The sequence below is a fragment of the Telmatherina bonti genome (assembly GCF_933228915.1).
Source record: "Telmatherina bonti genome assembly, chromosome: 20".
NCBI lineage: Eukaryota > Metazoa > Chordata > Actinopteri > Atheriniformes > Telmatherinidae > Telmatherina > Telmatherina bonti.
The window spans coordinates 19,496,140-19,568,228 of record NC_136618.1 but is presented as its reverse complement, the minus strand read 5'-3'; the positions used below and the strand labels follow the sequence as shown (position 1 = coordinate 19,568,228).

The 72,089-nt window shown below is 38.3% G+C and overlaps 2 protein-coding genes across 2 annotated transcripts in view; one reads left to right on the top strand and one right to left on the bottom strand.

Annotated features, from left to right (window-relative positions):
* ptprn2 (protein tyrosine phosphatase receptor type N2) overlaps nt 1-23,116 on the top strand; it is a gene marked incomplete at its 3' end in the record, with an annotated part of 135,722 nt that extends 112,606 nt beyond the window's left edge. Inside the window, exons 13-22 of the mRNA XM_079259492.1 lie at nt 1,190-1,393; nt 5,772-5,919; nt 7,772-7,845; nt 11,203-11,280; nt 13,736-13,855; nt 15,025-15,191; nt 17,123-17,176; nt 18,177-18,241; nt 21,228-21,301; nt 23,045-23,116. Coding sequence (XP_079115618.1) covers nt 1,190-1,393; nt 5,772-5,919; nt 7,772-7,845; nt 11,203-11,280; nt 13,736-13,855; nt 15,025-15,191; nt 17,123-17,176; nt 18,177-18,241; nt 21,228-21,301; nt 23,045-23,116 — 1,056 coding nt within the window. The remainder of the gene's footprint in view (nt 1-1,189; nt 1,394-5,771; nt 5,920-7,771; nt 7,846-11,202; nt 11,281-13,735; nt 13,856-15,024; nt 15,192-17,122; nt 17,177-18,176; nt 18,242-21,227; nt 21,302-23,044) is intronic.
* Nucleotides 23,117-44,162: 21,046 nt separating this feature from the next.
* Nucleotides 44,163-71,791, bottom strand: dnajb6b (DnaJ heat shock protein family (Hsp40) member B6b). Its single transcript, XM_079259645.1, has 10 exons — nt 71,657-71,791; nt 63,668-63,796; nt 62,096-62,205; nt 59,624-59,686; nt 59,254-59,358; nt 56,459-56,590; nt 56,220-56,367; nt 56,055-56,125; nt 47,485-47,643; nt 44,163-45,310 (listed from the first exon to the last, which is right to left on the bottom strand). Exons 2-10 carry the CDS (start codon nt 63,730-63,732, stop codon nt 45,201-45,203), a joined length of 963 nt encoding a protein of 320 aa, XP_079115771.1. The 5' UTR covers nt 63,733-63,796; nt 71,657-71,791; the 3' UTR covers nt 44,163-45,200.
* Nucleotides 71,792-72,089: the final 298 nt, after the last annotated feature.

The following is a 72,089-nucleotide window of genomic DNA, read 5'->3' as shown; positions in this document are numbered from 1 at the left end:
TGTCTCTGTTCTGGCACTGACTGCATCCCCCTGCCTTCATCTGGGACAAATTCTCAGCTTCGGCACAGCGCTGGTGCTTTGCAGAGATACTGAGAAGTGGGATGAATTATGAGGTGGACCTGGATGTTGCCCCGAGGCCAAGGCCCTGGGCACTGCTTCATGACTCTAATCATTAAACTGTGATGGTGGAAAAGCTGATCCAAGAGCAGGGCTTAGAAGGGGGCCTGTGCTCCAGAGGGAAATATCACTATGATTCATCATGAGATAGCATGTGCTTTCACAAGGCATTTTGCCTGGCCCGCTCTGTCCTCGCTGTTATTCATTGACTATGGAATTCGTCTCTGTGGAGAGGAGTCCTCAGCCTCCAAAAATCAAATATGGTGGAGTTTAGTGATTACAAATTATGAAGAAAAAGGGCCACACCTTATGAAAAGAAGCAGACAAATTGTCTAAGATGACAACTGTTCTTTCTTTCTGTCATTTTCAGGAGACTAGTGCAGATAATGCACAGTCTGCTCGGAAGCACAATGGAAGAAAAGCTGAGTCATTAGGAGAGGTGTAATCTCTGTAGCAGAGGTTCTTTTAGCAAGAAATGAGGAGATATCAATCACACTAGAAAAGTAGACCTCACGGTTTTGTATGTGCATTTTGATCTCACTTGGTTCTCAGTGGATTTATTTACATTTACGTCTTTTTGATTGATGGATTTGTTCTCTTATTATGTGCATATGTCTGCAAAAAAAAGCATGGATTCACTTTGCAGTAGGGGATGTGTTTGTAGGGGATGTGTTTGTATTTTGTTATGGTCTTTGTATTTTCACCTACAACAAAAAGAAAAAGGAGAAATCTTAAAATAATAAAGAGTTTTTATGTAGCAGCAAGGTGTGACAATTATTCTGTAAGTCGTGTAGAATCCTCAACCATGAATTTTTGACATAATTAGTATAAGCTCCATAATCCACAAGGATAAGCCATTAATCTACAGCCAAGTGAGCTGAGATACAGGATTTTACAAGGTGCATATTTAGAACGCAGCCTCTTACGGCCGAGGATAAGCACTTAAAATACATAAACTATTGTTGTGTGCATGGCAAGAAGATAAAAACGTGAAAGCTTGCAAGGAATGAGAGAAAATTTAGTGCTCTTGATTATCCAGTCCTTCCCAGTCATCTTTTCCTGTAATCCCCAGGAGCTGTGTCGCCAGCGTATGGCAATCAGAACATCGGAGCGTGTTGAGCGACCAGAGACTCTGCGCCACTCTCGCCTCAACAGCGTGTCATCTCAGTTCAGCGATGGCCCCGCGGCAAGTCCATCAACGCGCAGCAGCACCTCCTCCTGGTGTGATGAGCCAGTCCCATCCAACATGGACATCTCTACTGGTCACATGATACTGGTAAGCGCTTCAGGATGGATGCAAGTCAGAATTTATTTTATAGTGTTTGAAAAAAGGAGGAAAGGTCCTCAGAGCATTTGTGGGTCCTTACATATGATCACTCCGGTTAAATGATGTCTTATAACTGAATGTGGTTTTAAGAGTGATGGAAAAACTGTGACAAAGTCAAGTAATGATGGAGAAGTCATTTGACTTCTCCGTCATTACCCCCAAAAGCAATGATAGGTTTATCTGAATCAATGGGAAATATATATTTCTGAAACAGAAAAGCAAAAGGGATAAATAAATGGCTGAAACATACAACTTCCGCATCTTCAAGTTGTCCATTTCCATAATTATCAGATTAAAAGAAAATCAAGTTATGAAATAATTCAAATGAACACATTTGGAGCACAATGCAACTTGTCCTCAAGAGCAGCTGAGGAGAGAAAAGGTTGATCTATTCTGATATTTAATGAATTTACATCACAATAAATTATTCTGAACCCCTCACGTCTTTGAATATGCTCATGCTGAAAACTAACAGCCTTATTTATTTCTGTTTATCTGTTTGGCCGTGTCTCTTTTTCATCCCACTCTCAGCTCATTCCCTACACAACCCTGTTATCCTTTTTTTCTTTCATCAGTCTTCCCGCTGTTTTTCCCTCCTGCCTTATCTTGCCTCTATTGCCTTCATTTTTTTCCTCCTCCAACTCTTTCCTTTCCTTCCACTGTGTCATTTTCTCTCTTTATCACTCTGTCCTGCTTCTCTCCTCCCTGCTTTTTCATCTTTCACCCCTTCTGTTTCTCCCGCTACCACATCAGAATAAGCCAGACGTGATTTTTATGTGATGAGAGCAGCAGAAATGTGAAATAGCATTAGCTCTCTCACTGCTATGTGGACGTTTCAGAAATTCCCCTCTGTTTTTCGTGGCTTTATTTCTAATGAAAAAGCTTTTTCGTGGCTAACGTTTCCACAAACACACAATGGATTGTTTTAATTTTGCACAAGTTTCATTTGAAACAAGCTTGATAAAAGAGACGGATAGATGCCTTGTAGTGTTTCCATTGATGCAGAGAGCATTCATCACCCTGCATGTCTAGCTTTTATACTGGGAGGCTGTAATGAATGAGAGTGAATCTGAGTAATGCCTTGTATTGGTGGTAATAGATGGGTTTTGTTGCACTCGTCAAGGCTTGTTTGTGAAGCCTCTTTTGAAAACACTGACAATAGAAAAGCATTTAGCCGCGCAAATAACAAAAGAGCCACGGTGAATCATTTCTAGGAGCTGCTGTTATTATTAGCCCATCGTTTCTTCACAGCAGCTGTGCAGGCATTAGAATATAGAAAGGTAAAATGCACTTGGACTTTTGCTTCTTTTTCATACCGTGATTGACGTGGAGATGTCCTATAGGGGCTCTTCTTTAAAATTCTACCACCATCTCACGTGAAACCATGTGTGAGATTGCCTTGTTATCGCTGATCTCAGACCTATATTTCCCCATCTCGGCTCTCCTCTCCTCTCATCTCCCCTCTCGCACTCTTCAGAGCTCACACCGTGTGGAGAGGGATGATGAATATGCAGCTTTCCAATGCACGCTTGCTGGGGGTTCTGTTTTCTTGAGACCCCATCATCCTCACACACACACACACACACACATACACACACACACACACACACACACACACACACACAGTGAGACTTCGGTGGCACCAGTACAAATGAACTACGATGTTGTCTCCCACTATGCAGCCCACCTTAAGACTTGAAAAGTCTTGCGTAACAACTCCAACTTCACAACTGAAATTGGATGCGTCTCCGTGCTGAGTCATCTGCTGTGGTTTTGGGTTTTTTTGTTTTGTTTTTTCGACACGCCACTGGTGTCTAAAAATTCCTTTCGCCTTTGGTTTTGCCAGTTTCAGCTGCACTAGGGTGCAATAACCTGCACTTTTGTTATCTACTGAGAGGTTGAAATAAAAAGTAATTACCAGGAACATCATGGAAGCAGCATGTAGCTATATTTCCACAGTGCTGAGACATTTCAGCACCATGGACAGCTCTAAACAGTCACCATTTTGATGTCTCGCATTGTTTAAATGTTGATACGCTGACTTTTGTTGGCTCAGTCGCCTCTCCTTTGAAAGAAAATATAATTGAGTTGCTTGAGGCTCTTTATCGTTGGGAATTGTTGTTATTTCTTGTGAGAAATGATTTGCTCAGAAAAATAGATGTTCTGCCCTTACTGACTTGCAGTTTTTAAATGACACTTGTGAGCAAACTACAATTTACCTTACGATTTAAAGCAGCACAATGCACTCTTTTCATTTAGCCACTATTTGTCACACACATCATAGTGCATATTAATACCCCTTTTCAGGTCTCACAGCTGCTTATCATATCATGAAGCCCCCTGCACAAACTGCCACCAGCATTTTAATTTGACAGCAGGGCTTGACAGCAGTGTGTTACCTGTTGTGTCTGCCTCGCCTGGTCGTGCCTTCATCCTGATTTCACCCAGCACCCTTCTGCTGCCGAGGAGACTGCTTAGGAAGGATTAGACATTGTTTCCCTGACACTCAGGCCTCCCATCCCAGCCCTCTGATTGGCAGACATAATCCCCCCATTCACCAAGCCTTCGTTACCCTGTCTCTAGAATACGCCATGGTCCACTGCCTCCCCCTAGAAACGGGAGGGCTTGATAAGGGCCTGCTGGCTGCATCGCATTAAGCTTCGAAAATATGAATTTGGAATGCAATCGATTCAGGGCATCTTTTGAATAGAATGGGATGTAATTCAGAGTGGATATATCAAGTACATGGAGATGTAACGTTGCTTGGGGAGGTGGGCTGCTGTCAGGCTGGCAGCCGGCGAGCACTTGTGCCGAGCGACGAGAGCATAGTGGTGACAGCCTCTGTCAAGTGGCCATAATGGCATGCTGTCATTTTCCTGAGAAGACGGCGCTGTCTGTTTGGGTGGACAACATACAACTTAGCACATGCAAAAACATATGTGCTACCCATTTTTAGACATTGCATTTATTAGATTTTTCCGAAAGGTTTGCATTTTTGACTTGAGCGAAATGACAAGTTAGAACATGGAAGCAGTGGAGACGCAGAAATATTTAGAGATGTTGCTAAATCCACATTAAACCACCAAGATCCTTCAGGACGTGGCAGTATAATCTCTTAAAGTGTTTTGTCTTTGCTTTTAAAACCCGAGTGACACTGTTGCTTCTGTATCTAACAATAAACTTTGATTTCTATTGTCTGCGGGATTTGTGATGTTTTTATAAGTCAGTGGATCCTTTGCATGCGTGCGAGATAATTCTAAATTCATGATCCATCAAAGGGTAATTGCCTATTATGTGCAGGACAAGCTTATTTGTGGTTATCATCTTGCTAGTAATTGTATATATTCTACAAAGACGTCCCTCTTGACAGACAGGTATGAATAAGTCTGATCTAAGAATTGAGTGTCACCTCTGTGCTCAGCCTACCTATATACTGCTTTTAATATGGAATAAAAACCCTGCACATCTGGGTATCACTGTCATTGTATTAGCCAGCTGATCCCTGACATCAGTTTATGAGTCTGTAATCTTCTGCCTCACACAATAGCAGTCTAAACCATTTAACCCCGTTGGGAGGGGTGCCACGATACAGGAAAGAAAACTAAACGCAGCGCTTTGCTATGAAGACTCGCCTTGCCAGCTACACACTCTAAGCTCCCCAAAACTTGCCTTGGTTTAGGAGGAAACACAGTCACACACATGCACACACAAACACACAGGCCTTCACCCCTCCCCCCTATTCTTTTTCCATCTTTGTCTCTCTCGCAAATTCAATTTTGTCTTCTCCAAGCAACGGCTTAAACGCAGACAATCTTATCAGTGGCTGTGCAAGCAGTGAGGGACGTGATTGAAACACCCCTGAAGTATTTCCAATGCAGACAAACCTTTCAGCGGTCTTAATTGTATGTGTTTTCTTCTCTCTTTTTTTTTTTTTTTCTTCTTTGTCAAACACACATTCACAAATGCACCAATATAAGCACACCTTCCCCACATAGATGTTCACCAGCCTCCTCCTCAGCCGGTTGTTCCGCTACACAGCAGCAGGATGATAATTCTCTATTACACTGGATCACAGCTTTGGAGAGGATTTAGCATCTTCTCTTGTTTATTTCTTAATGGCAAAATATTATTAAAAATAACAATAAAACCTATAGTATGGTCAAAAAATATATATTTGCTTGCAAGAGTCCCGTTTAATTAATCCAAAATTGCTGCAAAAACAAATATTCCCTGTCACAGGCATATTTTGAGATAAATTCTGCCTTTTTTGCATGGATCTGGCTTGTCGTTTGAAACGGTGGCTGAGGTTCTGTCTGTTTTCCCCTAGTCGTACATGGAGGACCACTTGAAGAATAAGAACCGTCTGGAGCGTGAGTGGGAGGCGCTGTGCTCCTACCAGGCAGAGCCCAGCGCCTGCAGTGTGGGCCAAAGCGAGCAGAACTCCAAGAGAAACCGCTCTGACGCCGTGGTTGTATGTGAGTCCATTCAGATGACTTTTGCTGGGTTTTTTTTCATGTTTGTTTTGTCTTCATCTTCGGGAACATTCCCACCATCACAAGACATTCGTGTTGTTGATGTATTTGTGAACAGATGCTCCAAAGAGGAACATAAAACTAGTTGGGTAAATATGCCAAAACAACATTGGAGGAAATATGCTCCCAAAATGAGTAAATAATTACTGTTGCTCTTCTTGCCAAAGAGCTTCTCTTGCATTCTTTCTTTAAAGGGTTTTGTCATTTTAGTGGGGGGGAAATGCTCTCCTTGAAAATCAGCATGAATAAAAATAATGATGAGTAAAAATCAAAAGACATTTTATTAGGAGCCAATATTAAAACTTAAAGCAGCAGCCTGCACTTCATTAAAGCAGCTTCAGCCAAATTTGCTGTAACTTAAAGTTCATTGTTAAACAGAGAAGCTGTAATGTTTGCTCTTGAATGTTTGTTCATAGTAGCCATACTATTTAATTGTTACATTTATACAGTTAGATGTGTTTATTATCCTTTAATTTCTATACTTATTAGTTTGACCCTTTCATAGCAATTATGGAGATATTTCCTCCGAACACTGTATCATGTGCACATCGTATAATTACGAGCATATTATAAGTCATTTTTAACTCATTTCAGATTTAAAAGCAAATAGGTTTAAAGCATTAAAGCTGCAGTGCAGAGATATGTTTTGCTAAAGGTGCATGCTATGCGATGCATAGAAGCTGGAAACCCTGTTTTTTTCATAGTCCATGCCATTTTGTGATCTGGTCATTCTGACATGTAAGCTGTAATCCTTTCATTTTATTCATCTTTGTATCAAAAACCTTGCTTAGATGTGTCCTAGGTTTTTGCCAGAGCCTGCTCCATAATTACAGTTGATCCCTGCTAAAACTCTGGCAAGTCAACCCTTCACTGACTGATAGAAAACACATCAATAGCAACACACCAGCATAGCAATCTGTGTTTATATGAAGTGTTTGTTGTTGTGGTAAATAAAACTTCAGACTCAGACTGTAAATAGATGACCAACTCTGAATGTATGTCTGAAAAGTGAAGCCAAAGCACATTAAGTCTCCTGCATTCTCTCTAGTGGCCAGCAGGGGGCGATCCCCCTGGTTGCTCAGTAAAACTCATAGACGTCCATGGCAATATGACACTTTTCTCAGTAAAACCTTTTTTTTTCCTAAATAAACTTTAATCCTAATTTTTAAAAACAAGTTATTATAAGCACAGTGACAATTTTGTAAGTTTGAGTCCCTTTGCATGTCAAATCAAGAATAAAACAGGGGATGCATTAAGCTAGGGTTAACCTGCGATTGACTGGGAGAATATGACCATGGGGGCATTTTTTTCTGCACTGTAGTCTGTGGGTAGGCATAGCAACTATATCTAAGTGTCAAATTAACCAATCAGGATTAAGTATCGCATTTGAATCACAATCTGATCACAGCTGCATTGTTTGCTGGTTACTCTCTATCAAATCTGACCACGTCTAAACAGTCCATCTGAAGTCATGATATGCTGAAGTGAGTTCAACCCCAGTAGGAACATAAATCTTGCAACAGTTTTTAAAATTATTTGTGAAAAGAAGGATTTTACAGATTATAGACTGCATTATTTTTTAGATTAAATATTTTTTACTTTGTTTGAAATTTCTTTTAATGGAAGTGAAGCAGTTCAAAAGATCAGAACATTTTTTTGTTTGTTTGTACTTGGAAGCCTTGGTAAAATTGCTGTTTTCTTTTTCTCCTTTTGCCTCTCAGTGTTTTGTTGTTATTATGCAGATAGGAAAGAGTGTAGAGATATGTTCAGATGAATAATGCATCTCCTTTTACAGATGATCATTCAAGAATCACCTTGAAAGCAGAGAATAACCACAGCAACTCAGATTACATCAATGCCAGTCCAATTGTAAGTATTGTTTATTTATTTTATATATATTTATATATTTGTTAGTGGCTTGTTGTCATTGATCCAAGATCCAATATGCTTCTCGGGTTTTTTTTTTTTGTTTTGTTTTGTTTTGTTTTTTTAACTCTGTTTTGGGCAATCGGGGATTGGTTGGTCTTCCTTGAGCAGATACCCTACTTTCATCCACAAAAGGAAGAAAAAAACTCAATATTTTTGACTCATCAAATGTACAACCACCCCAAAACCAGAAAATAACTCAATGCAGGAGAGCGCTGAGGTTATTTTTTTGCCTTTTTTCCCCTCCAAACATTGTCAGTCATGATTTCCCCTGAGGCTGGTGAGAAGGGATTCCATCAAAGGGAACAGGAAGCTATGCATTTCAAATACAGTGCCAAAATTTCTGAAATGACAGATGAGGGGGGCACACACAGCTGCTCTAAAAGCCTATTACTCTTCAAAAACAAACAATGGAGACTTTCAGATGCTGTATTTATTCCTCCTGTTTATGCAGCGGCATATTCATAGCCGTTTTTATCTTAGTATAACATTTGCAATCTCAGAGAAGAATATGATTATTATGATAATCAATCAGGGGACAAAGTTAGCAAAAAAGCAAGTTAAAAGTTATCCAACATACTTTTATAGTCGTTTAATGAAAAAGGAGTTCAAGCTGATGTTGAAGATGGGTGAAGTAATGGCAGATGCAGTGGTGTGTGGATGAAAGGACAGTAATTACACCACAAAAAGGACCCCTGTCTGAGTCCAGCAAAACTGTGATAATTACGTCTGTCAATGGAGCTTCTTCCTCCTCATTAGCTTCAGGGGCAGCGGCCTTCGAGCAAATAATCTGCCACTTCTTTCTGGGAATGTGAGGTCAGAGAAGCGAAGGAAAGGGGTGATCTGCACTGCCTGTAAAGCATGTGGGGACACACAGGGAAAAGGGGCCTGGATAACGACAAATGCTTGACCATAAATGATGCAAGAGCTCCCAGATGTAGCATCATTAGCGTGAGGAATGGTTCAAAGGAATGTGCAGACACACAAACTGTGGCCAAAGCCTGGCCCAGAGGCTCTTCCTTTCCCACCTTTTCTCCATGTTGTCTCAGACTATGTGGGATGAGCTCAAGCAGCCATTTAACTTCCAAGTTTTGTACTTTATGCAAGCAGGATCAAGGTACTACAGCAAGGTGCTAAAAGTTAAGACATTTCTCCAGGAGCAGATATTTGTGGGAGTTCTTTCAGTACAAGCTGGTTTACTTGAAGCCAAAGAACTTTTTTTGCATTCTCCTTTGTTGTAGTCTATCATCTTCCCACAATACTGAAGAAAGGACAGCTGAGATGCAGGACTACTCTTTTATGTCTGTGCTTTAGTATTCATGCAGGGACGTCAGCACACAGCTACAGCATGTCTGCGTCCTTGAGATTGGCTGAAACCAAGTGGCTAGAATTCAGCATCACCCTTTTATTTCTGTGGGGGGAGATTTTTTATTATGATTTTTATTTTTTTTTTTTTTTTTTTTTTTTTTGTCTGGCATATGTGAGGAATTTCAACCAGGAATGATGAAGAGAAAATTGGGTGGTTATGACTAATTGAGAATAACACAGAGTAATGGGCCCTCATCTTGTGTGCCATTTTCTGGAAGAAAGGCACATTTTTGTGTCGTGACGGAGCGTTTTCTGTCAATTACACCTAATCTGTGCCCACAAAAACCTTTGTCTTATTACATGTGTAATAACACAAAATCAATAATGTGTGCCATGTCATGAATAACTTTAAACAGATTCACTGTTTGACTTTTTTTCCCCTAAATTTGCAAAATGAAATAATTTACAAAGGTCCTGCTGCAGCAGGTGTCCCTTTAAAATGAGTGTGTTCTTCTGAGCCTGACTTCCAGTGACTTTACTCTTTAATAAGAGATTTACATGGGGGAAAAAAGAAAGAAAAAATACTCTGACACATTTAATCCACTTATATGGAAAGAAAATGAAAAATGACATTAAGTTTTAGTTCTAATTGAAATGTTTTAACCAAACTTTTGGGGTTTTTATCAGCCTTTGAAAGCATTAAGAAATAATCCTGTTGTTCAGGATATTAAACAATGGTGGAGAAAAATATTATGGTAATATTAAAGATATAAAGAAAAGCTTTTTAATTGAGCTCCATAAGAGAGAAATGTGCTTTTGAACTACAAGAAAAGTGAAATGAAAAACTAGATCTCTAAGTCCATTTAAGTTTTTCTGCACCATAAAACACCTTAAGACAAACAGAAAAAATAAGTATGACTCCTGCTGTTTTGGTTAGATGTTTTTTCTTCCTCAGATGCCTCGGATGAGGCTGATTTAGTGGTTTGCACTCAGTTTGAGATAAATTGAGAATAAATAAATCACAAATTTAGATAATTTATATGCATTTTCCTCATATAAAATAGACTCAACAAACCCAAACATGCGATAAGAAACTATAATAAAAATTGTCAGTGTTGTTTGTCAAATATATTCCAAAAACACATGATACACATTTATTTTCCTTCAAAATATATATAAAAATATCAAAACAGCGTCTTCCCCCTGACATGTCTTGCACTGCTGGGTGAGAATGCATTCAATAAAATCTCTTCTCTGATTATGTGGCAAGGGAGGGAGGCGGCCCAGTCAACAGTGGCTCAATCAAAACCCAATCAGATCCCTCGGTATCAACCCTTCCATGTCATCACCTCCCACCTCAGCATTCAGCCCAATCGCTCCAGCCACCTCTGAGCTTTAAAGTCCCGGCACGACATCAGCCATTTTAATGAGGCATTTTAAAGAGCACATATAAGTGTAACAATGCTATAGCAGGTAAAATCAAGTGGAAATTAGGAAGGATGGATAGGCAAGCAGGTTGAGTTATGAAAGGTTTAAAACTGCATATTCAAAGAAGATTAGTTTAATTTTGCTTCCAAAAAGAAATGTTTGTATTTTTCTGTTGAATAAATGCTTAGTTTTTCTCATCAACACTAATAATGCTGTTTTGCTTCATTTCTTAGAGAGTAATTATTATTTTTAATGTGAATATTCTGGATAAAGGCTCTGATGATAACTTGTTTTTTTTAGATTCTAATATGACATGTTTGGCATATTGTGTTTCTCTGTTTATAATTTACATACAATCGTGGGTTTTTCCCCCTTTAGTCTGATCAGACTCATAAAGTTCCTCATTCTCAGTAGCGCAGGCTTCAGCGGAGGAACAAGAAAGAAGAAAATAGAAGTGTTTTCTTCAATAGATCAGATGGAGCCTTTGATGCAGCTAGGCAATGTGTTTTCATCGCAGTCTCCCCACCCAAACATTGTGTCACACTCTTACTTCCCCTCTCCCAGATGGACCACGACCCTCGCAACCCAACTTACATCGCCTCTCAGGGCCCACTTGCTTCCACTGTGGCAGACTTCTGGCAGGTAAAACTCTCCAGCCTTTCATCTTCCAACGTTTCGTGTCTGCAGCAATGAGAGCTTTGAAGAAACACAACAGAGCTGCAGTATGTTTGCCCCAGTGGTGTGTGTGTATTTGGATTCTGAACACTACAAAGAAGTGTCCAGATAAAAGAGGATCAATGACATAATGCAGCAGAAGTAATGGATGCCTGAGCTTACAAACTTTTTTGCATGTGGCATAACTTGTGCTTTACTAAGGAAGTCATTATCTCAGCTGGTTGCACAACTTTCCTCAGTCATGCAGTTTTTCCTCCGAATCAAAGCAATCCATAGATGGTTAAAGAAACATGGCAAACAGAGAATGTTAAAGCCTAACCTGACATGATTTTAATGGTGCAAATTTGCCAAACTGCTACATTTGTTTTACATCATTTGAAAAATGATGTGTGCTTTGGTGTCAGAACAGCACAACTATCCCTGAAACTGGAGTAAGATGAAGTATAACTGTATATTTTTAGTAGTTTTCAGCAACTAGTTATCAAATAAAATGCTTTCTTACATGCAAAGTAGTCTGCAAATTGGTAACGTTGCTTCACAATGAACCTCTGGCTTTTTGCTTAATTTAAAAGCTAGTTTTACACAGGCTCAGAAAGTCTGAAGTTATTTATATTAATGCTGATATTTGCTCATGTTTGCATCCATTCTCATAGCTATTTGCATTCCTTTCCCTGCCCATAAATTTCAAAGCAACCTCCCATCAATTACAGCATACAGGCCATTGTTAAACATGTCAGCTAGAGCGTAAGTGTGCCTTAAATGATGCATGGTCGCCAAATGACATTCTTCTGTTTTAATAGGACAGCACTGTAGTAATTAGCAGGCCCATCACCTCCATATGGTGAAGTAACTCTGGTTAGCCACGACCATGGCTTAGAGGAGTGATAAATCCTGAAGGACCAGCTGGCCCTGCACTCTGCACTCTACATCATGTACTGAACACATACTCATTTTGAGTCATAAATGCTGACTTTGTGTTTGCAAACTGTCTCCTTGTAACTTATGGAGGACACTTTAGAGTTTTCTAATTCAGTGCACGAGGAAATTCAGATTGTTGTAAAATGTTATGCTCCCAAAAACACAAATCTGCAATCAAGGTTTTTTCCTCATACGGTGTTCAAATGAATAAAATTAGTGACCATCATTTAGATGTTGTTTTTGTTTGTGTCTTCATCTTTTTCTATGCCAGGTAAATAAATACATTTAAATTGTTTTAAAGAAATATGTACTAACCTTTAACTTCACTCTGAATCTCACCCAATTAAGTCTTTATAATTGAGCATTAGATCCAGTTTGAGTGACAGTCTGAAGCTCAGTTTTGTAGGATATGAGTAGCAGTCATTCATTATTCAGTGTGGTCAGCTTTGGATTGTGACAGGAGAAAAAAAAAAAACAACAATCTTTACCACATTATAGGTAAACAATCGGGAAACACAGGCAGTGTCATGCAAATGGATCGTGCAGGAGGCAAATCTTTTTGCTTTCTCCTATCTAATCCACACCGGCCCCAGGCACTGCTCTGAAAGGCAGCTTGGCTCTAATCCTCTACTTCTCATTCCTCCATCCCATCATCCTTTACTCCCCCATCCATCTCCCCTCTATTACCTTAGCTCTGCTGGGCCTTCAAGCTTACCTCTTCCCCTCTAATTCAGCCAATCTGCTGGAGTTCACAGAGCATAACTTGGGTCCTTCTCAGGCTTTTTCACTTTTTTCCTCATAAGACGATATATCGTCTTTTGAGTCTGGAAACTGTTAATCATATTTTAAGAAAAAGGAAAAAGATGGTGGGATTTTTTGGAGCGGTTTTGTAGGTGAAGATGATGATATGAGAATCCATTTTACCTAGCTACCTGCAAATATGTGCTAAATTGTACAAGGCTAAATAGATCATATTCCCCCACATTATCACCTACCCTAATCTCATCATATCCTGGCACAGTTGGCACAGTTGGTGTGTAATGTGTCCACTGGGCTGGATCGCAGAAGCTTGTGATTAGTGTATAGTCAAAGCCATTGTGTTTTTATAGCAATCATAAAACCCGCGTTTCCTCTCATTTTCCTAATGGCTGCCGTGGGCCTGTATTTCTTCCCAAGGACACATTAGATTGTGATAAGATGAAATCGAGCAGCAGTGCAGTAGATGTTGTGATCTCGCTCCGGCGACTGAGGGAAGGCGACACAAGAGGCGCCCTCCTGCTGCTCCACCCAACATTTATCATTTGTCACACAGAGAGAGGTGACATTTATTCATACTTCCTGCACAAAGATCAAGAAATCAATTTTGCTCTAATACAAGGTTTCAGTGTAATATGCTGCTTATAGTGGCTCAGTTCAGCTACATATTTGGACTATTTGAATGTCACACAGTGAATATGAGGATGTTTGTTGTCGCGTTTGACGAATATTGGTTTCTGGTGTGTAGATGGTGTGGGAGAGCGGCTGTGTTGTCATCGTCATGCTGACCCCACTGTCTGAAAACGGAGTGAAGCAGTCTCACCACTACTGGCCCGATGAGGGATCGGATGTCTATCACATATATGAGGTAAAAAAAAATAAAAAAAAAACTATGAGGAACAGGATCACCTGGATTTGAGTCTTTTAATTTTTGTCTTTTTTTTTTTTTAAACCTTGTATTTTATGATGTTTTGATTGAATTACATTAAATCAAATCACAATATTGTGTCTATCACTGACACAATATTTAACGTGCAATCACCATTATTATCCATACATAGATATTGCCACATCCTTAATTTATTAGGCGTGTAGTTTTCTGGGTTTTAAATTGGTTTGGCTATTGTCAGAACTTTTTTTTAGCAAACCAACCCACATCTTTAACAGTTTTGAGCAAAGTGATATTAATCAGTATGTTATGAACAGAAGGTAAAAAAAAAATGGCACAAAACAAGCTGTTCTTGGCTTAACAGTTGGGTTACTGACTGTTCATTGTTTTATTTGTGGTAAAATGATGTATGTGGAACATGAGCAACTGAACTTTTGGGTTTAGTGTAAAATAATGAAATTGGTGAGTAATAAAGACTGTTAGATATGCATCTGTTGAGTTTTTCATCAGTAATGATTAAAAGGTTTGTTCCTATAAACCATTTTTATTGGGAAAAAATCGCTCTAAAAGGCATGGAAAAATCATAACACAGACTAAAGGTTAAAAATATTGATTTCTAATCTACAAAACACACACAAATAAACAGGAATAGATTATTAAATTAAGCTAACTGTTTAAATTTGAAAAAAAAAAAAAATGTTGTCATCCAAGAAACAATTTAGCACTGACTTGGTTGTCTACTTTGACCTAAAATCAAGTAGAAATCAATACTCCTAGAATTTATTCATCTTCATGGTTTGGTCATGAAGCAAAGAAATATCTAAAGTGAATATCTCTGTATCTAAATTAATTATGTTTCATTTAATCATAAATTGACTAATTTGTTACAGAGATGGACACAAACCTCAGGAAGTCGCTCATCAGTGCGTCATTTCTTCAAAACTTACTTACAAATAAATAGAATTTCCTGAAACTGTGATTCTTAATTCATCATAACTTAAAGCCCCCAAATAGAGATTAAGAAACTATTTTAGGGGAGTTTAAGTGAGCCAGTCTTTCAATGAATATGATGTTTTAACCAAGGCTTTGATCTGTTTCCCATATGCAGTTATGATGTGTCATCTTATGCTTACTTTGTCTGTGTTTAGGTCAACTTGGTGTCTGAGCACATCTGGTGTGAGGACTTCCTGGTGCGGAGTTTCTACCTGAAAAACCTGCAGACCAATGAGACGCGCACCGTCACTCAGTTCCACTTCCTGTCCTGGATGGACCGAGGGATTCCCAACTCAGCCAGGATCCTGTTAGACTTCCGCAGGTAGAGAAGAGTTCCTGTTGACTTGCCTCAGACTCTGCCGTTCAGCAGACTTCAGACAGATTTCCATCTTTACAATCAGCCTTTTTTTTTGTCCTCCCCCTCCCCTTTGCTTGTTCTTAATCACCTGCTCTTATATTCTGCATTCTGTCAGTGCCTCTCTGGTCCTTCTCCTTCTTGCCCCTTTGCTTTTTGCTGTCCTAAAGAGTGGTTGTTCTAAAAAGGACTGCATTTCTGTACCATCCCTTTCATCCTGGGCCGATCTCCCTTACCTCCCTCCAGCACATGTGATGCAGCAAATTAACAGCCCCGCACTGCCTGGCTTGGCTTGGGAAAAAAGAAAGAAAAGAAAAAAAGAATAAGGAAAAAAAAAAAAAAAAAAGCACCCAATTCAAACATCCAATTAAATGAGAGCTGTCTCACTAAAAACACGGGAGCGGGGGGAAAGCTTGTGACTGAATAACCTCACTCTGTTCTCCATATAATGTGTTCTGGCAGAGGAGCAGCAGCGGCTCCTCTGGGAAAACCCAGGAGGGATAGGAAAAGCCCTTCAAATGAGAATAGGTGCATCTGATTTGTGGATGGAAGTCTGTCCCTCTGGTTTGTAATGTAGATGAGAGATTGTGTAGTTTTATCATGTCATGTCTTTCTGACGGAGGTGGTCTCATTCTGCCAAATTAAACTGGGTGTACTTTGCAATCAGGTATTTACTGGTTTGACTTGTGTTTCAATTACAGACATATTGTTTGCCCTGCTGTTGAGATCTCTTTAACAATTAGCTCACCTTTATTTAGCCCCATGAATGTTGTTGTAGGTTATTGGGCATCTAAAGCTCTCCAGTAAAGTGATTCACAAGCCACCATACATTGTGCTCTAACACTCACAGTTTCATGGTTTCGTGGTTTCGGCCAAGTCGGTATTTTGCGGTTGCCAGTGTCATTTTTGTGATGTTGCAGCTAGTAATATGAGCCCAGTTGCATAGTCACAAAAGTGATCATTGGAAACTGTGTCTCCTCAGCCAGGCCTGTGCACACACTGTCTTTCTCTCACTCCTTTCTCTCTGTCTCCCTCCTCCTCCTCTTCCTCCTCACTGATCCTTCCTCTGGCTTGCATGGGAACTCCAACCATCTTTGTACAATGTCTCACTACGGTCATGCTCTGACTTTACAGATATTTTCTGGGGCGGTATAAATAATCTTAAAATGTTGAAAATGGCAATTTAATGGAACAACATCAAAGTGATTAAAATTTGTTGCTCTTAATGTCAAACAGAGAGAAAAGCATGAATGGACCACTGACAACAAGGCTATTAGTAGTTACTATAAAATATTGCTCCAAGTATGGAGGATGGACACATTATTTCACATTCTTCAAAACCACTATTATTTCAAGCAGAAAAGCAACAAATATGTTGAGATTTTTCAGTGTCATTTCTGTTACTGAAGAGTAAAAACGAATAGAGATGGAAAGGCACAAAAGGAAGCTCTCAGTGTAGTCAGTTCCCATGGCAACGGTAGGGTGTGAAAAGGCTTGTTGGCCTTCACCGTGCTTGTGATGTAAAACATTAATAATTGGCCGAGGTTAATGCGTCGGTGGTCGACAATCACAACATCGCACCACCACGTCAGTCACCCACACGTCACTGATTTACTGTTACCGAAATTATGCTTAATTTATTTACAGATTTCCGTCTCCATGCTCCATTTTAAATAACTGACTGACAGGAGGACGAATCTTTTAGATTTGTGTTTGTTCTTTTAATTATCTCTGTTAATATTATCCAGACCTTCGCTTAGAAGTTCCTCATGATTCACGTTTGTTAGTCGCAAAGAATTTGATCCTGTGTCCTGAATTTGACTTTGCAGCCTGTCCACTGAAACAACCTGCTGCCAAGCTTGCAGTAACATCAAGTTTCCTCTTTTGTTTTATTTCAGAAAGGTTAACAAGTGCTACCGGGGTCGATCTTGCCCGATAATTGTTCACTGCAGGCAAGTATAACTGTTTGAACCTTGTGGCTGACCCTGCTGAATTGGGACAGAGTGTTTGTCATGGCCTGTGTGTTGAAGGGGAGAGGCTGTTTATTTAAACCCGCTCAGTCCATTTACTCTATCTGGGTCCACTGGAGCTGCTGTTTATTTCACTGACTGTTTCTTATGTAAATAACATGGCACAAACCTACTCACCCAAGCACCCTTCTATTTCCCATTTGGTTGGGTTAGTTAACTGGCCTTGATTGGTTCGAATTAAACACCAGGTATCTGTCTGAACACTTTTAATAGTCACATCCTGTTAAATCATGCATGGGGCCAGTAAGCCCGCTCTCCCCTCTGAGGGACTGAGTGTCTAGCAGTGGATTAATGAAGCTGTGGTGTTCAGGCAGCTCTCCTGTTTTATTGGCCTTGCCTTTATTAGAGAGATGTCCACGCCTTGTTTGCAATTAACATGCAGAGCTGTTGAATGGCTGGCGGGCACAAAGGGAGGCTTTTCATGGGGCTATCTCTGGAGTAATGGAAAAGCAAGGCTCTCCAAAAGCTGTTCTCAAACCGCCTCTGGCCTCTCAACTTCTCCTCTGCTCCTGAGGTGCATGCATTTAAAAGCTTTTGTCCCCAGTGTGCCTTAGAAACCATTCCCGTCTCTCCAATAGCCAAGCAATTCTCCAGACCACACATGCACTCATGTACAAGGGTTTAACATCCTTGCATCTATTGGAAATTTTCTTATCTAATCAGTTATTACATTAAAATTTAGGGATTAATCCTGATATTTGCTTTGTAGGTATTGTAATTGATCAGTGATGTGTTTTGTGTAAATAGAAAGCTGTATATCTGTATGCAGAGACTAAGTTTAGCTTAAATAAACTTGACAGTCTCATTGCAGCTGCAAATGTAAATGAGCAATTTGTTTTCTCATAAGAACAAACACTGAGATTAAAGCATTGCATGCTGCCACCTTAATGATCTCTGCCTCACTGTTTCTTACTTTCTGCAGTGACGGATCTGGCAGGAGTGGGACTTACATTCTGATTGACATGGTCCTCAATAGGATGGCTAAAGGTAACGATCAATGGCTTCCCTTTCACTCTTTCTGCTTGAAGTGTTGCCCCAGCAACGCGAAAGCCTCTCATTTTCCACAGAGGATCTCAGGGATGCATTAAAGGGTGACTTCTTCGAGGCCTGGAGAGGCAGCGAAGACAGAGGCAGAAGTGGAGGGAGTTGCTAAGAGCGGGGAGAGCAGAACAAAGAGGAAACACAGGGAAGGGAAAGAAAAAAAGAAACCTCTACCCACATTAATAATTATCTATTTAAGCAACCTTCACACTGTATTGACCTGCACCTGGAGCTGCTGCATGAATTTAGATAGCACATGCATGGAAATGAAATGTTTAAAGGGAAAATACATAAAAAATTTGCCATTTGCCTCAGTGATTTAAATCAATATTTATTATTTAATGTGAACACAGTACTTATTAGATTTGATTATTGATTTTTTTTTTAACAGAATGGTGTTGGCTTTTTTTTTTCCTTTTAAACACAATTATAGTCTAAACTGAACACTGTCAGCAGGTTAGAACTCTTCAAGGTGCAATTATATTTTATTTCCTGCAGTTCTGAGTCAGACCAGCCCCTGCAGTATGCTAATGGCATTATTACACCACAAGTGTCATATGTACAGTATTTTGTTTATTTAAGTAAATAAGCTGGCTAATTTTTTCCTATTGTCAGTGGTTGCCTGTTTGTTGTCAGTGTTGTGCAGGCAGCATTGTATTTAGAACAAGTCCTGTATACCAATGTACCAGAAGATACGCCTGTAAGCTGACCCACCATGATGAGATTAGATTAAACTATATCCTGCAGGCTGAGTATGATAACAGTTTCTGATAACATTGTCAGCAGGGCAAAGACTTAACTAACACAAAAGGAAAGGCCAAATTAATGAGCATCTTTTTGTCCAAAAGCTGATATTTGGTTCATTCACATCAGAATAGTTCGCTAGACTCTGTCAAAAAGGGGATTTGGCTCAGTTTTAGGGGGGTGTATCCATGCGGACCAAGATCGCGTTCATGCTGCACTTTTGTCAAAGGAAGCCAAACCATTAGAATAATATTTCCTCATTCTCACCAAAGGTGGCGCTGCAATAGTATTTAGCAAAAGAGAGACCAAGAACCACATGAGGAAGAAAACGCGTTCAGAATCTCCATTTCGTTCACTTGCAAGCTTACGATGGACAAAACTATCACTGTTTTGGGGGGTGTTTTGACCTATTTAACTATACTACATAAATACACTGCAGCAATGGGTGCAGTATGAACCACAGACGAGGCAGAGAACCCTCAATGCGATCGCTACCCACAATGCAATACTACACCAAATGTAGGAAGTGACGTTTTTGTGACTTTGTAGTCCGCTTCCTTTATGTGGTCCTCTTGAAATGGACTGAGACCTGCATTTGTAGGCAGAATGAGTCCGCTTCTTTGATCTAAATCAGAATTCATTTGTCGCATTCACATTTCACCAAACAAGGCGGACTTTTAGATCAAACAGGCTAGGATTCGAATGGAAAAGGCTGATGTGAATGTGTCCCTTGTCCGTTTTAGAGCCTCCGTGGAAGATCTCTAAAGTACTCATGAATAGCAATTGTTTGACATAGGACTGACTGCCAATTCTGTATTTTCACAAGCCAGATATCAGGCGGCACTGGCAATGTTTTCTGATCAGTATAAAAAGAGTTGTGGTGACAACTCACAGTAACTTGACACCATTATGTAATGCACAAATATGAATGGAAGTGTGAGCAAATGGATAAAACAAGCCTAAAGCAAAAGATAAGTGGCCTGAGTGTCGTTATATGTTAGAAGGAATAATTTGATGATTTTGTGAAATATTTTACTTGCATGTGAAAGAAAAGCTGAATTTCTACTCAAACTGAGCAGGAGTTATAGCTTTAGAATATTACTGCTGGTTTCTTTAAGATATCCAGGTTGTAAACATCTCTTGTTCTCCTGGGGTTGTGTTCTTTCACGGCTTAACCTGCTCTTTGCCCTTTGACCTTTTCCTTCCCTCCTCCGGCGATCTGGCCCCGGCAGAGCAGGTTTAAGAGAACGGCCAACTTTGTGGCAGACCTTCCCTGCACTGTCTGTAAAACAGTAATAAGACTGACCCATCCTGATGGAGTTCAAGCAGTTTGTGACAAATGCGCTGTTGTCCGTGGTGATGAAAGCCGCCACTCGGTCTCTTTTTAACCTTTTGTTTTCTGCAGCTCAAACCAACTGCCTGAAATGTACATAAGCTCGCTCTCCTCCGCCTTTTCTGTGATCAGAGAGCCTCTCCTCAGCTTAACTTTGGACTTCAGCCGATCTAAGACATGAAAGTCTTGTTGTAGCGCTGAGTACCTTTGAGTGCTAAGTCCAGCTGCATTAAATCCTACTTTTTCCATCTCTCACCCACACATATCCATGCAGTTGCACTCTTGCTCTATTGGCTCTGCTTCCACTCTCTCTCTCACTTTCAAAAACACCTCAAGGGTTCAGGGGCTCCGTCTGAATCTTTGTCATTTTCACAAATAAGCACGAGGCGGCAATCCCTAAATCTGAAAGCAAAGTAAGATTTTTCAGATTACAATCATAGACTGAAAGGCAGCTCATCACCACCGAAGCAACTGTTGCGCAGGTTAATCATCAGAATGACTGGTGCAGAGCTGCTGCAAATCATTTTAATTGTTGATTCTCAGAGTCATGCTTGCATGCTCTCTCTCTCGCTCTCTCTCTCTCTCTCTCTCACACACACTCTTTCGCTCTGTAAGAGCAAGGCGTAGTACTTTTGAATGCATTATTGCACTTTTCCCAGACCCCCAAAAAACATCCTTTTGCATATTTTATCAAGAAACAGTCCATGGCTGCGATCCAAGTCTTTCGAGGGATGAATGTAATAATTTTCAATCGGTGTGCTGTTCCAAAGGGAGCCCAGAATAAAGAGAGATTGACAGATGTGAGCTGGATTACTCCGCTGCTTTGAACTCAGTCCAATTTTCTGTCTGTTGCAGGTGCTAAAGAGATTGATATTGCCGCTACCCTGGAGCACTTGAGAGACCAGAGAGCTGGCATGGTCCAGACAAAGGTAAGGTCCCCAGCTTTGAGGAGGTGGGGGAGGAGGAATATGGGGGGAGGGTTGCAGTCATTTAGAGAGACGATTGTCTACTTCATGCACAGAGGATCATAGGTAATGATGGTGTAATTGATAACTGTTTCAGGATTAGAGAAACATTGTCTTGGAAAACAATAATTCACCATTCATCTCAAGGATCAGAGAAATGTCAGATTTTTTTTTTTTTAAACGTCATCATTAAAGGATTTTCTATAAATGTTAAGCTTTAAGAGTTTTTTTAAGAGTGTTGCTATTTTCTGAAAAACCAGATTAATTGTTCTGTGTATGACATTCTGAGCCCAAAGGGATGTGTTCAAGTCTGAATCTGTCAGTCTGATTGTACACCTACTTTCTGTAGTCTTAAAACTTCATGTCACAGCAGGGCCTGCACAGCAGTGTAATTCTGGGAGTACTGTAAAAGCATTTGCCCTCATCCATCCCGTTTGTTTCTCTTGCAGGCAGCGACAGTAGCTATAACAGTAATGATGAAGGCAAATCTCACGCAGCAGTGGGTGATAATATTTATGGGAACTACTTGCTAACAGACTCCAGAGTTCCTCGATGGTTCATTAATGCTGCTTTCACAGCTGCGCTCTGTTCAATGGAGAAAAGCTTTTCAAGCACTCCCTTTCTCTTATCTGACGTGTCTAAGTGAAATTATTTGAATTGGAATATTGTTGATTCCACTTTGCAGTTTCATGCTGGCTTGGCACAGAAATTAGATTGCAATGAGGTATGAAATTTAGAGTTAAGTTTCAAGAATTGGATTAGCAGATATCTTTTTCCCCCTTTATGATGGTTCCACTTTATTTTTTAAAAAGACATTTAATCCCTTCATGTGGTTTTTTTTTTCTTTTAGTTATTTCTTTTAGACAGACATGAACGTACAATAATAACTGCACATATGACCGTTTTTGCCCTCACTGACATCCTGTTGAGCAGAGATTGATCTCCCCCCTGTGGTTTAAATGTGAAACGCTAAGCCTGAACAAAGCTTCATTTTAAAAGTATTCCAAAACTTTCAAGCCTACCTGGGAATAGATTATCACCTAGAACTGTGGTGGAGATACAGAGGGATTTACTTACACTTCTTCTGGCCTCATCGTAGGTTCAGAAGACACATAAAAATAGAAGCTCCACATAATCTCCACTGCAAAGCAAAAGCCACGGCCATTAGTGACTCCTCTGTATTGATTTAGCCTATCCTCAGGCCAGACTATGGCAGGCTGTGTGTTGACACATCTGAAGACCGTTCCCTCCAAACTCCCACATACCCGCTCTTTGTGAGAGGACCCTGTGGCCTGCAGCCTGGGGAGAGGAGAAGAATATAAAAACACCAGGTCCGGGGGGCAAACATCAATCAGCTCCTCGGGGAAAACCATGAGTCAGTTGCACAATCAAACACACGCACCCTAAAAAAACTGAGACAGTTTGACTCAAAGCTCCATTTTAAGACACACCTGGCTGGATCGATGTCGGTGCCAGCTGTGCGTGCACTCCAGGTTGAAAGCTCAGAGAGCATTTCAGCTCAGCTCTGTGGCCGGGGCCCGGGCAGGGTCAGGAGATATGGAGGAAGAGAAGGCGGTGGGAGTCATCAGTCATTTTGAAATGGCACTTCAGAATTGTCACAAGCAAGTACTGTAACCTTCCTTCCCTTCCTTGTCTTCCCCTGCATCCTCTCCTTCCCCACCTCCTCCTCCTCTTTCTCCTCCTCAGGAGCAGTTTGAATTTGCACTGACAGCCGTGGCAGAGGAGGTGAACGCTATTCTAAAAGCACTTCCTCAGTGAAGTCATCACACCTCACCTACTTCTGCTCGCTCTCTAAGCACCAGTTTCCCCTGCCCACTCAAGACTGACATCTCTCTGTGCCCTTTCCTCTCCTCTTCTATCTCAGCCTCCTCTTCACCTAGATATAATACTGAATACTGAACGTCGTGTCAGGTATATCACCTGGATCCATATTCTATCATTTCAGAGGGTGACTGTTGATCTGTGGTCGTTTTAGCAATACAGGATAAGGGGAGCAGATATTAGATATTAGAGAAATGGGAACACAGATTAACATTCTCCTTGTGAATTTAATGAGTATGAACCCACGGTCTTCTATAACTGTGATGTTGTTCCTGAACATACTGTTGCAGTGCCACTGATGAGATGTTTGTGATGTCAAGTGAAGATTTTTGTTCCAACAATGAACAACCTGCTGTTAAAACTAAGAAAACAAACTACAGCCAGGCTGCAAGGATCCGTTTTGTGTGGAATCGTAAAACATTTTCTCAGAGGCTGTTATTCTGCTTATTTTGTAACTAACAGTCTAAATCTTAAAATAATCCAATTTTTTTCCATGTATGACAAAGAGAAACTGCGTATTATCATCTGAAAACTATAATTGGAGAATATCTGGCATTATTGTATTAAAATTAACAAAACATATGACCCAAATTTACTTTTGCATCTAATAAAACAGTCAAACTTTTGCAGCTCTGAACAGTAATCCTCTCAAACTAACATGTATATAAGGTTCCTGTCTGTTCAATAAAAAAAGAAAAAAAAAATTGTACAGATTCTATCCTCTCAAATGGTGTGCTGGATCCACGTAGCGTTTTGGAGGTCAACTCGTCATATTCTCTTCCTCTGTGATGTGAAGTAGCTACTAAGTACTCAGCATCACATGTACAGATGTTTAATCGTGTGTTATTGTAATATGAATCTCAGTGTTAAACCACAGATTCCACAACTCTGAAAAAGCCTCACAAAACAATGATTAACTAAGCATATCAGCTGTTATATCTTCCTCAATCGACCAATTTAACATCTTTTGTTTAGTACATGAACATCTTTGTTATTCTTACATGTGAAATATACCAACTGAGTAAGTTGTTGCCTCTATTTAGAAATGCTGCCATCTTATATTAATAGTAACGATATGATCAAGAGTCTATTTGAGAAGACGTATATCGAGATTGTTGCTGAACTAGTTTGTCCATCTATCCCTGGTATATTGTGACATTTTGTGCAACGTGACAGATTATTTGCTCTATGTATAGACAATGAATGACTTTATGAATCCTCCTATAGTGCTATCTGAAATACACACTAAGAGCCTCAGTGAGAACTATATATTTTGTGTGAGAAATTACATTCAGATTGATAATAAATGAAAATGGACTACACCACTCTGCTGTCTGGTGTAATGTTATTTCTGATGCACTCACAAACAGGAGCGAGATCGCCACCCTTCCACTGAAAGGCTTGATTGAATGATAGTCTTAGTAAAGTCACAAAGAAAATGGAGTATAGTGCTCCCCTGAGGGTGTGTGTGGGAAAGATTCCCAGGTTTGAACAGATGAAATGCTTGGTTCAACAGAGAAAGTGCCAGGGATTTGTAATAAAATCAGTTTTTATTTTCCCCTCTGAGGTCGTTTCCTGATATTACAGGGAAAAAGTTCAGTCAGTGTCAAATAAAAGATGTTATTTGTGTAAGACTACAACTGTATATTCTAGTTTTGTTATCTGTATCATTTTGTCTGTTTATATTACTTTAAAAAGTGTTTAAGAATGACTTAGATTGACATAGGTTGTTCCAATGATTAAAGAGGTTTTAAAGATTAATGTACACTCTATAAACACTTAATTATTAGGTAATGGCCCCATTACATGATTCAGACCTACCTCAGCTGCAGATTGAATCAGTACAGTTACAGTTGTGTACAGTTCCACCGTGACAACACCAGGGACCCAAACAGGTGAAATCCAAATGGCAAAAGATGGAAAATATTCAGTGTAATAACAGATGTTCATCACAGGAAGAGAGCAGTTAAGTAATAAACTCAGTGCTAAACAGGTATGAGGCAAACATAGTAAGCAAAACTAGGTGCAATGAACATAATGTGGGAATGTAACACAATGCTTAAAAAGATCAGCAAAAACAGTTTTAGTACAAAGAAATAGAGACCAAAATCCTAAAGCCCTGTCTGAATGAGCTCCTGGATCTGAAAATTCAATGTCACCTTAAAAAGAAAAGGAAATTAACTAAATTATGGCGCTATTTTGAAATCATGTTTAAAATTGCAAAAACTTTATCAAAAACACCAGTAAAGTCTTTTTTTATTTATTCATTTTAGTCAATTAATACCTAAAACTGTCTTTTGTCTTATTTTATCTGTTTATCTTATTTTATCTGTTTATCTGTCTATTCATGGCTTTTTCATTTATAATTTTCATTTATAATATTTATAATATTCTATAAATGATGATGTAAAGAGTAACAATCTTGTTGGAGAGACATAAGTATCAGCTGAATGTTTTTTGGTTTTTTTTTGTTTGTTTGTTTGTTTTTTAGTAATTATATAACTTATTCAAGGCAAGAACACTAAATATTTGTAAATATTTAGTGGATTATTTATCATAGTCTTAATTTGATAATCTCTTACAGTTTATAAACTCTTCACAAAATCTGCTTTATTACAAACATGTTCCAAAGTAAAAAATTTATATTACATTGGAAGCATCCTTGACTCTATTGGCCTAAATGTGGAAATATTTTGTTATCAATAAAAAATGTAAATATGTAGCATTCCTAACAGAGCATGAAAAATAGAAAGATATTTGGTGAAAAGTCCAATAAAGATTTTAGCACAAGCAAAAAAAAAAATGTTGAAAGGCATATATGGAGAATATATAATTTCCAGCCACTCAACAATGTGTGCGTGGGGTTCTTGTGTGAATGCATATTCATTTATGTGTCACTCGTTGACATGTCCCTCCCTCCCTTGACAGTTGTAATAGCTGGGAATGAGGCTTCATGCACTTCCTGAGGCCTCATTTGCATATGATTCACTGATGAGCTGCCACTGCTAACCAGCAACACCAAACCAAGGCCCTATTAAAATTCTCCCGTTCAGGTTGTAAAGCACACAAACCTAATCAGCTTAGAAATTACTGTATGGAAACCATAATTATGCATGTTTAATTGCTTATCATCTGATGGGTACAAGTTTATTAGAAAACGTATTCATGGTAATTGCTTCCTGAGGTATCTTGTGGGCTACAATAGCATGTGATATCCTGTCAGCTTCCATTTGAGAGGATTAATGCATTCTGGAAAAGTCACCAAATTAGAGACTGTGTATTGGTATTTTTGATGCTTGGTTTAACTCAAAGCAATTTTTAATTTAGGGGTTTCTAAATTACTATGTAAGCTCAGACTAGTCTATGGGATGAGATCCGTCAAAATCGGCATATCTCGTTAAGGAGTGCCAGCATATCACATGGCTCCAAATGAATGTAAAGTAGCCAAATGGCTGTGGAATCATGATGCCACCAGAAAAATGTCAACAGCACAAATATGTCTGGCAAGAGAGAAAGTGTCTACCACCACACGGGAAAGCTGTAAGATCATGGGAAATGCAGGAGCAACACAAAAAATGAAGAGTCACAGGCATGAAATGAGGAAACACATCCTGAAAGACTGTTTTAAAGGTAAGCCGATAAATCATTCAGTCCTGAAACAAGCAGATGAAAACACAGTGCAGGTCCCTCGGAGGCTCACTTCACACTGCCAAGAACGTCGTGTGGGCCTCTTCAGCCTTGGGTCTCCGTGAGTCTTACAGTTTTGCCACTCCTTGATGATCTCTCTGTAGGTTTTTTTGTAATCACTGTTATGTCTCAGTCCTTCTGACTCACTTGTATATTCATGAGGTTCTGTGAAGAAATGCAAAACCAGCCAGACGTTTCTCTTTGAATAAGTCTTTTTTTCATGAGATCGATGATTCCCTAGCAGCAGTATGTTTATTTTATATTGGTAGATTCTATGTATAATTAATGCATGTGATTTATAGAGTGCTGAAGGAGAAAATATTGATAGATAGGAAAATACAATGTTGAGGAGGGAGCAACAAGGCCAAGAATGGTTATAAAGAGTTACTATGTGTTTACAGTAAAGGCAGTTTTCCTTCAGATCGGCAGAATTTTGAATGATCAGTTTTGTGTGGCCAACATTTTTCCTGCATCACTCAGCTGTTTACAACAACTTTGCAACTTTCAAATGCTTCTGACCATCACTGATGTGACATTTAGATCTTATGGTCCTTTATGACTTCTCATACCCACCACATGCCAATGCAGGGTTCTGAAATGATCCCCTTTTCAGAAACCTAAGTAGTTTTGTTGCCTAAACCTAACCAGACATGATTCTATTAATTACTGTTATTCAACCAAACATTTCATAACAAATTAACATAAAATGAGTTGAGTGTTGTTTATTGTGTCGTTTGGACTGTGTGCAGACACAAGACTAGAAAACAACACTTTGAGACCATGATGTTGGCATGGGAACCTGCCACAACACCAAAACGCATAAACCGTGCCATTTTAACTAGCCAGGGAGTACAGGGGAGATTGGAAAGGAGGAAGTGAAGCTGTTGGATTTTTGGTCAGGATACAAGTGAAACAGCATTCCTTTTATATTTTTCACTTCGTTTAACCTAGATCAGGGGTGTCCAAAGTCGGTCCTTGAGGGCCACGGTAGGTTTTCAATGTATCCCTGCTTCAACACACCTGGCTTGTGTTACCATAGACCCAACAGCTAATAAAGTTCTGCACAATGACTGATTAATCTGAGTGTTGGAGTAGGGATACATCAAAAACCTGCCAGACTGTGGCCCTCGAGGACGGACTTGGGACACCCCTGATCCAGGTTAAACAAAGTGAAAAATATAAAAGTAATGCTGTTTCACTTGTCTCACAACCAAAAGTCCAACGGTTTTACCCACTCCCTCCTTTCCAACCTCCCCTGTACTCACTTGCTAGTTTAAATGGCATGGTTTTATCTATTTTGGTGTTGTTGCAGGTTCCCCTGCCAACATCAAAATCTCAGTTACTACAACTATACATCAAGGTAAGGAACAAAAACATCATTCAATCTTGAAACCTATAAACTCCTTCAGATTAGTCTGTGGCTGCAGCAGCAACGTTTCTAAAATTTTCTAGATGACGCAGTAAAACCAAAGAACCATTGTTCGACGGTTCCTGCAAAGCATTATGTTCTACTTGTTTTAGCTTTTCTTGCAGATTAACAACCTGCATGTGACCAAACCTGCTCAAATTTGGTTGGTTAGTTTCACTCATTCTACCAATTAGAACACAATTATTCCAAAAATACCATCCCACAGATATTAAATGTTTAATTTCAGATATGCACATATGTGATAAAACTGAGATGCTTTTCATTTTACTAAATGTTGATTTCATTTTATTTCATTTAGGTGTCAAAAACTTGGCATCACACCCTTTAACAGTGTTGCAACTCTTTTTTTTTTATTGTTGGAGAACAGTGGTATTGCATCGATTGTTTGTGCTATAAGGTGCTAAAAGTGCTTATGTAAACATGAAGAAATATCCTGTTATGTGTGCGTATTAAAGCAGCTCAACAAAAGGCTGTTTGGTCCCACAAAGCTGTGGAAGTTCATCAGACAGATTTGGTAAAAACTGACACCCCAGATGATCTGCAGATTTGGCTCTAGCCAAAGTTTGGATGCACTGTTGTAAAATGTTTACATTAGCATTAGCAGCAGGCTCACGGGTGAAAAATTGCCTGAAGATAGTGTTAACAAGTCAATTAAAATGATTATTATGGGTCTTAGAGCATGTCCTATTGAATTATTGAGGGTAATTTGACTGCAGCTTTAATCAGATCTACTCAGTTGCTAAAAAATAACCAGAGTCCATCAGAGAGTAGCATAGCTGCTTGACTTTTCAATCCATGTTCTGCGTTTGGCCCAAAGTCTGAGAGGTGCTTTAGCTTACCAATCTTAAAAAAAAAACACCTGCAGATCATTCAGCTTTTGAATGGCAACAAGCAACATGCTGACAAACATGTCATTTGCCTGTGATGAGGAAAATCTGTTTTGCTTGTTGGGAGGCTTTCCAGGTTTTTTTTTTTTTTCCCAAAAAGAAAAGCCTTGTTTTTCTTTACTGGTGTTGTTGGGAGTAAATGGAGAGCAGATTGCAGTGACTATGCTTCTCATGTCTGTCCAAGGCTTCCATACCTTTGATCTTCTTAAAAAACAAACAAGCTCTTAAACTTGGCACTCCCAGCTAGTGTCTCTCTTCTTCTTCTCTCTCTGTGCAGCCAAACATTTATCCTGAGAAAATTGATCTTGCCTGAATAGTTTCTGGTGCTTCTCACTGACTTTTGGTTAAAAGCGTGGACTCCCACCACGTCGTCACAGAAACTTTACTTGATGCAACTTTTTAAATCTGAATCTTAAATACCAGATAAAATATCATGTTTAGCTGCACTGCAGTAAACACCAACAAGGCATGGCCCAGATTAAAACACATCTTGGCAAATGTCTAGCCTCAAGATACATTTCTTATCTTTAATGTTAAACTCACATTAGTGTGTTTTAAACTGAGTAACAAATAATATTTGTACTATTTTCTTTAAAGGTCAAACAAGAATTTAAAATATACTGTTAACATATTTTAAGTAACAGATGTGACATTTCATTCTTGAATGACTATTTATCTTTAAAAGATGGCACCAAGAATTCATAAATTCAGCCTTGGCCTAATTATTTAACAAGATTTATTCCAAAAATAGGCATCATGGCAAAAAAAAAACAGTCCTTACTTTAAAAAATGTTAACAATATACCTTAAATTTCCACTTAGTATGTCACTGGCTACGGTTACACAGTGTTTTTTCATTCGGCATTAACAATTTGGAATTAAATTATGTAATAAAGGTAGTCTCTTACAAGTTTACATAAAAATAATAATTCCGAATGAAGGTTTACATGAAACACGTTCTCGCTTAAATCCTCTTCAGAGCGGCAGTTTGCAAAGTGTTCTGATTGGGCAGAAGGTGCACGTGATGTATGACGTATACCGGAAATAAACAAAGTTGACTTCCTGCTTCTTGTCTTTTCAGTTGTAACCTGTAAAAACTACATAATAAGTAGTTTCGCTGCTATTTTTATAATAAATTTGAAGTACCAGCTCAACACGAGCAAACTACCTCACTTTTTGCAGCAACTGAGAAGGAGACGAAAGATACTCCATCAAACATGGGAGGCAAAACAATGCACGCCATCGAGACAGGACAGGGTAAGGAGCATGCGCAGAATGACCGGAATTAACGTTTACACGACAGATTAATTAAATAGTTCAGAATTAAAATGCGAATAAACCAGTCACTTACATCGGAATTAAGTCTAATTCTGAATAGAAATTTACATTAGGAATTAAATGTTTACATGGTCATTTTTCATCAGTTTAAAGCGGAATCAACTTTTATTCGGAATTAAAGAGGAAATAAAACTCCCATGTAGACCATAGACTGTATATAAAAAGATGGACGGCGTCTCCGTGACGTCACCCATAGGTTTCTGAAGAGCTGAATTGAAGCTCGGTAGGCGGTTCCTTCCATCGCCATCTTGGCAGCGTCATGCGCGTCGTCTCGCCCGGAAAATACAAATATGGGCAAAGAGGTGGAGCTGAGAGGGAGGCTGTGAGCGGTATTGTGGATGATTGACATCGAGCGAACTCTGAGCTTTATGTAGCTTAGAGCTAACCAAGCTAACCCTGAGATAACGGGTGCTAACCAGCTAACGGAGGTATGCGGGCTAAAGCTAAGTCACGTTGTTAACCGGCTAAAAACCACGGTTGTTCTACGTTCTTCTGACTTGAAGCGGGAGATTGGTACCTGTCAATCAAAAGTACACCCCCTAAATTTGCCAAACTTCGAGATTGAATTACTTTTAAACGGGCGAATTAGAAACAAATTCACTCCCCCCACAGTTGTCATGATGGTAAACTTGACCTGTAAACCGAAAATGGATTTTTGAACCAGGCTGTAAACATGTTTATTTCTGCAGTGAAGTTGGCCTTTTTAACTTGGGAGTCTATGGGGATTTGCTCTGCTTTGGAGCCAGACCCTAGTGGATGAAGGGGGAACTGCAGTTTTATGCATAGGCTTCACTTTTAACCGCCGGAGGTTGCCGCTTGATGTAGACACATGGACTGTTAGAACAGTTGACATTACTCTAATTACTCTACTAAATAACAATCAACAATGAACGGACACTTCAAAAGCATCAACCTCTGACCACAAAACTGAACAGAAGAATAAACAATATGTTTGAATAAAAAATTAGGAAGCCCAAGAGTATAATATATATTTTTAAAAGGAGCCATAAAACCCCATATGAGACATAGATGATGATGTCAAAGGAAGATAAATTGACCAATTGCTGACAAACAGATGTAAAATTATAACAATGAGCCACAAAATGCCAAAAAAGAGAAGTCAAATTACCACAAAGTGACACATAATTACAAAGATGGGGTTGAAAATTACCAGAATGAAAGAAAAAAGTTATTAAATTATGGAAAAGATACACATAATGCAAGCAAAGTGAGGCAAAACGTACAAAATGAGATGCAAAACTACCAGTTAAATTCAAACTACATTTGAGTTACAAACTAAACTTGTCTTTGCTATATTTCAAACATGTTTGCCATTTATATGGATTAAGACTAAAGATATAAAAAGTTCCCTCAAAATGACTAGTGACCATAATGAAAATATATAAAATCATTTTCAATATGAAACAAAATTACCAAAATGAGAGACAAAACAAGAATAAAATGTTGTTTTAAATTTTCAAAGAGGCTCCAAGGATCTTCACAATTACTAGCAGACACAAAACAACAAAAACTTATGCATAAAATGGCCTGAGATCCAATTTAAGCAAATTGACCGAAACACAAAAAGATGCTTAGAAGAGAAAACCAATTAGCACAGAAGGATTCAAAATTAGCCTCAACATCTTGAAGTTAAACAGCAGGGATGAAACCACACATCTGAATGGTTTAAAAGCAATACGCTGACAATAGTTAAGTTTTAGTGTATAATTTGACCCTCTAAACATGTTATTGCAGCATAAAACAGTGATTCTGTTAATACGTGACCTGTTTAGCAACTGATTTGTACATTACAGAGATTTTACAAGATGTTTATTTAGTTGTGATCCAATCTGTTTTCTGAATTTAGCAAAATTTTAGAAATGCTGGTGCAGTCCCATCCACATGTGTCGTATTGGTGCTTCATTGGATTAGTGGTCCAGCCATGATATTTAAAGAGATTCAGTGAAAGACTGATACAAAGGTGAAGAGTCACAATCAACATCTGTCTTAGCAGAAAAGTAAAAGCCGATCAGTGGGAAAATTTTCACTCATTACCCTTCTCACTTCTTTTCGCCGTGGTTATTAATGGGCACACAACAGCCTCAGTGACATTTTACACAGTTTCATCTCTGTCCCATCATGCATCTTGGGGATACTCTGGCATTTGGCCGCAGTGTTTTTAATCAGCGTCTGCGGTGGCGCTGACCAGCACGGTTTCAATCCTGCTCACTGCCACTCATCATAAGTGAGTTTATCAACACACATCTAATCGTCACACTCCACAGGGACCTTAACCATTTGCATACTAAGATTGCTTTCTTTTGCTCGGCTGAGAACGCATCTCCTTTGCATAATTATTAATGATAAAGAGATGGTGAACAAACGTGTCACAAGGTATTAGCATCGAGTACACAACTAGATGCTAAAGGATCTGTTCAGTGACGTGCCAGGAGAAAGATGAGGGCAGAAGGTAGCAAAACTGGTGAGCAAGACTGTCAAAGGAAGCACTTTTACATGAGGGGAGGGGTTAATTAAAAGACTGGAGAAGAAAGACAAGTGTAACATTGTTTGAAAGGGAAGAAAGAAATGCTGCTTGTAAATAGCAAACAATAGTGGAGAAAAGTAAAGAAGCAGTAGAAGAGCCGAGCACATGTGATATTCATGAAAGAAAATATCTGCTCAGTTAAAGGAAAGCCCACAGTGGTGAAAAGCACAAGATGTTTACACACAGCAGAGTCACTGTAGCTGCTCATTTCTGTATTTCTGCTGTGTACCATTAAAGCAGCAGGCCCATATTGTCTGTCATCTGTTGTCGGTAATTACCACTTTTTACACTGTCTTACCCTCAGTGGGTAATGTTCAGCGTCTATACGAGAAGTGTTTCATCTGAACGGTTTAACTGTTTGCCACTTTATATGAAACAGCTGCACTGTTTTTACAGGACAGGAATAAATAAGTCATGCACACTACGGTTCAGCTGGGGGTTGAAACACCCTCCCCATGTTCTCTGCTAAACACAGGCCTGTGTTGCCTTCTGCACTGCAAAATAGCGTGATATTAAAAATGCCCACAGCGATTGTTAAGTCACGCCGGTGCCATTGCGCCACAATGGATGACCTTTTGTAAATTTTAATGAGGCATTTTCACGACTTCCCAAAGCAAAACATACTGTAGTGTGTAGAATAAGGACAGCTGTGTGAAAATATGAGCAGCCAAACATTAAACCACAGTTCTTTTGCATTGTTTATAACTGTGCAGTGTTTGCTTTTAACTTCATTTTTTTTATTTTCTGTCTGGAAAAACAGCTGCAATTTTGTTGTCAGCTGCGAGCACCTGTCGTCCTGTTTCAGGAGGAGCAGGACTCTCCAAACTTCACTTATCCCAGCAGTAGGAATAATCTCAGGGGTCATTGCTGTTGCTGGTCTCCCTTCAGGCTTTCCTTTAACAAATAACTGATAATAACCTCTGACCCTTCGCTTTTGCATGAGAATTGACATCAGTATCCCCCCACACACACATACACACAGACATATACACACCCCCATCCATGGCAACCTCAGGACCATTCAAAATGTCAGCCCTCAAAAATCTAAACTTGATTTTTTTTTTTCATTTTATTGTAATGAACCCATCCAGGGGAAGGGGGTGGGTGGGTTGCAGTAGGAGGAGGGTGGAGTCGGGGGAGGCGAGCTATGGGCTCATCTGCATCACAGATTTGGGTGCTTAGAGAAAAATCAACCATCCATGATTCATTACATGTTTCCTGCTGAGCTTTCTGAGATGGCAACCGTCCTAGCAACAGGATCCTAGCAACAGCAACAACTCTCCACCGTCATGACAGCCTATCAGGAACTTTGAAGCCTGACCAAAATTTAGCCAATGAGGAGGAGGGAGCTTGTGGAGAGCGTGATGATGCGTCGTCAGTCATGCAGTAGGTCACACAGGGGTGTGTTAGGGCTGTGAACTCTGTGAATACATAAGTCGTCTGCATCCATTTATCCCACATGTGTACAAATTCCTTTGTGTATTTCCTGTTACAAAAATAACCACCTAATGGTGTTTTAGAGACAGCGTATGATATTCTTTAGGAAATTCTGCTCAGAATGACTTGACATTTATACCGCCATGTTATTCTAATGTGTAATTTGGATGTCATGCATGTCAGACTGTGGGAGGATAATTATGCAGACAGAGAGAGAAATGTGTGTGTTATAGCAATAAAAAGTAGTCCAGGAAAGAATCTCTGACAGCAACAACCACAATTTTGTTTTTCAGTACTTTGGCATGTGTTTACATTTCTGTCTGTATGTGCGTGTGGACAGAATTTGTGAACACAAGAGGCATTTTAATTATATAGATAATATATTCTAATATTCAAATAACTAATAGCTCTATTGTGCTTGCACAACACAATTGCAACTCGTGTGCTTTTTATTTCTAAACAAATGCAAGATCCTTCCAAGGTCATTTATAAGGGTAATGAAGTATGAATGAAGTATGCCTTCATATTAAGAACACAAATCAACTACAACATTTTGCTGTGCTAATAAGTTGGGAAAAAAAGGGAAGAAAAAGTTGTCTCGATCTGATTTAAACTGGATGTTTAGTCTCTTAGGATACAAACTCATTTCATCAGGTATAGTACCCCCTTCTGGCATTTTGTGAGTATTATTTATTTAGTGACAGTTTCACGTAAAAGTAAATATGCTATTCATTTGGAGACTTCATACTGAAGCAATTTTACTCTCTTTTTTTTCCTTTATTGTAAAACTGCTACACTGTACCAAATACACATTCTGCTACTATATGTTGAAGCAAATTTCATTCATTCATTCATTCATTCATTCATTCATCTTCCAAACCGCTTAGTCCAATTAAGGGTTGCAGGTGAGAGGCAGGGTACCCCCTGGAGGGGTCACGAGTCCATCACAGGCCTGTTGAAGCAAATTTCTCTAATAAAAAACCTTATTTTCAATGAAACCCCTTTAAAAAAAAAACTCACAGAAGAATATTACAATTAAAAGAATTGTAATATTGCTCTATAATAATAATAATAATAATAATAATAATAATAATAATAATAATAATAATAATAATAACAATTATCTGGTGTCTTGACAGTCTTAGTGCATATATTTACTCTTTTCTAACATGGGTAAAACTGACTGTGCATGTCATAATTCAAGTTCACTAATTGCATATGATTAAGAAATGTCTATTTTAAAAAAAACTCATCTTGAAAGCTTTCACACTCAATTTACTTTTAAATAATTTTATGTACATTTTGTAATAGAAAATACTTTGTTTACCTTTGTACTCTTTTAAAATACAAATTCCTCCTCATCAGCCTACATACGGCTTTATTGGAGTAACGCTGATTTACAGTCGACTGATCTCACATGCAAATGATCCAAAAGTGTGGGATGTTTGTTCACCTGCTAGACTGTAATCATACATGATTACTGAAAAAGCCCTTTGACCACCATCTGATATCAGATAGGTCTGATCTTCACTTCAAAGGGACGTGCTCTGTTCTGGTCCAAATGGTCTAAATACATTCTCTGTGATGATGCATCACACTGATGTCTTCCTCTCTGCTCTGGAGCAGTCTTGCTCCTCCTGCAGAGGCAGATTTCTTTCACAATCAGAGATGTTCAAAAGCATCCATCCAGTATTGACATGTTGTTCTGACCTGGCAGAGTTACACAAACTCTAAGATGAATGCCAAAGAATAAAAGTGTCTTTTACAGTGTTTCTTCTTCTTTTCTGCCCCTCATTCCTCACATTTGTTTCTAGTTTATAGTAAAGAACATAAACAGTGTGAAATAAAGTTTGATCAACACATTTGCAAGAGCTTCTATATATGATGTGTAAATGTTTATTTCAGAGGCAACAAAAACTGATTTACATATTGTCTCTTCAACACACTGCATGTATGTTTTCCTGCAAGAGTGTGCTGATTGCACACAGCAGGAGAGGGGTGTTTTTGTCTTTTAAATAGCCTTGTGGATTGTTCACCCATATTTCTGTCTCACAGTTTGAGCCTTATCCTTCTCTGGATTCAGAATTCAGTTCCAATCAACACAGTTGTTAGTTGCAGATTGTCTCTTCTGAAACTCTTCTCAGATCTTTTCAGTACAAAATAGCATCCAACGTTTTAGAAAAGTGGCTTCATCTTTTTGCTGGCATTAAAGAACAAGCAACACCTCCTGCATTGCAGGTAAGATTTTGATTATTTTACATTTAGAAAGCCTCCTAATTTAATTTTAACTGTAGGATTTCATTTGAAGATGCAGCACTTCACCTGATGAAATTGCCTCAAATGAAACCAATTTTTTTATGAATATCCATTGGAGAACTGATAGATGATAAATGACAAGGCGAAAACGGATGGATCAAGCTGAGGAGAATCTCGCAGCAGGAAGACACTAACTGACATTGTCAAGAGACAAACATGATCCTTTAAGCCAGTTTCACAGAATGGCTTCAAATTAAACATCTCAGTAAGAGCCTCATATTTTTATACTGACATTTTGGGTTTTTAAAATGACTCAAAACTTACCTTTTTCTCTAGCTCCATTAGCAGTTTGGCATTTTGGAGTGATAGTAAAATTATGGATAAGATGTCATAAAATTCTCTTTCATGATCCCCTCTGGATGCTACTTGCTGCTAATGGCGAGCCACTTACTTTTTCTTTAAAAGGGTCGATTTTTGGGAGTTTTTAGTAAAGTAGCTTGGCATTTATTAAGTACATTCCTTTAAAATTCACAAAAGATATTCAAGGTCCCTATCTAAATGGTCAGTGACTCGATTTAGCGCACTGACTAGATATAAGGTGGATATGCTTGTAAGGCAACTTAGACAAACTCTTGTCTTTCTGCTGTCATTTTCATTGATCCACAATGCAATAATACAAGTTAATTTACATTAAATTACTGTAAAATTATATCCTACTGCCAGCATTTAACTGTCATTTTACAATCATAAAAGTTATCTCTGCAGCACTGTGTTTGCTCTGGAGAATGAGCTAGCTGCACCACAGTAGCCATTTAACAATTACCAGCTGTTATGGGATTTTTTTTTTTCTTTCTTTCTTTTGTAGTAATCCTTCTTCACTAATCAATCCTTTGGGTAGCACCAGCTCAGCTCATTTAAGCTCAGCTTAAATATTGCAATCCAGTGTTGCAGATGGGGCACCATCCCGTGATTACTTTAAATCCGTGATGTTAGTCCCCAGTCCTTACGGACGAGTTTCCTGCATGTTTTAGGTGCTTCCCCGCTCCAGTCCACCCAACTGATATGAAATGAATCCAACTGCTTGTTGTCAAGTTCTACAAACCCATTCATTTGAGTCAGGTGTGTTGGAAGAAACCTGCAGCATATTTGCCCTCAAGTAAGCTCTTCTTTAGTAATCAAAAAGCTTTAAAAAAAAAAAAAAAAAAGAAAAAAAGGGCTTTTTATTTTTTAATCCCAATGATATAATAAAGCAGTTACACTGTCACAAACTGCCTTGAAAACTTTTCATTCTCACCCCCAGTTTAGTCTGCTTTTAGTCTGTATCATGACATTGTTTGTAAAAAGTAAAAGTGCATCCACTGTAAAGTTTTTGTGTCTCACTGAAGCTGTGACCCACCAGTCATACATTTTAAAACCCCTGTTCACTGCTCAGCTCCTCAATCCAGAGATTTAGTAACTCTCCGAACATCCAGACCGATTTCTGTTGCTGTTAAAAGAAAAACCTGAGTCAAACAAAAACTTTATTTACTCCACTGTTGCAGTTCTTTTAGCCATCCTCTGCTGCACCGCAGTGATAAAAATGCCCTGGATTTGTGCTCACTGTATCCATCCAGCTTGTACACAAACACAGAAATGTGGGTTTTTGTTCAGACACACATAAATCCTCCCTCAATTCCCAAGACAAGCAGCAATAATACTGCTAATGCAATGATACACAGCACAACCAAGTGTAGCAACAATCACAAAAAAAAAAAAAAATTGGAAATGTATATTCAGTTGGATGAGTGTCAAGAACTTGCATCAACTCATTTATATTTTACATGGTTATTTATTCTGCATTTAGAAGACAATGTTTCATGCTATGCAACTGGAAAGCTATTATTATAGGTAGAGGTGTGAATCTCCCTGCTCCCTTCACTGGTTTACTAAAAGGACACTTACTATGCTGCTTCCTCTCCCCTAATCTGCAGAGTGCACCCCGTGAATAAAGTCTCTCTCCAATTTAGCTGCACCTAAATCCCTATCTGACAGCTGTTCCATAATATTGCCCAGGCAGGTGGCTTTTTGTCTCACTTCGCAAGTTTTGTTTCTCCCTCATCTCAGTGCCACGAGGTAGCAAAAAGATTTTTGGAACATTGTTTATAAAAGAAAAAAAGAAAGAAATCTAACTGCACTGAGTATCTTTGACCCTAGCTTTTTATTTTTCTAATATTTACTTGAGAAGTTCCAAGTCCTCAAGGGGCAACCAAAGCCCTGCAACAAGCAGATGAGGACCAATTCTCCATGCAGCAATGGCTGTTCAAAGCTTGTTTGATATACAAGGGATTTATGAGAAATTTCTGCAACAAACCAATTAGATGCTGCTAGTAGGAGGAAAAAAAATGTTGCGGGGCTTATTTGCTTTGATGTTGATTTAATCCAATCAGTAGCACTTATAAACCCAATTCCATTTATTCATTTTAATAGCGCAGCGCATTTGTTGGAGACTTGACCTCCCGTTTAAACGACCACAGCACATATTCTAATCAGAATAACAACATAGCGTGTGTTTGTAACGTGTGCTTCAACACTGGATTGATTGAACATTTTGATTTGATGTCCTAAAAGTTGTATTTCTGTATAGTATACCATTACACACAGAGTAGACTTTCATGTGACTGCAGATTGTTTCAGACTCTGCAGCACTACAGTGTAAATATATGAAAAATTCATTTTATTGTTGGGCTCTTTAAGTGTTTTTTTGTGTGTATTCATGTTTTCTAAGTACAACAAAATTTTAAAAAAGCACATTTTAGGACATATTGTTTCGCTTTCGCTGCTGAGGTGACCAGGATTTGGTTGCCGCTTCTGATGTGGTGAAGTGTGCCGCAAGTTTCAAATGATCAGGTAGCAGAACTTTTCTCCTTTCTAAGCAGAAACAGGTTTTGCAGAAACAGGTTTTTTTAAGATTTTTGTGTCAGGAACACATGAAAAAGCACATTTCATGCTAAGTGCAAATTGCACAGGTTTGTTTTGCTTGTGTGACGTGCAGGTCCACTGAGTCAGACCTGGTCAGTACAGGTCATTGTTTCAATATTTAACCTTCAGTGAGTCAGAGATGAAAAAGTCAACAAATAATAATAGAATGATCTTATTCAAGGATCTTTTTCTTCTTTTTTTTTTTTAATTATTAAAGAAAATGAAGACTTTTTCTACCAACACAGTTTATCAGTTCAGTTATTTCACAGTACTATTAGTAGACCTTTTACTGGTTGTTTTTCCACTGATTTTATTAGTAGAAAAACATATAAAGTCCAAGACAGAATGTACATTGCTTTATTTTATAAAATGGACTTAAATCAAGCTATGCATTCTAACGCTTCATTATTCCACCTGTGTGTGTGATTAAGTTAGTCTAGAATTTATGGCACAGTGCTTCAGCTTCCCACTCAGTGTGTCCTTCAGCTGAAACAGTCATCAGTTGTTTGTTTCCTACCCCTAAATACAACTCATTATTCGGTCCTATATCACCTCAACAAGCAGCATGAGGGAAATACGCCTTGTAGAAGTGTTTCCAAATCAGAGCAGATGACGTTTTCAAGTTTAACAAGCTACAATGTCCACATAAGGAGGAAGAAGTGTGGGTGGAATGGCTGCATTTTTAACCACGAGCCTTTGTGGGATGTGAGATCGAGATCAACATACATACTGTCAGTGGAATATCTAATCTGTCAACATAATTTTATCAAAGTTAAACTTTACATACTTTTAAAAATTTTGATTCAGCAGAGTAAGATAATGACTTTCAAACATGACCGTCTTCTTACAAGTAAATGTGGTACAATTAAACGTAATCATTTTCCTGTTCCTGGTCAGTTTTCGGCATTAACTATTCTCTGTTAGGGTTAAACACTACGATTTACTGATTTTCACAAATGTGCATAAAGTCAGAGCGCCATGAAAACAAGTCAGGAGCAAATAATTATAGGGAAAGTTATGTAATGTTTGGTTAAAATGCCTGGTTAGTGTTACAAATAGAGGAATAGTTTTTACAAATGCCACTGTCATGGGTGCAAAGACACCCCTACTGGTTGTCTGAAGGCCTTTATTGATTAATTATTTTTATGCTTATGTTTATGCAAGGTCGGATGAAAACGTATAAGTCTTTATTATCAGAATTTCTCCCATATTAAGAGGTAAATCGACTGTTGATCAGTCATTTGGCCCCTGGTGCCAGTTTGTACAAAGTCCCTTAATATATTATTGTATTTCTGCATCAAACATTAACTGTGTCCGATTGTCTACCCTATTCCATACATAGAGCCCTTGCTCACTCCATTTTCTACGGGTGTCTGGATGTCCAGAGAGAAAAAAGCAGTGCACTCAAAATGACCCACAATGCATCTTGAAAAGTAGTGAGCATTGATGGCCACTCGGGTCGATATAGACCACAATGCATTACGAGCAGGAGATCAAAGTGGCGCAAGTGACACAAATATCAAAGCAGGTCAAGTAAAACTATAGATAATTTATTTTTATATCTTTATTTGTTGAATAAATATGCAACAATGAAAGGATCAAATACAATATAAGAAAAAAAATTTTTTTTTTTCACACACGTTTGTTTTGGATTTGTAACAACATGTGGTGGTTGCTGTAGTGACAGTCAGTAGTCACATGATCTGCGACGAGGAGAAAAAAGCCAGCTTCGTGTCCGAATCGTCTACAAAATGAGTGCACTATGTAGTGTGCTATTAGGGGTGTGAAATTGAATCGAAAAATCAAATACTGGGATTTTTTGCTTCACAATTTTTTTTCAAATAAATAAAAAATAATCCATAACAAAAATCTTTGTCATTTTTATTGTTTTTATTGATCTTTTTACTTGTCTTCCTGGGCATAGCAGCGGAATGATGGTCTAGCTACTGTGTTGTTTTTTCCTAATTGAAATCAAGAAAAATGACTAGCTAATAAAGTTTTGTTTGTTTGTTTTGTTTTTAGTCCACAAAAATAAAGCATATCATCACAGCCCTGCTATATAGTGTAGCCCTGTGTTTTAAATGGGGAGTTAGGGAATAGGGTGGACATTCAGACACAGCCATTGACTTCCTCTTTTTCCCATTATGAGTTTCTGACTTTTTTGTTTATCCTGCACCATGATACAAACACATGCATAAAATTAATTTGTGCTCTGTACAGTTGACACTGTTGACACTCTTCTCTCAAACACAACCATGTCTGTCTTTTTATTAATCTCACACCACTTTCCTCTGTGCAGATACTTACATTTGACATCATTGCTGTCCATGTAGCGATGGGTGTCGATAAGTGCTCCACTTCATTCAGGTGCTTTTTCTCCTAAGAGGAAGCAGGCAGCGGTTGACACATAGCTTGATGGTGTGCTGCCACTTAGCTTTCGCTATTTGGGGGGTAGATTTCTCTAGAGTGGAAGTGAGTAGGAGGATTTTACAGTTTTTTGCAATTTCTTTAAGAGGAGGAGGATTGCAGAACTTAAGGCAACGGAAAGAGATGGGCCACTGCTTCTACAGTGTTTAATTAAACCCTCAGAGACCACTAGCTGCACGGGAAAAAGGGCCAAATGAGTTGCTGGGTCATGTGCATACGTTCTGCCACATGAATAATACAAAACACTGCAGGCTCATTCAAAATAATCAGAGAATACTGCTCTTTCCAGGGCTCTGCCCATGTGACAGAAAAATCCAGTGTTTCGTCCCTGCTTCCATCCAGTTTTCCTCACAAGAGTAGTTGCTATAGATTCATACAAGGAAAGAGTCCGTGACTCGGCAATTTTAACAGGTAAAGTCATATGTATCGATTAAGAGTGCAAAAACAACGTTAGATTTCTTTTGACTTGATTAAATATTTAAGTTATACGTAAGTTAAATGTATTGTGGCCTCAGTAGCCAGAGGGAATTTTGTTTAAGCTGCTGTAATCAATGTCCTCGTGATCATAAGGGTTGATCCCTCTGACAAACGCTCAGAAATGTCACTCAGCTCTGCAGTTCTCAGCTTTTCTCGGCTTCCACTTTTACCTTATTCAGCACAACACCTCTTTTCCAATTCACTTTTTTTTTCTTTTCCTTGCCCTTTAAATTTATTTTCATCACTCTTTTATGGCCAGTAGCTTCTGTCCTGTTGCACACCTACAGTGATTAAGGATTAAGAGTTAATCGTTAAATCACATGAGGACATTTTATGAGTTGATCAACTTCTTATGTCATTATTTTCATGTAATTAGAGCAAGTTCTTCCCAAAATAAATCATATAACTAAAGCAACTACTAAATGTCTGCTCTGACATATCCTGCAGGCACAGATTAAAATCAGCAGAGTAAATGCAGTTTGGACGTTTGCATGACTTGACAAAAATCTATAGACTAAAGAGAGAAAAATGCAGAGCAAGTGCAAAATGTAGAAATCAGCAATACTGTCCAGTTCTGGCAGCTGAAATATTTTTGTGGGGATGTAGAAGAGCAACTAAGAAGAAAATAAAAGCAACTGTAACAACCCGAAAAGAAGAGCGTCCCCACCTATCATATCGGATAGGTCAATAAGTCGATTCCATTTTCATGCTTATAAGCTTGGGCAGGGAGAGTCGTCCAGTTAAATGGCCTCTGAACTATAAACCTATTCCCACAACTGTGCACTTAATGGACAGATTAGAAGTGTTTACTTAAAAAAAAAAAAAAAAAAACATCTTTTTTACATAAAGGGGAAAGAAAGTGAGTGGATAACACTGATGAAAGTAATACTTTTATACATGTTACTCGGTTCAAGACCCTGAAACACCCGTTTCTTTATCCTTTACTCATCCCTTTTTTTTCAGTTAACTGAGTATAACTTATGGGTAGACAATACAGTCTCACTATTACAATTAAAACATCAAAACTACTAATACGTAACCATAATCCAAATCAAAACTACCTAATTTAGGATGGAAAAAGATTGGGGTTTGGCTTAAGATTCATTATGTCATGCTGCTAACAGATATACAGCACCTCATTGCTACTGATGGTATGATCCAGCAGTTAAAACACGGGCCTATTGATCTATAAAAAACACAATTGTGTACAGATCTGGCTTTTGGGGGGCGTCTGTAGCAGTTGTGTTTCAACCAAAAGGTTGGTGGATCAATTCCAGGCTGACCTCATACCTAAAAGTTGAACCCTGTGTTGCGTTGTGTGTGTGTGTGAATGTGCCATGTGGTGTAAAGCACTTTGAGTGGTCACCATGACTGGAAAACTGTTAAATAAGTACAAGCCCATTTACAATTTTAAACAAAAACAAGTAGATTATCTGTCAGATTATTAGCTATAATTATAAAGCAGCTGCACATTACCGAAACACTATTCTCCAAATTATATTGTAATGTAGTATAATAAAAAATTGACTGCCATAAAGACAAATGATTCCTTAAAACATTTAATGATGGAGTCCATAGGAAAGGAACACTGACATTACTACATTTCCAGTCATAGTTATCAGAAGAACACATCAGATGAAACGCTTGCTTCTAAATTTTTACCAAAAGCATCATAAAAAGCTATTTCTGAGTTCAATTCATAAAAATAATCCCTTATAAAAACAGAGTTTAAGAGGGTTAATAGTGACTTTTCTTTGTTATTGAGGGTTCTTGTAAGAGGGAGCAGAACATTTTAATCTTTTTGTAATACTCTCTAATGCTTTCAGACTCTTTTACTCACACATTTTCCAATATTTCCTCTCCCTCAGAGTCTTTTATAAAAGAAGAATCCACCAAATAACTTGACCTTCACTTCCCCTCACATGCTGTACCACATTACTCCAGTCATTTTTCTGCTTATATCAAACGAAGCTGCCCCTGTAAGACTCCTTTTACCTGAACCCTTTATACACACACACAAAACATGCTGTAAAAATGAGAATCTAAATCATAAAAGTTTCCTATAAGTTCTGAATGGTCACTGTACATCCAAAGAAGCTCACCCACAGTAAATACAGCCACATATGAACCATTATATTGTATCCTGGACCAAACATGACATCCGAGTAAAGCCTGTTCTTGGCCAGGAAACAGGTGGCTTGTTAGAGCGCCACTATAATGTCAGTATGGCCTAATCTAGATACATCTTGGATACAATATCATCATATAGTCGCAACAACTCTTTTACATTATTCACATCAGGCACACATGCACCTCACCCTGGTCTGTTCATCAAGAATGTTTTTGTCCGTTTGTCTGATTTTGAGATGACAGTAAATTGGTTGGAAAAGGGGCTTGAAAATCTTGCCTAGGGCACCAAACTAGCTCAGGTCGTCTTTGCATTAAAATGGGGTCGTTTTTGTTTACTGATAAAAGCAGGTAATAGTATGGTTTGTGCTGCGGCTGATAGACAAGCAAAGACATTGTGCATGGCACCTCTGGCAAAAGAAAGAAAAAATGCATGTATGTGTACGTGAAGTATTTAAAAAAAGGCACCAAGTCCACTGAACCGAGGGAAGAGTCGAGTAGCTCGTTTCTTTTTGGACTCTGCCTCCTTCAGCCACATTTTCTTCCTCTTGGAGTCCGTGTGTCCTTGAAAATGAGACATAAAGAAATAATTAAAATCAACAAAGGCATCTATTTATAGGCTTTATAAGCAATGCTTGTTGATTGTGACTCAATGTTATCACCCTTATCAATATCAATAAATAATATATTTGAGATTTATAAATGATATAAAAGTAGTTTTATTTTTACTTGAGGTTATAAAAAAGTCGTAACAATGAAAAGTATTTGATATACATAATGTTTAAGACATGTAACATTTTAGTATTTCCTATTCAAACCACATGATGTCATCAGTAATAATAAACATGAACATTACTTCATTACTTCATGTGTCCATTATGATCATTTAGTTGTCATGGTGATTTAAGGCAACATGTTCACATCTATGTCTCATTCTCCTAATAAAAGGATGAAGATTCATTTTGGAAGATTTTTTGCAAGGAGTTTAACTTTTTTTTTTTTTAGATAAACACTAAACTGTTGTGAAAAAAAATTGTAGCAATGATTTTCTACAGCTGGAAACCTTCGCAATGATTAGAAATCATTAAAATGTCTTCTTCAAGGCATAGATATGTGAAGGTAAATATTTAGTCCAGCTGTGGTGGAAACAGTGCAGCATGTTGTGTGTTGTTCTACTTTTACCAGAACAGAGGATCCCTGTTGCTGCAGGAACTGAAACGTTTCCCTGCTTTACATTTTCAGTTTCATAATGCACCAAATGTTTCCAGTGGGTGATGGATCCAGACTGCAGGCAGACCAGTACTGCAACTGTAAACTTCTGATATGGCACAGTGCTATGTGTAGTAAATGATTATGCATTGTTCACTGAAATAAACAAAGCTTATTCGGAGGGAAACATGTTATTCTCAAAAACCTGTTGAGCTTGAATGGTTTCTTCACCAATGCTAATGGAGCCTAACTTCTCCATGTACACACACACATACTGGCTTTTGGACTGTGTGCTGATCACAAGAGAGTTTCTAGAACTTGTAAGAGTGTTTTGTGTCAATGTAGAGTTGCTTTGTCATGTTTCAGCAATGTGTTCAATTTCAGAACTTTGCAAAGGTGTTTTCACGTTGCACATGTAAGTTTGCATTAAGGATTGTAAAAATGTGTCACAAATTGTCCAGTTGTTTTGTTTTGTTTAAATGTAAAGTTATTATGCCCATGTCAGCATTGTATTTTTGTTTTGCAAATGTAAACATGGTTTCTATCATGTAAATATGGATCAAGACAATGTAAAAGTGTTGCAGTGGATGTAGACATGTGGTGTTAAAATATAAAAGTGTTTCACTCAATATGATTTTGTTTTGCACTTCCGGGCTACCATGCTGGACTTGTGTAGTGGTTTTTTTTTCTTATGTTGCAGATGAATATTGTGCCAATGGTTTGTTTCCTTTTTTTTTTCTTTTTTCCCCATTAGAGGCATTACGGTATCTGTCTTTTATAAGTGAAGAAATTAACATTTTGTAGGTTTTATTTTACATTATCCGTTCTTAAAAGTTTTTCTATATGAGTGAATTGAGGTTCCAATGTTGCTCTTTTTTTAGCAGATGAATGCAATGCAAGAAGAAAATAAACCCAACAAAAGCTTTTCTCCTTTTTTTTTTTTTTGTAGCAGACCTACAAGTGTTTATAAATGATTAATCACTCATCATTAAAGATATTATATTCTGCTTGTTAACTTTATCCTCTGACTTGTCAGAACTTGATGCTGATTTTGCTCTGAGTTCCAGAAAGCGGCACTTGTTAAAAGCTCTCTGAGGAGCAATATTAGAGTAGTTTGTGTCATTATCTCAGAGAGGGAATCAGGCTCTTTGTTTGCATCTCAGCAGGAACTATGCTCTGAAATTAAAGGTCCCCTCCTTAACTAACGAAGCCTCCATTATAAAAACATTCAGCGGCTGTGTGTTGCAGATAATTGCTCAGCTTTTGTGTCTGACTTCCTGACCCCCTGAAGGAAAACAGGGGGCGGACTCTGACCTCGAGTCGTTACCATGACGTAGAACAGAGCAGCCTAATGAACATCTCTGTCCTGGCTGTTTACATCTGCCAATCAAACATGCCACTCTACTTCATCATGCTTTGTGTGGCCATCAGACACAAAAGCAGACAATTAGCTACGCTCATTAAGACTCTTTAAAGTAGAGTTGTGTGTGCTGGTAATTAATCAGCTCTGCTGTGTCGGGTGGGCGGACCTCTCGTTAGTCCCAGGCTCTGAGAGCCTTGTTCCTCCTCTTCCTCTAAGGGGTTTTGGGTGGAGTTCCTCAGGTAGCGCTGGTGTAGGCCAAAGCCAGGGAGAGCATTCTGTCTGCAGCGTCGAAACTCCTCCTCCAAAGGGTCTTGGGCTGCAATGTCTGTGGGTGTGAGCAGAGCAGAGTGGGAATGAATCACACCTAAGCTTCTTGCTGTCTGGATGGATTGCCTGAGGTGTTCAATATTAAAACTTTTTTTTTTTCCAAAGCAACCTCTGAATTTCATCCTTTCTGACAAGGGATGTGTGTTGCAAAAAAAAAAAGGGAAAGCATATTGCCTTCTGATGCCCTTGGCTGTGTGAATACAATCAAACAGGAGAAAATAGATACACACATCCATTACAGCAACTTGAGCATGAGTCCAGAAGATATATTGATGTAAACCAGCAAAAAAAACAACAAAAATGATATAAAACAATTCCCTAAGGATACAAAAATCCCTCCCCCCACCGCCGCCACCACCATCTTTTAAACGCCATCCATATATTTCATTCATATTTCATCTGCCTGACTTTATTGTGATTAGTCATGTAAATAAAATGAGATTTGGTTATTCTTTTCTCTAGGTAATTTACATTTATATTGAATTAGTAGCAGGCAGGGAACGGGGTCGGGGTCGGGGTTGGGGGGGGGGGGGGGGGGGGGGGGGTTATTATGCTGGGAGATTACAGGCAGATCTCATCGCCATTGTGTTGTGTAATTAAGGCAGCGGAGAGTAGAAGAAAGGAGGCCAGATGCTCGCTGTGTTGAAACTGGTCCCATTTTGAGGAGGATCTGCAGCAGCATCTCTAAAATCTCCTACACAGCGTCTGACGGTCCAGACTCCAACCCGTCACAAGTCAGCATAGACATTTAGTGATGTCATTACTACATCTGTGTGAGCATTTCAGCATTTAAACAAAACTACAACAAACAAGCCATGTAAGAGTTCATGTTTTCTTATTGACTTAATCAACTTATATGTACATTTATGGTGTAAATCATTGGCCAAAAGAATCATAGTAACAGAGCTTAAAATGCCTTCAGTAATATGTGCAAATGAATACATTGCTCTTATAGTTATGTGTGTCTAGCCAACCTATATTTATGTAGCAATGGGGATGTTACCTGATGCACTGAGAAGTACCTCGCTCTATTACTCTAATATATTAATGTATAAATACTTGCCAATATTGCTGTCTCTAACTTTTTTCTCCTTTTTTCCGCAGGTCTTCGTGAATAAGTGCAAATGTACATGTTGATCTGTCTTTCCTGTCGTCTCCACCCCAACCAGTCGAGGCAGATGGCTGCCCTCCCTGAGCCGGGTTCTGCCGGAGGTTTTCTTCCTGTTAAAGGGGAGTTTTTTCCTTCCCACTGTCGCCACATGCATGCTCAGGATGGGGGATTGGATCGAAGTCATGACTCGATGCAATCAGTTGGTTTCTATTATAGGATATGTATGAATTGGCTTGAAATGATTTGTATGTTGATTTGTGTATGTAAAGTGCCCTGTGACAACATTGTTGTGAAGTGGCGCTATACAAATAAAGCTGAAGTGAATTGAATTGAACGGATACAGTTAAACATAAATGTGTCTGCAGCTTTTTTTTTCATTTTGTTTTAATGAACGATGGCTTCTACATCAGCGGTCACCAACTCCGATCCTCGAGCGCTACCATCCTACAGGTTTGAGTGTTTCCCTGCGCAGCCTATCTGACCCAAATCAATGGCTCATTCACAGGCAGGCACAGAAGATGACAACAAGTCATTTGAGAACCTTTTCATTTGAATCAAGTGTGTTGTACCAGGGAAACCTACAGGATGGTGGTTCTCGAGGACCGCAGTTGGTGACCCCCTGATCTACACAGCGGTGAGACATGAATGCTGCCAAAGATTTTCAGAATTTCATTAAGTTATCAACAAATTTTGCTTGCATAAACTCCAAAGGTGCTAAGAAGAAAGTCAATGTCAGAACGCTGGTGTGGTTTGTTGAAAATACACAAGACGTATGAAGTGTTTTAGCCTGATTTGCAGGAATCTGAAGTCATTTGTTTGACACTATGACTGAAAGAAGGCACACCAGTTTAAAGATAAGTTACATGCTTTGAGTTACATATTTTATGTTGGAAAAGCACTTCATAAATAAAGTTTGATTTGATTTGATTAATGAACAGGTTAAAACAACAAAAGCAGAACTCTTAAAAAAAAAAAATGGCAGGCATGATGAAAAGCAATCCCTACACAATAAAGCGCAGTGGAGGTTTCATCAAGCTTTGGGGCTTCTTTACTGCTTTTTGATGTGGATGCATTGAATTTATCAAAGAAGAAATGTAGAGAAGAGATGTAATTATCAGACTAACAAGGCATTTTATAGCTTTTTTTTTTTTTTTTTTTGCTGTTTTAGCTATTGAAACACATACATTTGCAACATAAATTCTGGCTGCCAAGCATGTGCCAAGGAGAAAGGGCAGCTACTGATTAACTATAACAACTTTAGGTATGTAACATTCTCCAGAATAAGTAAGCATATAGGTTAAAATTAGAGAACTGATGAGAAAGAAGAACAATCTTGCTACAGCTACTGATACACTGTTGGTTCATAGTTTCAGTCATATTTAGTCACTGAATATTAGTCTACATATAAATGAAAGTATTTCATTAATTAACAGCTTTAATTAGCTCAGCAGAAACAAAGCAGAGCCATTTTCCAGCACATTTGGTTGGAAATCAAAGGAGTTTCATCTGGCTATCACCGCTCAACAACAGAGAAGAACATTTTTAAAAGTGTTTTTTCTAACAGGTTAGTGTTGAGTCCTGAATCGACCTTGTCCAAATAACATTTGAAAAGAAGTGAAAGTGCAACTGCAGAAAGCATTTTTGCAGAATTGGAGAAGCTTGTCTCAGTGAAACAGACAAAAAACCTCCATCAGATGAGCATAAGAAGTTTCTAAAGGACCAAAAGAAAAATGTAAAAGTTTTTTCAGCTGCATTTTGGTTTCATGTGCCAATAATTGTGTTCAGGTCTGAATTTTAGATTCTGTGCTTTAATATTGAGGGATTCTATTAATTCCAAGCAGCTCTGTATATTTTAGAGGGGGTTCATTTGATTTGTTCAAGTGGTGCTCAAGGGTTTTGGGACCATCAAAGACAACTGCCTGATCTCAGGCTCAGGTCTTAACCCAGACAATGGCATTGCTGGATTTCACTCTCTTTGAAAAGGCATCTTATTCCTGCAGGTCATCCGTTTTGACCCAAGTCCAAATCCTTTGTCACAAATTCTTTTCTGTTGTGTTAAGGTTGAAATTGACTGAATAGTTTTCACAGAATGTTTATTTTCTTGCTTTCTCACTAAAAATGTTGAAACTTTATAGGGACGCATGTATGCTGTTTTGGTCCAAAACCTGGCTTCCTTATTTCAGTACGTACAAATCAGATTGTTAAATTGAAAAACCTTTTAAAAAAAACACAGTGTTAACCCTGTAAGGAGATGCCGAATCTCAGTGGACCACCAGAAATGCAGGACAATTGGTGGTTATGCTGTGAAGGGTGCAGAAAGGGAAAATCCTAACCTACATTTGTTTTGTGATCCCGTCAGGTGAAGTTAGACGGCCGGATTTAGCCTAAATGTTTGTGACTTCAAGGTTGCATGCTTCCTTCAGTTTCCTTTACCCCTGATGATTAGTATCTATAGAGTCCGCTTACCTGGGTTTTAGGATGCCTGTTAATATTCATCAACAGAAAATTAATTTAAAAGACAATATTAAAGATCAATAATAATAATGAGAACTTTTAATGTTCATAAAGGTTATTTTATGGCTCAAGAACTTCATTTAAAAAGCAAACCACAGTTGAGGTTCTAAATGCTTTCATTTACAGCTATTATCATGAGAGTCCCTGCCATTCATCTCTGGGCTACACAGTGTGACTAGAATTAGACTGAAATACAAACACTAACACACACATTAATACACAGACACATGAAAACTAAGTGTGACAGACAAATACAGCCTCACAAATAGCAGGGTGAAGCTTCAGTTGTCAACTAAGGAGGCCTAATATAAATTGGTGGTCAGAAGACAAACCCCATATGACAACTACAAGCAGATTATTTTCAACAGTCCATCTTCCTGAGGTTTAGGACATCTGGTGTCACGCTTATGTGACTGTATTGCTGAGCACAGGTGGACACAATCCTTCTGCAGACATGCCCAAATACACCGGAAGCTTATCTTTGCCATCGCTCATAAAGTGATCAGTGGCTTCGGGCTGGGGGGTAGTTTTGTGCTAAGCTGTCAAGCACATGGTTTTTCAAGCGGGGGTGGGGGGTTTTGAACCGGACAGTGCTTTTAGCCAACAGGAAGCCATCAGTCATAGCATGTGAAAACTGACAGCAAATCACACTCTTGTGTCATCTGGTAAAAGATGGATAGAGGAAAAGAGTTGCAAAGTTGCAAAAGTTGCAAGACTTTATTTCCAGCATCTTGTAAAGTGCAGCCTCTTCTATGGCTGAAGAAAGGATGTGCCCATTGTCACAATTAACAAATGCTTTCATTTCAATAGGCTTATTTGATTAGCTCATTTTCAGTTTCCTTGCTGGAAAATGTCTACATAGCTACCATACGTCACTCCATTTAGTCAAATAAGGCCTCAGATTTGGTGATTGCTCACCAGAAATGGGCTTTCAGTCTGCCTTTTATGCTTTTTTTAATACACAAACACTGCCATCTAGTGGCCATTTTGAAGTTAAACTTTAAACTTAAATATCAGGTGAAAAACAGCATAACTACTGTTTATAAACAGATTGCATTAAGCAAACAATACACAATAATAATAATAATAATAATGATGATTTTTGTGAATTTGAACCCATATAAATGTGACGCACGTATTTAGTCATATTTACAACTTACAATATACAACTTAACCCCTCACCCCAAAACGGTTTGTTCAGCATCAGTTTTGCATCCTTTCTCTACTCTGAAGCGTAGCTAGTAAAAGCCAATCTTTTGACTCTTGCTCACCTCCTCCGATAATTCAATTCAGATTTATTTGTGCCATATTTATAGCGACAATTCACAATAAATGTCATCTCAGGACATTTTATAGAAACATCAGTTCAAGCCAATTCATAATAGATAACCTAGCTAAGAGATAACAAAAGATCACATCAAATATTAAAGCATAAAAGACAAACTGAAAGCCCACTTCCAGGGGAATGATCCCCAAATCTGAGATCCTATTTGGATAAATTGAGTGAAATATGGTAGTTATGAATGTTCTCTTGCAAGTCTTTGCTGAATCAGCCTTTGTGAGCTTCAAACAGCCCATGTGCCGATATCCAGGTTACTGGTGTTTGATGAGCTATAAAGCAAAGCACATCTGTAAGATGACCCACTAGCTGGAGAAAAAAGGGTTTTAAGTGTGGTTTCTCACCTTTGGATATTGCAGAGCAACTATGGCTATGTTCTATAATAGCCATCAAAACTAGTAAGAAGCACAGAGGTGGTCAGTATTACTTTAGTAACTCATGGTGCAGATTCCCAAGGCTTCAGAACTTCCTAAAAAATAATCAAGTTTTTAGGTTTTCCAGAGCTTAAGAATAATATAATGGTAGTTTTTGACAGGCCAGTACGTCAGGAAACGTGGGGTGGAGGTCAGAACAACACCCCGGCAGTAGGACTGCTATCTACTGCTTTGTGCAAGAAAGGACAGGAGAAGCACTATCAGAACCATATAAAATTACCTCCAGCATGTCATGTATGTACATGTTTCTGCTCAAATTGTCAGACTCCATAAGGGTGGTATGAGGACCCAACATCTTCAGGTGGGTCATCATGCCTTGTTCCATCAATAACGTAGCACCAGACTGTCCAGATTGAGTGGTGCACTGATTTGGGCCTGGGAGAAGATCCCTCAGGAGGATTAATCATCTCTTCAGGAACATAATATGTAGGGACTGCATACAAGCACATGGAGGCAGCACTAACTACTTAACGTCATCTTGAATTGTCTTGAGGAAATTCCACAGACGTTGGGTGAGCTTGTGATCTGATTTTTCTGCTTTTATTTGAATGCAATTTTTATTCCATCACATTTCACTATAAAAGTTTTTTATTGTCATTTGGGATATTTAATTTATTTCACTTCAGTTTCTATTCCAGAGGTGTCCACCTCCAGCTCCAGAGGGCCACAATTTTTCTATGTATCCCTGCGCAGACACATTTGACTCAAGTCAATGAGTGATTGTGCAGAACTTCTTATGCAGTTAGATTCATTTGAGTGAGATGTACGTCGAAAACCAGCAGGACAGCGGCCCTTTGGACACCCCAGGTCTCTACAAATAGACGTTTTTCTATTACTGAGCGTTTACTTTAACTTTAAACCTTCTTGGTTTTGAGCAAATATCACGTCTATTAAAAATTGACCACAAGAGGGAGCTATAGTATCACAAATAATTTGTAATTCATTCAGTTGCGTCTACGAGTTCTTTTTTTTTTTTTCCTTTCTCTTTTTTTTTTAAGAATTTTATTGAGTTTCTTTGGATGGTTCTTTTAAATACAAATTACAAAAGCGTTCAGCCTGAACACATAGGATGAAGATTTTTCTGAAGGTTTTGTGGGGAATACAGACAGGACTGCAGTGTCACCTAGCAACAGGACTGCGCAAGCGCAAAGACAGCTTCTTCAGTCAGCGACTGTCGTGTCGAAAGAGAAATTGAAAGAGGGAAAGAGCAGCTGACCAGGAGAGAAAACGTAGCCTTCACAAAGCCGAGCCACTATCACAGTAAACTGATTTGATAGCTCCCAGGTTTATAAACAGCCAAATATCAGCGTTTGTTGAAGAAAGCGCCACATGTTAGCCAGACTCTGAAGGCCTCGCCCCGCTTCAGTTCGTGTCTGCAAAACACGCTGTGGTGCCTGTGTAAAGAAACTAGCCTTGAGCACATTCCTCACGAAAACACTCTTTTGTGGTTATCTGAGCCAGCTGCAGTCGCAGCCTCTACTCACTCTTAGCAAACACACTCGCATTTAAATCACCACCATGAAAAGGAACTGTCTAATATCAGAAACATGTTTTACCAGACAATGTTTTCATCCTGAGTGCAGCAGTGTCTGCAAAGCTCAGGTTGTTCGAGGACAAACTAGGTGCATTATCAGCACTTTTACAGCCTTATAAAAGTGTGCACATCGGAGGTGTGTTTTAGGAAAAGGTATACAAGTAAGGGCACAGGAATCCTCAAACTGGGCGTTGTTTCATTTTCTTCTGATTTGTAAAGGCAAAGCACACCTAACAGGTTTAAAAAAAAAAAAAAAAAAAAAACGGGTTTGAAGCAACGTTTGAAGACACGTATGTCTTTACTGTGAACCAAGGGTTTATCTTACCTCTTAAATGATGAAAAGGATGGTCTTTCTGAATACACACATGCACGTATATTTCCAGTGTACTGATCTATATCTGACCAAGCCCTGAGGTGAGTCAATGACACATTAGTAAGTTAAGACACTGCACACGGTGAGCCGTTTGATGGACAGAAGTGTACAAAAGAGGCAGCCAATGTGGTTCACTTTATTGCAGGTGTGTAAAGCAGATATCGATCATGATCAGGCATAAGCAGACACTTCACACGTCCTGAAAGAGTGAGATGGTTCAAAGCCACTCAAGCAAAAAGAAACACACAAACACTCACTGGGTGACTGCGGTGGTATTACCACTAAGTACCACAAACTGAACTTTATTGAACAAATCTGAACTGTTTAAAAACAAAAACTCTTCTGTATGCATCTACAAACAGCGGAAGGTGCCGTCATCTAGTTTCACAGTATGAACTGCTGATTATCACTTTAGTAAAACTAGAACACTGCACCTTTCAACAGCAGTCATGCAAAAACAAATCAATCACACTGTGGTGTTCCAAATAAATAAATCTAAAAGAAAATGCAAGTTGTCTTAATTAATTTATTAATAATCTATGTCATTTTTATTACACTCGCATGAACAATAGCCAACATGTTAGAGAGGTGAAGTTTATGTTAAAGAAATTAGGGTGAGTTGGGTTAAGCTTCTCATTCACTTGTTAAATCGGTAAAATGAAAGGAGCAAAAATGTCAAGCGCAAGTCAAATGTACACCATATTGTTTTCCTGGTACAACATAGAACAATATACACCCCAAAGGGAAAAAAAATGTATATATATATATATATATATATATATATATATATATATATATATATATATATATATATATATATACATACACACACAGCACATACTCAACTTTGTGCATATAGCAGAAAAGTACAATTCAGTTATTGTAGAGAACAAAAACATAAACCCAGATAGCTGCCCCCCCTCAAAATAAAAAGAATAAATACAAATATAGAAAAACTGAGAAACTGTCTCTCGCCTCCTTTGCTGCTAAACTAATAAGAAAAAATGTTCAATGCAGGCATTTATTCAGATGAGGAAAACTTTGTTGGTCAACTGCTGCGGTAAGATAATTACTTGTTATCCAGTCTTAGTGGCTGCTCCTTACCATTAACTGTAAGTGATTTTAACTGACCATCCTCCACCACTTCTACCCGCTCCTGGCCGTTCTCCACAATCCTGTTCACACAGAGAAAAAATGCTCCTTCAATATCAAGAAATGAGAATGGTTAAGGAATTATTACAAAAACTGCTAAGTTAAACACTTGGGTACCGTTTTGTGGTAATTTTTCTGCCGTTGACAATCTTGGTGGAGGTTGAAACAGATCTGAAGTTACCCATGCCACCTCCACCTCCACCAAAAGAAGAAGAAGAGAAGGAAGAAAATCCTCCTCCACCCATGTCTCCAAATGAGCTAAAGCCTAAAAAACAGAAAACATTTGACGGTTATATAAGTATATTTGTCAAAACTAACATCCAGAAAATGTGAAGTTGTTTGATGAAAGAACAGACCTGAATCAAACCCTGAGAAACCAGACCCAAATCCCGGAAAGCCACCAAAACCAAAGGACCCACCAATCCTGCTCTGGCTTGCACCTCTGTGACGACCGTAACCACCTCCGAAAAAGTCATCTGAGGGATCAGCTGTGAAGGAATCAAAAGAATCATGCGCCAATGAGCAATGCCGCTATTCAGCTACGCACCATTCATGTCACATTTTCACTTGATTGTAGTCAGGAAATATCTATTCTTTAGCTTCTTAATGATCTGATTTGTTCCCCTGAAACGTTTGTGGATTTGATGTTGTTTAAGTTGGATTGTTTGTTTTGTTTTTTCTTATATTTTTTAATTTGCTGAAAACCTTTGCTGATTCTTAGAAATCATGACACAGTATTTGCTAATTTGTGTAACATTCATACACCTAAAAACTTGAGAGCGTCATTTGAAAGCCCAGTGGAACTGCCACTAATTGGGCTCAATCTGGGTCACCCCAGCAGGATGATGCTGGATCACTGGCACCATTTGCTAAAAGAAAACTCTTCATTCAACCTTGAACGCACTGAGGCTGAAGCGAGAAAGCTTTGCTTGGTCCCTCTGATGCGAAGCTTAAAATAAGTGTTCCTGTGTGTTTGTCCATTTATGAAAGATGATCCGAGAAGACAGAAAGATGACTTCTGGAAGAATGAGGACTGGAAGTGGTGAGGGTTGTTGAAACTTTTGGACTCTGCCTCAATTCTTGATTTATGCACTGTGAACCAAGCTAGGGGGAAAAACACTACAGTATAATTTAAGAAAGAAGAAAAGGCCCTTCTGCAGATGTGATCCAACACAACTTTTTACGACTTGTTAAATGCAAAGTCTGGAGATCAGAATGCAAAGTTTGCTGCATTAGAAAGAAAGTTCCAACAATGCCACAAAGTTTAAAAAAAAACAAAAAAAAAACTCTGTAACCACAGAAATCTGAACCAGACATACAGTAGCTTGTTTAAATCTAAATGCTACAAGTCCAGTTAAAGGAGCTCTTCTGTTTGCTGCATTTCTGCAGTGCATCTAAGTGTAGAGAAGAGTCAGCTGACATCTCCTCTCGCTCTGTTTCTTCACATGTTCATTCAGGAGTAAGTGTGCTGTTCTTGGCAGACGTCGCCGTGCGAGTCTGTATTTGTCTCAACAGCATGCTGCTCTCGCTTCACCCCCTCCACCCCCCCGGTCTGCTGGACGCTTTAATGTGGCTGAATGACAGATCCATCGGACCAGCTGCTGCTCACTGAGACAAGCTGCTGAACAGTCAGTGCTGGAGGCTGGATGGGAGGTTAACACATCTGAACCCGTCTTTCTGGTTGCCATCTTGAAGGGTGATTGAGAAAGCCAAAATTGCTCTTGAAGTCACTTAAAAGTTGATATGAACTTGATATATCCAGCTGCAATTATTCAATTATTCAAGCATTATGAAGATTGCCTTGGGTCAAAATAGCAGCTGAACTTTGGTCTCCTGCTCAGTGCTGTGGACAGCTTTATGGTTAACTTGTTATGCTATGGTCACTATTTACTGAGGAGAGTAAACAGCAACAGCTGTGTTGCACAAACTGATCTTAAGCATCTAAATACAACAGTAACATGTCAGTATCAAGAAGGAAGTTTATAAAATAGTCTTCGCACTTGAAAACTTGAATCTCACCACATATTCCAAACATTCTGATCTAGAGCGCACACATTTGACATTATTACATCTGCTTTTGTTTTAATACAGAAGCTATTTTTGAAAGCATTCCAGTTGAGTGATGTAGACGCTCCAATCCATCTTGTGCCTGTGTCTGAACTCCTTATTTAGAGCTACGCAAAGTGAACTACACACGCCTCCCATCAGCCTTTCGCTGAACCCGGACACCTAGAACAGTCATCAACGGCATTTTACTTGGTTATATTTAACACAATTACTTACAAATAAACTGTCTGATGCCATATATAACCGATTTCCACCAATATGTGGTTAACACTGTCTCAGCATTTATATCAGTGAAGGTGCAGGAAGGAATAAAAGGGAAAGTAGAGGAGAATCTTTAAACGTGTACACCATACACAGTTCCACCAGAGCCACTGATGTGAGTGAATGACAGATAATTTAGTGCTTTTCTTAGTCTATAAAAGGACTTAATCAAAATCAACACAATCTCCTAGTTAGTAGGGAGTAAAATGAGCTCATTTTTACCCATTTATACATCAACTACTTTCATCTTTGTTAATGATATATAAATTTTTTCAAGTAATTTACATCAACATTTCATACAAGGTCAGGTGTATACGGTCGATGGAGTACCTGTCAATTTTAATTAACAACTTTTAATGATATAACTTAAAAAGGCTTATATCCTGTTTAAGTGAGGCAACATATTGAAGCTTAAGTTGACAAAACACCCTGCAGACAAGCAGCGTTTCCATTCATGTGACCTCAGACCACCTCCTGAAGGGAACAGTGCTGAGTGTGTTGCAGATGCTCATCACAGCGCTTTCAGGGATTAGTGCTCAGGTTTTTTCCTGGGTCGAACGCACCAGCATTTATATTTTTACACCACAGGAATTACTGGCTAATGGGGAAACTAATTGGGAAATGGAAACACAACAATAACAAAAAAAAACAAAACTGTACATTGCATGAAACTGGGCTGTCTGTTCGTTTTACTCTTTCTGATGAAATTTAAAAGTTAGTAATAGCTACACCCCTCTTAAGCAACCCCTCCACCATTCTTCCATGAAAAAAACAAGTCCTATTAGTGCATGTGAGTGCACAGACAGGAATAAGATGGACATACCAAAAAGATCTGCAAATGGATCTCTGCCACCGAAGAATTCCCTGAAAACGTCTTCAGGATTGCGGAATGTGAAGCTGCTGCTGCCGAAGGGATCATAGTGTCCTCCTGCAGAGCAGTGAAGAAAAACAGAGCATGTAAAACTCCATTCCTGCTCATCAAGACAAAACACTGCAAACAAGCATCATTTACAGTTATAATGATGCCAGTCAAACAACAAAAACACACCCTGACAAAACCTCTAACAAAATCATGCTGCTAATAAGCAAGACTATTATTTATTCCTATTTGTTAAAATACAAACTAATTTTTATTAAGAATTTCCTTGCAGACAACAACAGATATGAAGTTATTCTGAAAATCAATGCCTTACCGCCTCCTCCACCTCCTGAGAGGCCTTCTTTGCCGTACCGGTCATAAATATTCCTTTTGTTTTCTGAAAGAGAAACGCAAGAACATCAGAAATACTAAACACAAGTTTCCATACTGAAGAATTTTTATTAAGACTCAAATAGTCCCTATTCATTTTCATACAAAATCATTTAGTATTAATTATTGTGTTATTAAACACTTTCATTCTGACTGTCTTCAAAGTTAAAAAAAAAAAAAAAAAAAGAACTATTACAAAATATCCAACATTCAAACTCAAGTTATAAATTACAGAAAAGAAAAAAATATCATTACCAACATATTCAGCAGAAACACAAAGTATCTTATTCCTCCTTTTTTTTTTTTTTTTTTTTTTTTAAACTATCATTAAAAACACAGGACACAGTTTATGCAAAATCTTATGCAAACTCAGTTCTGATATTTTGACCGTGACAGTAAAACCGTGACTTAATTCAATATATTAAAAAATATATCATATAAAAACCATTATATTATTCAACAGTAATGAGAATGTCAGCCTGGACAAACTGCACCTAAAATAAGATGCTTCACCTCAAAAACAAAAATAAGACGAATTCAACCATGCAATATTTTTGTGTCATAACAAAAGAGATAAGTTCATTCTAACTGAACCAGTCTGACACAGAGCCATGCAAATTCCTACAATTGTTAACATCGGTATCTTGTGACTATTTGGTTAAAAAAAATAAATAAATAAATAACAGTGACTCAGTCAGCACTACAGACTTCCACTGTATTTTCTCAGCTATGTCTGAATTCCAGACACTATCACATTTTTACCATTAGACTCATGGACTGAATGACTAGAATGACTGTGCTGAGTTTCTCTTAACCATTTAGTCATCGTAGAACCAGGCAATATATTGAATACACTTGACATGGGATTTTCTTCGTAGTTTATCTTCTCTCACTCATGGCAGAGGGACACTTCCCCACTCCCATGCGAACATGGGCGGTGTTGTTTCAGGAGGAAACAGTGACATGGAGAATGCAGAAAGCCAGCAAACAAGCTGGTTATGAGCTTGAAAAGATGGAAGCTGAATGCAAGACGTCCTTTTTAAGCACTAATACATCTCAGGAATGATGATGACGACGCTAATTGTTCAGCTGTGCATATTTCCTGATAGACATGGAATTCTTCGTATGCACCAGAGCAGGAAAACTCCTGCCTCTCCTTCTCCTCTTCCTGTTATTATAAAATAAGAGCTGATCTTAAACCAGATGTCTTTGTTTTACCAGTGGTTGACATGACAATTTCCATGTGCTCTCTGCTGCTCTACTTGTGTCTTTTTGTGTATGATCATGTTCAATTCAACATCTACAGTGTTTTAGACAAGATTTTAAAACATCAGGACATACATCATGTATCAGGATAAGGGCAAAAAATATTGTGATATCAGTTATAAGCCATGTCACCCAGTCCGAAGACATAGGGCAATCAAATATGTGTAAGAAATAAATCAAAGTTTATTTCTGAATTCCAGTGTACACTTGTGACAAATGATGTTCACAAATATCGAAGTGACAACAACAATTAAAAGCAAGCCTAAGAGCCCGAATAACCTATAGCAGTCAGTGCCCACAAAATCTTCACTCCATTTACAATTAACATGGCCAGGTTTCACTAGATCATTTTAAACGCTTGCTTGGTAATGCATTAAAGTGGCTTAGAGAAGCGAGTGGGAAGAAGATCAATTACTTTCAAAGTGGAACCTGAAGTACTATTTATATTTTTAGACCACCGTCTGACACATTAAGCATCACTGTGCTCAATTCATTACAAAAGAAAAACCATTAAGTACAGAAGTGGAATGATCACAGCACAAAACAGCTCACTAAATATTAAAATAGAGTAATATATTGAACATATTCACTTCTACATTAACATGCTGCAACAGAATTCAGCAAAAAATAAGCTTAAAGAAACTGATTTAAACTAGTTTTGACTCAAGAAACCCCACCTGCATCAGATTTGTGATACAGTCTAATATCATTATTATTTCTAACAACTAATTTCCTTACAGCTGTTGTGCAATATTAGCATAAAAAAAGAGGCATCCTTGTTAAGCCACTGCTGTTATCATACAGCATAAACAAACAGTGACACCACATTGTGAAGATGGAAATTTACGTTTTTCAATTTTGTAAAAAATTTCTCATTCTCTAACAATTTATTAAATGATTTATCAAGAAAAAGTCAAATTAAAAATTCCTGAAAGTACTGTTCACACATTTTTCCTATAATATAAATGTACGGTGCTGTAACCGCAAAACACATCTGTTCAATTATGTAATTTAATGGGATCAATCTTTTTTGTGACAAATGAAATTAAAAAGTAAAAAATGTGTTGTATTTGAGGTGGTAATAGTCGCAAAAAGGGTACGTATAAAAAAAAAAAAAAAAAATCATTTCTCACTGTAAAGTAAATCTTACCATCTGAAAGCACTTCATAGGCCTCTGACAGCTCTTTGAACCTTTTCTCTGCCTCCTCCTTGTTGTCTGGGTTTTTGTCTGGATGCCATTTTAATGCCAATTTTCTGTAACTGGGACACAAATACAAGAGTTAAAATGGGCAAAAGCCCAATATATGCAAACTGTCTCCCTACACAGCTTGATGGATGGAATTAAGTAACTATGTGACACATGTAATTGGTTAGGTGGCAAGTGGTTATTTGGGAGAGTGGAAATAATGACAACACACACATGCACACAATTCTATACATACAGTCCTTCTCCCCACCCATGCAGAAATGACAAAGACAGCCTCATCTGCATTGACAAGCAGCGTAGGCCTCTAACAGCAGCTTACGCTGCATCAGCTGTTTGTTTCTAAGACCAGCAGCAAACACACAAACTGCGAACAAGCCAAGGGACGGAAATTCAGACAGAAAAAAGGCTTCAAACAATCCAGGGATTCGTTCACTGACTGCGCGACAGTGAATAGTCTTTGTAGTCGACATCTTTGTTACAATCAGTGACATTATCTTGCTGCCTACAGCATGATTGCTGGTCAGAGGCCAAACCAGCTAAACAATGCTGCATAGTTGAAAACCGGGTACCTTAGTGGAATTTTGCAGTCGGCTTGTTAGCTCTCCGTGAGAGCAGAATTTTCTGAGCCTTCGTTGCTTGGGCTGAACCATTTTAAGATCAGTATTACAACTTGTTTTTGTGGAAATAATTTAATATCCATTACATTTAATCAACAAATTGGACAATGAGCCTTCTCTGTCATCTGCTAAATCCAGTACATTAAAAACATTCACTCACAGATTGACATCAAATTAAAATATTTGCCTGACGTGATGCTTTATGAAAATGTTATTTTCACTTAAACTCTGCATGGTAGGAAAATAATGTCATAAAAAATCATAGTAATCCTATCCAACAACAAATCACAGGCTTGCAGGACAATTAACTGACTGATAAAACGCTGTAGCCAGGGACCGCAAACTCAAAGCTTTTATCATCTCTGTGCTGGATTCTGGGTAAATCTGATATTCTTAAGATGGGCTGATCTAATCAGCAGCAATCAGAGTAGTTTTCTGTAGAGTCTACAATATAGACTCTACATTGCTTAGCAATTTACCACTTCACTCAAAAATAAACACCCCTGCCTCCATAAAAAAGAAAAAAGGGGAAAAAAAAAAGGACAAATCTATTTTTCAGCTGGCTTATTCTGTCATCGACATTTGACATAATTTTTCTTAATGAAAATGTTTGTTTGGGAGAAACAGGTGAGGAAATGTTAAGTTAGAACCCCCTTTTCAGAAGCTGACTGAGTCATAATGGGTGAGTGAGGGGGGAAGGTATTTGACTGCAGAAAGGTTACAGCAAGAAGAGTGGAAACTTTCTGCATTGCATTCTGTCCCACACTCTCTCTCTCTCCTTGTGTCAGTTTATAAAGCTCCAGGGGGATATTATTAACTTATTGCACCCCATGAGTGGCCGACATTTAACAGCTACAGCAGGAGAAAAATAGAGCAGAAAAACCTCAAGGGCACTTACGCTTTTTTGATGTCCTCTTGCGTTGCATTTTTCTGGACTCCTAATATCTGGTAGTATTCCACCATGGCTCTGTCTGTGTGTGCTTGCTTGCAGGTGCCGTTTTATGCGTTGGGGTCTTCTGGGTTGACTCTGTGGGAATAAAGTTTTGTTAGACTTGCGGTCATCAAACCAACATGCCCTAACAAAGTGCAACTAAGCATAGTCATGTGTGGCCAGCATGACACCTTCTTTCCAGACCAGTAGGGTACACTTCAAAAGGGGAGGAAGGGGACATTGGCAGGGAAAAGGGTGGGAATACCCAACACTTTGGCGATGTACTGAAATAGCAATGCTGGAAAGAGGACAGCTAAGCTAAGACAAGCCTAGCTGAATTGCGCAATAACATAGATGATACATCAGCCTGAGGCTGTCTGAGAATATGAAAAATATTTTTCTTTTCTTTTTTGGAAGTTAACAACAAAGGCAGAAAGTTGATTTTAAAAGCATGTACTAATGAAACTGCTTTAAAAAATTTTTAAAAAAAGACAAGACACAACAAGCTTGACACAGCATGTAAGAAGATATAACAGTTGTTTCAATTTGCAACACTTCTACATAAATATATAACGACACAAACAAGCTGAAAATTGACTGTGTGGGTAAAAGCATACATGTAGAAGTTATTGTCTTACATGGAAATGAGGCAATGGAAAGAATTAAGGATCATATAATGTTAGTGAGGTGTTCCATTTTAAAGACAACTCTCCAAAACATCTCTGCAAGGTAAGCTATATTTTAGTATTCCTGGCTGTTTGAAGTAAACAAAAACTATTTCAAGTTCAATAATCTTAATAGACCTAAACCCTCATGGCTGCTGTTTAAAATTTCCTCGTTCACAACATGCACATTTGCCGTGCCATATTTACCTAATGAATATCAAACTGAGATGACACGAGTATGTCAATCATGCTCCTTTATTGGATTTTGAGAGGTTTACAGCATGAATGATAAATACAGAAATAGAGATAGACATAAAGATAATCTATATGGCCATTGACCATGTTTAATTCACCTTATTAGTGTTCACAGTCAGCTGAAACTGAAACAGCAGCCAGACACTGATTTTAACATCCCATGAAATAAGCATCAGGTGGCAAAGGCTCATTTTTCCAGTGACAGCAGCAATCTAATTCAATGAGCATATTTACCACCTACAATGATATTTTTGCTTTCTGTATGCCACATTTAAAGCTTGCTACATACTTTGCAAGAAGCAGGTACTTTTTTTTCTTGTTTTTGAGGCCATGAGAAGAAAAGGATGTAATTTTGTTCTTGAGGACGTGGTTGTAAACAATTCCTATCACATCGGGCTGGCAGAACTTTCTTCTCAAGGGGCTCCAAGAAGTACCGTATGACTGGTCAGACATTTGAAGTGGTTGTGGTTAAGAAAGGTGTAGATGCATTACTGATAAATTTTGGTGGTGGATGGTGGACAGTTTTAATAAAACAACTTATCAGGGTGGTGTGAAAGTAAACATTTATGCAACATGCAGCATTTAAAAGAAGCTACACGCATAACCTGCCCATTTGCAGACAAAGATTCTTGTTAAATATGAAATAACCAGGTTCATTGCAAATAAAATCCCTGCATGGCCACCTGCAGGAATCGCCTCCCCGTTGCAAACGAAGCTTCTCGTGGAGTATGAATTGAACAGAAAAAAAAATGGAGTATGTATATAACAAGTTTAGCAGCTGTAACATTCAAACTTATTCAACCATTGTTCAAAACCAATGCATTAATCTCTTCAATAATCTCTTCATTTTTGGGCATCTTATGAATATTTAAAGTGTACAGTAAATCCATACTATTTGAAGTAATGGGAGAAAATATTTTAGAAGATACTTTTAAGATTTCTTATCTCAGTATTGAGTTTTCTTTGCAAAGTCAAATTTATTCATAAAGCAAATTAAAAATACTTCCATTGACCAAACTGCCTCACGTAAAAATTTAAATAAAACAGATTAAAACAATAAATAGATAAAAACATCAATATAATGTATTTCATTCTGAATTAAAACTCAAGAAATAATCCCTGAATTAAATCCAGTACAAGATTACCTAAAAATATTATCAACTCATCCAGTCAGGCGGTATCCCAATCTGGATTTCACATTACATAAAAGAGGTGGAGAAAACAAAAGTAATTTCGAATCCAGACCATTATCTGACATGAATGGATCCACTGCAAAGCGTGGAAGAAAGAAGCAACATATGATGGAGATAAACCCAAACTAATTCTGTTTTCTATGACTAACACAAAAATCTGTTATCCCAGTTCTTTCAGAAATCCAACATACTACCACAACTGATGGATTTACATTAAATCCAGATTTCATTCCTTTTCTTAACTTATTGAAAATCAGCTTGATAAAAACTTGCTTTCCAAAGAAAGATAAAAGTTAAAATATCAAAACATATCTTCAAATAAGATTCTCTCTTAGCAATTATACTCTAAACATAAACAAACCAGAGAGCAAAACATGAGTGCACAGTGTCCTGTTTGTTAGCTATTTATAACCTGTGCCCTTTGCGGTTAGATTGTGCTTGTGTTATGTGGGGGCCAGATGATGTTCGGCACATGGCAGTGCCATTGAGTTTTTCTTGATTGGAACGCAGTACTGATGCTTCTTTCAGATGCCCGTGTCAGGCAGTGAGGTCAAATCTCCCTTGGACATTTTAAATATCCCCCGCCTCCTTCTTTGCTCATTATCCTGTTTACTTATTTAACTTAATGACTATAATACCAATCATTCTACTCCGTATCCAATTATACTTTACATATAGGGACATGAAGCAGAGTGCAATTGTTTTTCTCTGAATTTTCTTTAAAAATTTAAGTCCATGCCCTTTAAAATGTGTCTCCTTTTACCCCCCTCACTTTATCCATTACTGACCCACTTTAACATCACTGGTTCCCTGCAGCAGTTGATTTAATGGACAACAGTGACCACTAAAGAGTTAGTTCATGGTTCTGCATACTTTATTTATTTTGTGCACTTGTGACAGATTGTGACATGACAATCATAGAGGATCATACTGACTAAATAGCTTTTATGTACATTAAACCATATTGTAACATTATTTTAACTGCAACATGTCCTGCCACCAACCCTAACCACTTTATTTTAAAATGACTTTATACTTTTGACTTAGAAATTTTCCTACAAAAATTTTCAGAGAACTGTCCAGTGAATATGGAAATGTCGTTTGATGTAGAATAACTGAGAAATGAAAAGTTCATATGAAATGTATGCAGTTCTACACACAAGTATAAAAAATAAAACCTTTCCACAGCTGCTTAATCTGCACTGAGTGATGAGATCAAGGCCCAAGTGACAAGTTGCTTCTCCTGTGTTTACAGGAACAAGCTGAGGATGTTTGAATATTTGTTGATGATTTAAATCTGTTTGACAAGTCCACTGAGAGCAACTTTCCCAGTTCAGGGGTCTGCACAGACAGAAGATCATACAGAGAAGTTAACAGGTTGGTCTGATCTCAGTGGTCCTATTTTTTTCAAGTAGTAGCAACAGTATGGGAAACTACACAAGCAGACACTTCCAGGAAAATTGAGCAGCAAGAGATTACAACATCTTTTCAAATTTCTCATTTTTTTCAGCTGTACTGCACTGGCATGCCAAATGAGAAGGTGTACTATTATGTAACACTTGAGAGATTCAAAACTTCACAACAGTGAATGACCCAAAAAAAAAAGGAGTGAAACCAAAAAAAAAAAAAAAAAGGACAATTTAATGTAGTACCAAAAGTATTTAGACTTTTGTATGATTCTGTTCTATGCAGATTGGTATCCAGAGTTTCTATGGTATGATGGGTTGTGTCAGCTAATCATAGTGTGTGATTAAGTCAAAATCTTGTGTAAATTCCATGACCGTGTGTCAATACTGATAAAACTTCCTGCACATCATTATCCGGTCCAGCCTGATATTTCTGAATACTAGGATCTAACAACACACGGATCTACATGTCAATTAAATAATCCAATATTATTGCCCAAATCTGGAATCTTGAATGAGGAAAAACATGCAATGAAAATCCTGGTAATCAATTAATATCACAGCACCTTGAATCTTAATTAAATCAAATGGCAAGGTACCTAAGATGACACATCTTTATAAATATGACTGTTTTCCATTTGAATGTCTCCGCAAGCTCAGGAATAAATATATTTTGATATTTTAGCTGTTGTCTGTTATTTTATATGAACGACACCGTGTTAAATCAGCATGTGATATTGTCTCATATTGATTTACATGGATTTGTTGAGATGCTTGTAAACAAACCTGGGGCTTTTACCACAGACAGATACAATCTTGATAGTTAATGAACTAAGTTTTACTTCAAAATCATCATAAACTGACATTTGTGTGCACAAACGTTTTAAAAGGCTGTTTTCAAACTAATATCTGAGTGGGAAAACACGAGAGAAAAAAAACAAAAGATCTCTAACACTAGATTAAAGAATAAAAAGATAAAACTCAAATTACAGTATGCCAAAATACATTAAAAACAATAAATCTGTTTCATATCAAACTCAAACCTGTGTGTCTCCACATCATCTGTGTATTAGCAGCTAATCAAGGTAAGAACATGTTTTAACGTTTTCCATTTACTCAAGAACTCCCAAGTTAATTATCTGCTGAACAGCTCATGGTTTTATGAGATGACTGAGATCTCTGATTAGACTTATGCGTTTCAGTTTTGTTCTTAAGAAAGAAATGCTTGCATTAACTCAATAGTTACAACACATTAAATTAAATCTCTTTTGTTTTGGCAGCCAAATGACAGGAATAAAATAAGCCAGCTACAGGAGATTTGTCAGTGCTCAAGAACATTACCACTTCAAATGTGACATTTAACACAAGCTCAAAAGAAAAAAAAAAGCAGGCTAAGAGCAGCCACGGCCTGAAGTACATCAAAGGAGACTGAACAGGGTAACAGGTAACAGCTAAACAAAACACAATGACAAATCTGTTGACTACCTAAAATTATTCCTTGTAATAATTGTTCCTGCTTAAAACCTTAAAGTGTTTTCATTATCTTAGGTACATTAGATGGATTTTTCTCAATTCTCTCTATAAAGTTTTTACAGAAGGGTGCTCACGCAAACATATCACAAAAACGTTCAGTTGCTAATTAATAGATAGCAGTGCATAAGCCAATGTGAGACAAGACTGATTTGGAAGAGCTTTAAAGTAGATCTGGGTGATATGACCTCAAATCGATATTACGATAACCTGAACAGGCTACCTCGATTACAATAAAGTAGCAATTATTTCAGTATCATTTTATTTTTAGCCCCCATGACTAACTGAAACTTTTTGTTGTAAATATTTTTTAAAAGAAGAGCAGATATTGATTGTAAGTGAAAAGAAACAGTACAAATACATAAGGTCATATTATATATTGTATCCATCCAATCATCTTCTGCCGCTTATCCGGGGTCGGGTCGCGGGGGCAGCAGCCTAAGCCTGGAAGCCCAGACTTCCCTCTCCCCAGCCACATTTGCCAATTCTGCGGGGGGGATCCCAAGGGGCTCCCAGGCCAGCCGAGAGATATAATCCCTCCACTGTGTCTTGGGTCTTCCCCGGGGTCTCCACCCAGACGAATGTGCCTGGAACACCTCACCAGGGAGGCGTCCAGGAGGCATCCTGACCTGATGCCAGAGCCACCTCAACTGGTTCCTCTCAATGCAGAGGAGCGGCGGCTCTTCTCCGAGCCCCTCCCGGATGACCGAGCTCCTCACCCTTTCTCTAAGGGAGAGCCCGGCCACCCTGCGGAGGAAACTCATTTCAGCCGACTGTATACGAGATCTTGTGCTTTCGGTCACTGCCCACAGCTCATGACCATAGGTGAGGGTAGGAACGTAGATCGATTGGTCAATCGAGAGCTTTGCCTTCTGACACTCCATCCTTACCTCACTCGTAAATAAGACACTGAGATATTTAAACTCCTCCACTTGAGACAGGACCTGACTCCCAACCCGGACAGGGCAATCCACCCTATTCTGGCCGAGGACCATGGTCTCAGATTTGGAGGTGCTGATCCTCCTCTCAGCCGCTTCACACTCGACTGAGAATCGCTCAAGCGAGAGCTGGAGATCATGGCCAGATGAAGCCAGCAAGACCACATCATCCGCAAAAAGCAGAGACCCAATCCTGAGGCCACTAAGCCAGATCCCCTCAACACCTCAGCTGCGCCTAGGAATTCTGTCTATATTTATATATATATATATATATATATATATATATATATATATATATATATATATATATTTACATACATATACACACACACACACACACACACTTTGTGAACTTTTGCTATTGCTGCATTTGTTTTAGCTGCTGTTTGCTATTCAACAAATTCTTGACTGTGTACTCAGGACATGACCAATCTCCATCCCCTGATCCCCCTGCTGACCTTGCACCAGCAAATTCTGGCTTTTTTTTTTTTTTTTAATTCGGCAGTGAGTAGAGTTATGCAAAAAGTTCTTCTTGCACTTCAAATTTCATCTGCAAATCTGAATGTTTACTTTTATAATTCCTTTCGTCTTTGTGCCATCCTGATCTTCTGGGAGTTTTGTGGAGTTATAAAGATGACAAATAATCTAATTAATTCAGTTATTTATATAAAAAAAAATAAAAAAAATAAAAAAAAAAATCAAACACTATAACACTGGAAAAAGTCATTAGTTATGAATGATGATCATTACTTTTTAAATAAATCAAGTTTTCATTTTCTCCAATAAAATGTCACAAGACACTAAAACAATTTATTAAAACATTTCCCAATACATTGAAATGAGAAAGTACAAATAAAAAGGTCAAGATTTTGAACGTTAAAAAAAATGTTTAAGGCTTGTTTAAATGCTTGGAAAGTAGTAATATCTGACAGATATCTGTGATGTACTAAAAAAATTTGAAGAAAAAGTTACCAGTTTATTTTTGTCTGTAATGTCTTCTTAAATGATAGTATTCCCTCGTTTAAGCACTTTAACCTAGTGACTATTATACAGCGTTTCTTAGTGAAATGTATGTCAAGTACAATTAATTAGCTAGTAAATTAACACATTAGGTTAGTGCTATATAACGCAAGAATATGATTAACTTTATATATAAACTAGCTCTTTCCTCTAAAGCCTTGGGAACCAAAACTGTCATCCAATATATAAATAAACAAGCAAACAAACCAACAATATTTTCCTTAAGTTCTTGAGCTAAACCGGAAAAGTACCCAGATTTTCTGTAAACATCGCCATAAGTATCATTTCCAGAAGCCACAAGCAACAGGCCAATCAAACACCTGAAATGATTAGATAACGTGTGAAAGCAGCCAATCATATCGAAAGAAACTTCCAGAAAGTCTTAAAGCTGAACGCCGCAGTTTTAAGCAAAAATAACTTGGAAGCACAACTAATCAGTCAAATAATGGCGTTGCGTCAGAGGGGGAAATCACGAACAAAAAAATAAATGTTCTCGTAACTCACGTCTAGTAACCGAATGGATGTTTTAACTAACTGACATTAGCGCCCAAAAGAACATTTAGCAATGTCAATCTTAATCGTGTGTTAGCAATAAACACTAAACCTTTTATAAATCCAAGCTAACGTAGCTAACTGTAGCAAAGTTATTCACATTAAGTTTACAGCTACAGCCAACAGTACCAAAATGTCCCTTTAGCTTAACATTAGCATGTACCCTTTGAAAAAGAAAATATTTTTCGTAAGTGGCGCTAAAATATCTAATAGGGACTTAAAATGCGTTTATATATGAGACAAATAACACCAGCGATAGCAGCAGGCATTTCACAGCAGCATCCCCGCGTGCACTCGGACCTATGCGGCAGGAGATTCCTGCGTCGCTTTGTAAGCAATCTGAGACCGTGTTTTCGTACATTGTGTTAAAATCTCCTCTCAAACCAAGAGTACTTACCCTACGCAAATAAATATCTGCTCCGAATGGCCTCCCTGTTGTTACTCTCTACCCTTATCTCAGGATGGGAAACCTTAGTAGCAGCTGGTGGTGACTGGTTACTGATGGTGGTGTAGCTACTGATATGTGGCCCACAACGGTTTGCTGAGGCTTTCACTGCTATCGGATATCAGATGTACCAAAATAAGCAGCAGCTCCTCCTCAAATAAAATACAATCCCGTTGTTTATTTTAGACATAGCTTTGACCGACTGACTGCTGGGCAATTTATAATAATAATAATAATAATAACCATGTTTATTGTTGGCTAATTGGAAAGAGTGGGGAACTAATTTGTCGTTCCGGATGTTCAAGAAACCTTTGTCAGCCTCGTGAAACTATTGCAGCTTAACTAGCACAATTGCTTAGTACTGCACATAGACTATGTTACTGTA

What these genes read in the sequence shown, in the direction of transcription:
- dnajb6b (XM_079259645.1), bottom strand. Translation starts at nt 63,732, where the DNA reads ATGGTGGAATACTACCAGATATTAGGAGTCCAGAAAAATGCAACGCAA. An exon ending in TCCATTTGCAGATCTTTTTG is followed by an intron (nt 56,591 to 59,253) that starts GTATGTCCATCT and finishes ATTCCTTCACAG; the next exon opens with CTGATCCCTCAGATGACTTT. An exon ending in GAGCCTGGGACTAACGAGAG is followed by an intron (nt 45,311 to 47,484) that starts GTCCGCCCACCC and finishes CTCATTTTCAAG; the next exon opens with GACACACGGACTCCAAGAGG.